Source organism: Spinacia oleracea, chromosome 4, assembly GCF_020520425.1.
Source record: "Spinacia oleracea cultivar Varoflay chromosome 4, BTI_SOV_V1, whole genome shotgun sequence".
In the NCBI taxonomy this organism is placed as follows: Eukaryota; Viridiplantae; Streptophyta; class Magnoliopsida; order Caryophyllales; family Amaranthaceae; genus Spinacia; species Spinacia oleracea.
The window spans coordinates 80,500,118-80,572,206 of NC_079490.1; the positions used below are offsets into that span (position 1 = coordinate 80,500,118).

At 37.9% G+C, this 72,089-nt stretch overlaps 2 protein-coding genes across 4 annotated transcripts; both read right to left on the reverse strand.

Moving 5' to 3' along the window:
* Window positions 1–24,913: 24,913 nt before the first annotated feature.
* Window positions 24,914–26,081, reverse strand: LOC110798381 (uncharacterized). The gene has a single exon (XM_022003559.2). The coding sequence runs from the start codon at window positions 26,046–26,048 to the stop codon at window positions 25,167–25,169; it is 882 nt and encodes a 293-aa protein (XP_021859251.1). The 5' UTR covers window positions 26,049–26,081; the 3' UTR covers window positions 24,914–25,166.
* Window positions 26,082–26,236: 155 nt separating this feature from the next.
* LOC110798378 (probable aspartyl aminopeptidase) lies at window positions 26,237–49,778 on the reverse strand. Of its 3 annotated transcripts, XR_002536060.2 has the most exons (11): window positions 49,545–49,777; window positions 49,365–49,452; window positions 40,987–41,122; window positions 32,333–32,605; window positions 31,723–31,870; window positions 30,793–31,032; window positions 29,238–29,370; window positions 28,564–28,745; window positions 27,667–27,779; window positions 27,001–27,185; window positions 26,237–26,454 (listed from the first exon to the last, which is right to left on the reverse strand). XR_002536060.2 is itself a non-coding variant. In XM_056827078.1 (10 exons), the coding sequence occupies exons 1-10, from the start codon at window positions 49,719–49,721 to the stop codon at window positions 26,421–26,423; spliced, it is 1,524 nt and encodes a 507-aa protein (XP_056683056.1). In that variant the 5' UTR covers window positions 49,722–49,778; the 3' UTR covers window positions 26,237–26,420. The 3 variants fall into 3 exon arrangements, 2 of the variants coding, with proteins under 2 accessions (XP_056683056.1, XP_021859250.1); XM_056827078.1 differs by lacking the exon at window positions 27,001–27,185 and having other exon boundaries at window positions 49,545–49,778; XM_022003558.2 differs by lacking the exon at window positions 26,237–26,454 and having other exon boundaries at window positions 26,899–27,185.
* Window positions 49,779–72,089: the final 22,311 nt, after the last annotated feature.

Below are 72,089 nucleotides of genomic sequence, written 5' to 3' on the forward strand. Positions count from 1 at the left end.
AAGCTAAAGAAGTCAATCTACGGATTGAAGCAGGCATCCAGGAGCTGGAATATACGTTTTGATGAAGCAGTCAGTGACTTTGGTTTCATCAAGAACGCAGACGAATCTTGTGTATACAAGAAGGTCAGTGGGAGCAAAATTGCTTTCCTAGTATTATATGTCGACGACATATTACTTATCGGAAATGACATTCCTATGTTGAACTCTGTCAAGATTTGGCTTGGGAAATGTTTTTCGATGAAGGATCTAGGAGAAGCACAGTACATATTGGGCATCAAGATTTACAGAGATAGATCTAAAAGGATGATTGGACTTAGTCAAAGCACTTATATCAATAAGGTGCTTGATAGGTTTAAGATGGCGGACTCCAAACGAGGCTACCTACCCATGTCTCATGGAATTACTCTAAGCAAGACTCAGTGCCCAAAAACACTTGATGAGCGTAGACGAATGAATGGGATTCCATATGCATCATTGATTGGTTCAATAATGTATGCTATGATATGTACACGCCCGGATGTTGCGTATGCACTCAGTGCTACGAGCAGATACCAGTCAGACCCAGGAGAGGCGCATTGGACTGCTGCCAAGAACATTCTGAAGTACCTGAAAAGGCACAAAGATGACTTCCTGGTCTATGGTGGAGATGATGAATTAATTGTTAAAGGCTATACGGACGCAAGTTTCCAAACCGACAAAGATGATTTCAGATCACAGTCTGGGTTTGTCTTCTGCCTCAACGGAGGAGCAGTAAGCTGGAAAAGTGCTAAGCAAAGCACCATTGCGGATTCTACAACTGAAGCGGAGTACATTGCTGCACATGAAGCAGCAAAAGAAGCTATATGGCTAAGGAAGTTCATAGGTGAACTTGGTGTAGTCCCCTCCATTAAAGGACCAATAGCCCTGTATTGTGACAATAACGGAGCTCTTGCACAGGCAAAGGAGCCTAGACACCACCAGAGAGTCAAGCATGTACTTCGTAGATTTCACCTTTTACGAGAATTCGTTGAAAGAAAAGAAGTCGAGATAAGCAAAATTGGTACTGATGACAACATATCAGATCCATTAACTAAACCTCTGCCGCAGGCGAAGCACAACTCGCACACTGCAGCTATGGGAATCAAGCATATTGGAGAATGGCTTTGATGTCTCTGTTTAATGTTTTAAAGTTTTAGAGTTTAAATCTTTGTAAAACATTATTGGTTAATCATTCACAATAAATGAAAAGAATTCATTTTTCCATTTAATTTGTGGTTTATTAAATGATGAGTCCCTTCAATTTGACGATATATTCAAGATAGACTGTCAGGACCAGTCCTGTGACTAAGAAATGTCTATCAAGTGAACTTGAATGTCAAAGGTTGAAAATGGTCCCTAGTCGGAGTTTTCTATAAAATTGGACGCATAGAAAACGTTAGACGATTAGAATGCAACTTGACTAGTAGTTCTGTTTCTTGAACTATGTGGACATAGCAATGTCATAATCATTTGCATAGATACTTACTTTGGGAAGACTAGTATCGGACAAGACCTATGAAACTTTACTGTAAGAGATGAGAATCTGTCATAAGTAAATTTCATTAAAATTATTAGGCACTAAATCCTCAATACCTGAGTGATTTGAGATTACTTGTTTGAGAACTGGTTGCTTTGACGTTGACCAACCGTCGCACCGTAAAAGGAGGCTATAAAGGCAACGCTCAGGTAATCACCTATCAAACGAAGTCTAATCTCAAGATCGCAAGATTGGGATTGTCCTCCCATAAATCGGGATGAGATGCTTAAAAGTTGTACAAGGCCACTCGGAGAGCTAGAAACTGTGAAATGCATGGCCGTGCTCGGATGAATCATAGGCTATGATTATCTGTTTATTTGATCAGTTGAACTCTGAAACCGAGAAAAACCTCTGGACATAATAAGGATGACAACTCTTACCTTATGTTCAAGAGCAAGCATCGAGCGACAAAGGAATTAGGAAATGCACACTTGTCCCTAAGGACAAGTGGGAGACTGAAGGAAATAATGCCCTTGGTCCAAGTATGCATTCTATGTTGAGTCTAATAAATGCGGTTCAGTATTAATTAACAAGTTAATAATTCAGTGAGATCAAGTGAGCTGAATGCCTAGCTAGAGGCCGCTTCAGTTCAAGTGGAATTAATGATATTAATCCACAGCTTACTCTTGACTGAACCCGTAGGGTCACACAAATAGTACGTAAACGGATCAAGTATTTGATGGCATTAAATACTCCATCTATGGATATTCGGAATCGACGGATCTTGGTTTCAGTGGGAGCTGAGATCGTCACAGGCAAGAAATGAATACTCCGGAAACGATGATATTGCCGGAAACGGAAATATGGATCGTATCGGAAATATAAATATTATCCAAGTCGTAGATGTTGCCGGAAACGGAAACATGGTACGTATCGGAAAATATTATCGGAAATGGAAATATTGCCGGAATCGGAAATATTGCCGGAAACGGAAATATTGTCAGAATCGGAAATATTATCGGAATCGGAAAATAATTCCGGAAACGGAAATATTAAATATTTGTTCGAAACGGAAATTAATTCCGGAATCGGAAATATTAAATGTTGTTCGTATCGGAAATGAATTCCGGAATCGGGAATTTAATCGGAAGCGTATCGTACGAATTAGCATCGGACGAGGCCCGCTAGACGAAGGCCCAGCACGAAGCCAGGCCATCGCCCAGCGAGCCGCACGCAACGCACGCCTCGACCAGGCCCAGCGCAAGGCCAGGCCCAGCCAAGGGCGCGCGCGCGCACGCAGCACCGCACATGGGCTGTGCGCTTGTCGTGGGCCGCAAGGCCTGCGCGGGTGCACGGCTTGTGCGATGCGTATGCCGGAAATCATAATTCTATTGGGATTCGTGCGAAGATTAAAATCCTAATCTTATTAGAATTGCTTTGCTATTTAGAGTCCTAATAAAGTTCTAATTAACAAATCCACATCCTAGTAGGATTACAATTCCTTTTCCATACCTCTATAAATAAGGGCCTAGAGGTCATTATTTATACATAAGTTTTCAAGTATTCAAAACTAGGATTTTTAAGCAGAAAAATCAGCCATAACTCTTGCCCATTTTAGCCGAAAATAATAGTACCTTAAGGGAGATTCTAGTTGGTCAATCTTAAGGCGGATCCGGACGTGCTGTGGACTATCTACGGAGGGACGACACTTGGAGTCCTAAAAGACTTGTTCTTGTTCGGTTCGGGCGCAGCTAGGGAAGGCACGCAACAAAGAGTATGCATCTAAATTATGCTATATGATTATGTGTAAATAATATGTATTCCTGGCTTAATGGTTGTTTCCGCATGATTTATGAATTGTCATATGTATCATAACCTAACATTATCCTCCTTTTATGAGAAAGCAAAAGGCACAAGAATTCATAAACCTTAGTATGGGAAGTATGACCATTGCCGATTACTATAGCAAATTTATAGCACTGTCGAGGTTTGCACCTGAGGTTGTAGCCATAGAGGAGCTAAAGGCTCAGAGGTTTGAGCAAGGTTTGACTGATGAGATCCAATTAGGATTAGGTGGGGAAACCTTTACATCTTTGGATATTGTGTATGGGAAATCTGCTCATATTTATGGTTTGCAGTCTAGAAGGGAAAAGAAAAATATTGTTGTTGGGAAAAAAATGAAAAAAAAGTTTAATGTTGGGGAAAACCAAGGAAATTTTAAGAGGAATATGAATGAGAATAGGAATGGAAACTTTCAAGGAAGGAACAAACAGGGGCACAACAATAGGAACCAATCTGAGAGAGTGTATCACTGTAAGATGTTTACTAAGCAGAAAAAGGAACAAATTGGTAATAGGAGTGGTAACCAGGTGAAGTAGGGATTTAATCAGTCAGGAAATTAAGGTTCGAAGCTTGTAGGGGCGCAGAACAACTAAGAGAATATCCATAAGTCTGCTAATGAGAATAAAAACCAGAATAAGGCTCCGGGCAAGCTGTTCGTGATGAGTTAAAATGAAACTGAACATTCTGCAGACGTAGTTCATGGTACTTCCTCTATTAACCCTGTACTAGTCAAAACGTTGTTTGATTCAAGGGAAAATCATTCTTTTGTTTCGTCATCTGTTGTTAAGAGTCTGAATGTAGTAGATTTTAAGGTGATTGACTTGCCTGTTAGTATAACTACTGGTGTAACCATAAGGTGTACCAAGTTGTTCAAGAACTTGTCTCTGAAGATAAAAGATTGCGTTTTTCCTTCTGATTTGATAGAATTTAGTTTGGGGACCTAGATGTAAGTCTAGGATGGATTGGCTAAGTTTGTATAAGGCTAAGGTAGACTGTGAAATTCAAAAAGTTTAAGGAACCCTATTGGAAGGTTGACCTGATATAGATGTTTTGAGAATCCCAAGAACCTTTAGTGATTTATGTAATGCAAGTGAGGAAATTGATGAATAGGGAGTGCGAACTATTTCTATGTAGTGTGTTAGAGGCGAGTAAAAAAAAAATTGGAGTAAAAATCGAGGATGTCCATTGTGATTGGATTCATTGATGTGTCTATGAGTGGAATTGCGAGTATGTCACCTTCTAGAGCCCTTGAGTTCATGATAGAGTTAAATCCCAGAACGACACCTATATCCAAGGCACCTTATAGCATGGCACCTCCTGAAATGAGCGAATTAAGACACAGTTGCAAGAGTTGTTTCGTTAAGGGGTATATTAGGCCTAGTGCATCACCGTGGGGAGCTCCTGTGTTGTTTGTTAAGGAGAAAGATAAGAGTATGGAATTATGCATCGATTATAGGGAACTAAAAGAACAAGTATCCTTTGCCTAAGATAGATGACATATTGGACCAATTAAATTGGGCGAGTGTGTTCTCGAAGACTGATTTGTGTTTGAAGTACCACCAATTGAGAATAGCTGATAAGGGCCTAAGACCTCATTAGGACTCGTTATTGTCATTATGGGTTTAGAATAATGTCTTTTGGGTTAACCAATGCACCTGCCATAATTATGGATTTGATGAATAAGATTTTCCATGAATTCCGAATTAAGTTCGTTATTATGTTATTGATGATATCTAGATTTATTCAAGGAATGGGAAAGAGCATGACAAACACTTGAGGATTATTTTGGAGACGCTTAAAAAGAATCTAGTTTTATTAGATGAAGTATACAAATCTTGAAGTCATGTGTGTATAAGTGACACCGACGGAAAAGTGAAGGATAAATTGATTGAAAACTACGTTACGTAAAGGAATAAATCTAAGAGAAGATTCGAGTGGTCCAGGATCGTTAGAAATCATTTGTTGTCTTGAAAAGATGGGAGGAATTATATGAATTGGTGAAAGAGCTAAGAGTTAAGCCCAAAAGTTATGCATCCACGAAAGGCGTGATGAGGTTCGGTAAAAAAAGAAACGTTGAGCATAAGGAGTCTCTGTAGATCCTGCTAAGATTCAAGCTCTGAGTGAGTGGCCTACTCCAAAGAACGTGTCTGATATCTGAAGTTTCCTAGGCCTATTTCACTATTATAGAAGGTTTGCGAAAGACTTTTCGAAGATAGTAAGACCAATGACAAATCTGATGAAAAAGGAATCAAAATTTGAGTGAAGGGAGAAATGTGTGGAAGCTTTCCAGATTGTAAAAGAGCGTTTGACCTCCGCACCTGTTGTCGCGTCAGTTGAAACCTTATGAAACCAATTTCCCTACCCATGACCTAGAGCTAGTTGTAATTGTGATTCGCTTTGAAGATTTGGAGACATTACCTTTATGGGGCAACAAATAAGATCCTTACCGACCATAAAAGTCTGAAATTTTAGCAAAAAGGTCCAGTGAATCTTAGGGACGACATCGAAAATGAGTATTGCTTTCCAACCTACAGCCGATAGACAGACTAAGATTACTAACGGAATATATGTTGAGAGCCTGTGTTATTGACTTTAGGGGTAGTTGGGAAGACCACCTAGATGTGATTAAATTTTTCGTGCATCAATAGTTACCATGGGAGCATTACGATGTCACATGTTGAGGCATTGTGTGGAAAAAGTGTAGAAGTCCATTTGCGAAAATGATTTGAGTGAAAATATAGTATTGGGAGGCATAATTCGTTGAAGGAAATATATCCAAAGTTATTCCCTGAGATGAGTCACGAGGGCGTAACTCGTTTTCTTTAAGAGGGGTAGAATGCGATAGAAATTCGCGCTTTTTACCTATTTTTAAGGAAATTTTATGCATTTTATGCTCATTTTTAGCAACTTATACATGTTGGTGCAAAGTAAATAGATTCTCCGCATAAGAAAAAGGTGTTCATGAGTAACACAAGCAACTTTAAGTTGGCAAAAGAGTGCACATGAGTGGCACAAGTACTTCTCTGGTAAGAATAAGTTGAAACTTTTGAAAAATGTGCGCATTGTCGTGTCAAGTTTCGGGACGAAACTTCTTTTAAGAGGGGTAGATTGTAATCCCCCGCAAATTTATAAATTTTATTAATATATTTTAACGTATAGTTATTTATATTTTAAATAGAATTTACGAATTTTAGAAATATATATATATATATATATATATATATTTATTTAACGTAATTTATTTTATACATTCTAAATATTTTAACGATTTATGCAATCAAAAATGATTTTAGAATTTTATGTTGAAAAGAATTTAAATTGCGAAAATATGTTTGAATTTGGAAAACAATCCTAATCGGTTTTTGATTCAAACATTAAAGCTCAATCCTAATCCTAGCCCAACTTGGTAAAGCCCAAAGTAAATAAGCCCATGATTTTCCTACTCTTTTCAACATTCACGTAAAAACAACAAAAAACTCCCAAACCCTCCTTATTTCTCCTCCTTCCTCTTTCACGTGTTCTTCTTCTTCTCCTTCTTTTTCTTCCTTCCCTCGCAAGTCAGTGCAACCACCACCACGATGACCATCGGACGACCACCGGAAACCCTCGTCGTCGTTGCTCTCGCCTCCGGCCGACACATATCCTCCTCCTCTGGTTATTTCTTTATTTTCTCCCCTTCCTTGCTTCCTGCGTAACCCAGCGCAATTCAGCACCACCCATCGCGGCCCTGTACCATCGCTGCCACCAGTCGTCGCCGCCGACCAGATCTCCCTTGCCGCCGCGCCGCTGCACCACCTCCGGCCAGCTTTTCCTACCTTTCCCTTTGATTATTTCTTAAACCCTAAGTTATTTAAATGTTTTAATTAAGTTTATTAATTTGAATTTATGTTTCTTGTATTACATTATTAATCTTTATAGTTAAATTATAATTTTCAGATTTGGTGTTGATGTTATAAATGAATTATTTTCAGTTTTGGTTGATTAATATATAAGTTAGGGTTTTAATTAGTTTAGTGAAAATTCATGTTTATTGAATGTAAATTATAAGTTATTATGATTAAATTATATTTTCAGATTATACATTATGTTTAAATAATAAATTTAATATTCAGATTATGTAATTGCATTGAAATAATGATTTTTAATTATTAAAGCATGAATTTTAAGGTTTTAATAGTTTTGAAATCATGGTAGGATGATGATAAGTTATTAAAGTTATTGTTTTTATGATTTTAAACATGTTAATTACGTTTTGGAGTAGTTTAAATTAGTTTATGTTGCTGGAAATTGCAAAGGACATGTTATATTGGAGTTTGTGATAAATTGTGTTAGTGAAGAATCATTTATGATAGGTAGTCAATTAGTTAAGTTTGGATATTGGGGAATGTTCTAAGTATGTTAGGATGTTTTTAGAGTACGTTAGCGTTGCTGTAAATTATTAGGAATTGATTTGGGTACGTTTCTTGATTTTTTTTAGGCGGAGATTTCTCTATAGGCGACTTTTAAATTGTTAAAGTGGTCTCGCAGTTTGTTTACACAAGGTACGTACATACCTGTGTGCATGGAATGTGTGTTATTTGTTGAATCCATGTTGAAATTTGTTGATGGACTTGGTTATGTTGGAATTACATGTTTAATATTGTTGGATGGACGTGTTGAACATATATATATTCCGTTAAGAGAATTATAACATGTTAGCAGATGATTGATGCGAGCATGTTGGTTGGGAACATTAGATTATTATATATATTGATTCAAATCGATTGTTCATTGTTCCCTTTTAGCTTTTCACTACTTTATAAGGGCCGAGGACCTTGTTTAGTAAGTTGAAACCTTATACCCATATAGAGGGGTTGATCAATATTAAAGGAAAGGTTGGATTAATTGGAATAAGTCTTGATTGACATCTCTGTGATTACTCACTTAATTCCAAGATAAAAACAGTGGAGAATAATTGTTGATTGCATGATTTATGTGATTGTTGAGCTTTAACAGAGTTTAATATGTAAATCATGTAAAGTGAAACTGAGTAGCAATAGCTTTAGACTGTGCACGTCTAAAGTGACGGACAATCAGGAGTTGGGGTCATGGGTCGCCTATGGCTTTCTCTGGGCCGGATTGATCACCGGTTCTATTTTATTCAAAAGTCCCTCGATATTGCAGGTCATTGGGGTTTACGGAGTCGCGCCCGTACCTCGTCTTCCTTAGTGAAGAAGTTTCTAGTAGACAACTTAGTCCATTGACTATTTCAATTAAAATAATGTTAATGATACAAAGGTCTAGTTCAGTCAAATATAGTCTTCAAGTCAATATGTTTGGGTCATCCTTGCTTATGTTTTATTAGTATCATGTTAGGATTGTTCGTTTAATAGAATCATGTTAAGATTATTATTGATTTAGTATGTAGTACTCAGCTTTGCTGATTACCTGCTTTTGCTTGTGCATGTTGATCATGGCTATGCCTTATTGATCCTGTGATGACCCATTCTTTGGCGAGCAGTCTCTAGGAATCCATAAGCATTGTCCATTGCAGGTTTGAAGATGATGCATCACTGGGGTTCGGGATCTAGAGAGATTTGTGTAGTCGTTATTTTATTTCATTTGAATTTGGTTTTGTTGAACTTGTTTTAATGGACTTGAATTTGATTTGAACTAATTATGTCGACTTCGGTTTGTTGGTTTTGGGTAGTTGACTTATTTAAATTATTAAAGTTATTTATTATGTTTTCCGCTGCAAAATTCTGAATAAGCCGAAAGGTTTTCACACGGGCGATAATACCTTGATAATTCCCTATAGTTATATTTATAAAAAGGGTTGTTTTAGAAAAAGGAGAATTGTCGGGGTGTTACATCTAAGGTCTTTAGAAGAGCCAGTGGGAGTAGTTCCTCAAAACGTTGTTGCCCCTCGTAAGTCAAGTAGAACTATATTTCAACCGGACAGATGGACAGGCGTCCTCTTGACTGAAAACTTAGACGTTCTCATATTGGATAGTGATGAACCTATGACTTACAAGCAAGCTATGACGAGCCCAAGCTCCACTAAATGGTTAGAGGCTATGAAATCTGAAATAGACTCCATGTCTGAAAATCAAGTCTGGGATTTGGTTGATTTGCCGGATGGGTTAACACCTATCGGATGCAAATGGGTCTTCAAATTAAAGAATGACAAAGATGGAATTGTATACATATACAAGGCTAGATTGGTAGCAAAAGGTTACAGGCAAGTTCACGGCGTTTACTACGATGAAACCTTTTCTCCAATCGCGATGCTTAAGTCTATTCGGATAATCTTTGCGATTGCCGCTTTTCATGACTATGAAATATGGCAAATGGATGTCAAAACTGCCTTGTTAAATGGTGTTCTTGAAGAGACTGTGTTTATGACGCAGCCGGAGGGTTTTGTCGATCAAAAGAACCAAGGAAAGGTATGCAAGCTTAAGAAGTCCATCTACGGACTAAAGCAGGCATCAAGGAGTTGGAATAAACGATTTGATGAAGCAGTCAATAAGTTTGGCTTCATCAAGAATCAGGACGAATCTTGTGTATACAAGAAGGTCAGTGGGAGTAAAATTGCATTCCTAGTCTTGTATGTTGATGACATACTGATTATTGGAAACGACATTCCTATGTTGGAGTCTGTAAAGACTTGGCTTGGAAAGTGTTTCTCAATGAAGGACTTAGGAGAGGCACAGTACATATTGGGCATCAAGATCTATAGGAATAGATCTAAGAGGATGATTGGACTAAGTCAGAGCACTTACATTGACAAAGTGCTAGCTAGGTTCAATATGATGGAAGCCAAGAGAGGCCATCTACCCATGTCACATGGCACATATCTAAGCAAGAATCAGTGTCCAAGAACATCTTATGAGCGTAGAAAGATGAGTGGAATTCCATACGCTTCGGCTATTGGATCCATCATGTATGCTATGATTTGTACAAGGCCAGATGTTTCGTTTGCACTTAGTGCAACGAGCAGGTACCAGTTAGAACCAGATGAGGCACATTGGACTGCTGCCAAGAATATCCTAAAGTACCTGAAAAGGACCAGGGATCAGTTTCTGGTTTATGGTGGTACAGGTGAGTTGATTGTTAAGGGCTATACGGACGCAAGCTTTCAAACCGACAGAGATGATTTCAGATCACAATCTGGGTTTGTGTTCTGCCTCAACGGCGGAGCAGTAAGCTGGAAAAGTGCTAAGCAAAGCACTATTGCGGATTCTACAACTGAAGCTGAGTACATTGCTGCCTCAGAAGCAGCAAAGGAAGCTGTTTGGATTCAGAAGTTCATCGGAGAACTTGGGGTTGTCCCCTCCATTAAAGGACCAGTGGCTTTGTATTGCGACAATAGCGGAGCCATTGCCCAGGCAAAGGAGCCTAGGAGCCACCAGAAGTCCAAGCACGTACTTCGGCGATTTCATATACTTCGAGAGATCGTTGAAAGAAAAGAAATGGAGATTTGCAAGGTTGGAACTGACGACAACGTCGCGGATCCATTGACTAAACCGTTGCCACAAGTGAAACACAACGCACATGTAGCAACCATGGGAATCAAGCATGTTGGAGATTGGCTTTGATTTTCTAAGTATTGTTTTAGAACATCTGTTAGATCTATGTTTAAAACAATTGGTTTAACCATTTCATATTTATGAAATTTATTATTTCATATTCATTTGATTTTGGTTTAGTATTAAATGATAAGTCCATGTGATTCAAATCATTGAAATGGGATGTTAAGATGGATTCTTCGACAAAGAAACACCCATAAGTGAACTTGAATATTGAAGTCACAAAGGATCCCTAATCCAGGTCATTGAAAGGTGGACGACCAATGACTAATGAAGATTAGATTGCAAGTAGATTTTTTAGTTCTGTTTCTTGAACTAGAGTGACTGGATGTCAGAATCTTTTGCATAGATACTTATTGGATCTTGTATCGGATTGACCATGAGAACACTTTAAGAGATTAAAGTCATGTCATAGGTAGTTCTCATTAATGGTGATTAGAAACCGTTTCTAAGAACATGAGCGATTATGTCTGCTCGTTTGAGAATTAGTTCGCTCTGATGCTAGCTAAACGTCGCACCGTAAAAGGAGGCTATAAAAGCAGTTATTGGGCGTACTATGAATCAAAGTGAGTGTTCATAGATTGCAAGAATGGATTGTCCTCCTATCTTTGATAGGATATGGTGTTGTTGTGTAACAAGGCCTCTCGGAGATTTAGATACTGTAAAATGCATGGCCGTGCTCAGAATGGTTAAGGCTTAACCTTCTGTAAAAGTTTAACAGTTGAGCTCTGTAATCCAAGAAACACTTCTGGACCTAATAAAGATCTTACCTTATGTTCAGTAAGTAACAATAAGTGACAAAGGAATGTGAATGCACACTTGTCTGAATGACAAGTGGGAGACCGAAGGAAATATGTCCTTCACCCAAGGTGCATTAAGTCTAATACCAAGGTTCAGATTAATTGCGAACAATTAATTCAGTGAGATCAAGTGATCGGAACAGCTAGCTGGAGCAATGCTTCCGATCAGTGAGTTCTAATGAATATTAAGCTCGCAGCTTACTCTTGCCTGAACTTACAAGGTCACACCAATGGCGCGTAACAGATCACCGGATTAAATGAATCGGAAATTCATTTAATAGCTTTTCGGGAATTAGTTTTGGAAAACGTATTATACGATACGACCTTGCATCGGAATCGTATATCGTATCGCGAATATTCTTAAGCTAGGCGAAACGAATAAATCGTATCGTACGACGGTGATTCGTCGTATACAAAACGATAAATAATATCCGGAACGATATTAAGTCGCGAATACAAAGAGCAGCCCATGAGCCGAATGCACGAGGCACTCAAGGCCCATGGGTGCTCGGCACGCAAGCAATGCAAGCACAGCAGCGCTGGCCCATGGCCGAGCAGATGCGTGTGCGCGCGGGGGCCAAGGCAACAACACAGCAGCAGCAGTGCGTGGCCCACGACCCAGCTGGCTGCGTGCTCGTGTGTGTGTGTCGCATGGGCTTGCTGCCCGGTGAAAGCCTTGTTGGCTTGGCCGGTTAGTAAGGTTATTCTAATAACCTACTAACCCAAGTTTTCCTAACACAATTCACTCATACTCAAACCCTAGAGACTTAGAGAACCCTAATTCTCTCTGTGCCTCCAAAGTGAGTTCTTCCCAAAAGCAAACACTCTTGATCGATTGTCTAAGCTACGATTATCATGACGGATCTGATCGTGTCGGTGAACCAAGTAGAGGAACGACAAGTGGAGTTCTAAGTTCGTGTTCGTTGATAGATTACTGAGGAAAACACGCTTCAAACGTAAGTATGCTTAATCTGTGCTTTATACATGCTTCCTGGCTTTGGGGATTGTTTCAGCACATGTTATTATGTTTAACTGTATTCCCCTACAAGTATCTATGCAAATGATTGCGACATTGTCATGTCCACATAGTTCAAGAAACAGAACTACTAGTCATCTTGCATTCTAGTCGTCTAGCGTTTTCTATGCGTCCATCTTTATAGAAAACTCCGACCAGGGACCATTTTCAACTTTTTACATTCAAGTTCACTTGATAGACATTTCTTAGTCACAGGACTGGCCCTGACAGTCTATCTTGAATATATCGTTAAATTTGAAAGGACTCATCATTTAATACTAAACTAAGATTAAATGGAATATTAAAATACATTTCATATATGATAAATGTCAACCCCAATGTTTTACAACCATGGGCCTCAAACCCATCTTTAAAACAGTTCATGGAATTCAAAGCTATGCTTGATTTCCAGTGCTACAATGTGAGTGTTGCTTCTCACTTGTTGCATAGGTTTAGTTATCATGCTTTTCCAATCTTAATATCCTTTTCATCGAATGTTCTTCGAGATAGATGATAAGATCTTTTGAGTATGTTTATTTTTTTATCTGGTCTTTCTTGCTACAATAGTGGTTCTACGCATTTTGCAATGAAGAACCATTAAGCCAGCAGACATGTGATCCACCCAAGTTTAAGAAGAACTCTTTAACGTAAACAACCCTGTTTTATTGCTTCTTAGGCAATAAGTACTTTTACTTCAACTGTATAGGTTGCTAGTGATGCTTTGTTTGGATTTACTTATCCAAGCAGTTCACAGATATATGGAAGGCTTTCCATCTGTATCTCAGAACATAGAAATTAATGTTTAATTTCCCACGCAACAACTCATGGTCTTCAATCCATGTTGCCATTTCAAAACACAATGCTCTATAGCTTGTCCTTTCCAATGGTTAACTCCAAAGGAATCTTGGTTGATCCTTTGCTAGTGTTTATGCGTGTAGCATCAATTTTTAGCATATCCTTATTTCCTTGAATCAAGAACTATTCCTATTTGCCTTTTCAAGTACCATAGGATTTTCTTGATCTCAATCTAGTTGATCTTTACTTAGACCAATAGAGATTGGTATATGTTCGTCATGCCTAAAGCCATACGATACGTTTTTGGCGATCCTCATATTATATCATACATGATAAATTCTTTTGCAGAATAATTCCCAATTGAATTCTATTCATGTAACTTTAGCTCATCTAGTTTCAGTAGATACTAAATCCAGCTGAATTCTTTGACATATAATATAGGTTAAGAACCTCATTTAGACTCTTTGATGTTTAACTTAGTAAATGCTTATACATAGTTCAAACATCTATTACTTAGATTTATTCATATGGGTCGAATATCTCCAATGGAGTCTTTCGTGTTTGATTTAGTAAATGCCATTACTTAATCGAAAACAATATTATAAGATCTTTGTAAAAATTAGATCATAATACCTAGTATGTACTAAGTTTCGCCTTGGTCCATCATTGATGAATAATTTCAAATCTAAGTCATTAGCATTTGAATGTTATTTCACAATAGAGAGATATGCGTGTGATACACATAGGACCAATTATGTTTTACGTACTCCCACTAAACTTCTTATATATCTATAAGAATCATGTACATTTTATGAAACTAAAATACTTATTAGCTTCACTAAAATACATTTCCAATTCTCAATTGCTTGCTTAAATCTGTACTTAGATTTCATAAGCTAGCTTTCCTTTTCAAGTATTATTTGGATCCACAAATCCTATGACATGCCATGTACATAGTTTCTTCCAACATTTGATTGAGGAAGATGCTTTGTCATTCAATTTCCATATGTACCAATATGCAATTATTGCTTGATTTATAGACTTTAGAATTACGATTTTGCATGAGGCTTCAACACAATCCACGCCGTGAATTTTCTTGTAACCTTTAGCAACCAATCTAGCTTTGTGTGTGAAGATACAATTTCATGTTTGATGGTTTTTATCCTTAAAACAAACTTGCAACCAATAGGTGTGAAACTATTCTTGTAAATAAACAAAATGTCAATTTTGTCATAAAAACATTGATTATGTTTTATGGCCTTTAACCATCTAAAACATTTGAGTCTATATATGGCCTCTAACCATTTTAGGGAATCTAGGTTTCGTCATGGCTTTCTTACAAGTCACAAACTCATTAATCTACATGATAATAGTTTGACTACAAGTTGTAGGTTTCTTCGCTATCTAATAGAAGAATCGCATAGTTTTAGTGACCTGAACTCTATGTTTCTTCACTATCTAATAGAAGAATCTCATAGTTTCAGTGACTTTGAACTCTATGCCTACTTGGGTATAGAATATTAAACAGTAGAATATCAATAGACACTTGCATGAAAGTCCTTTGAATATTATGTTCTCCTTGAAGCACTTGTAAAGTCTTCTAAGAGACGTCTATTCTTTAAAGCCACTTCTAAAGTCCTTAAAGAATAAGCATTCGGATTTTCTGAGGAGCTTCTAAAAGCCTTCGGAATGTCCGTTTATGTTTGTTATTCGCCTCGAAGACTTTCGAGGTCTATTTTCTCCCACTTGTCATTTTGGAAACAAATCTCCAAAAGGACATTATTTCGAGCAAACAAACATTATGTTCTCAAAATTTCGTGGTAGAAACAATACCCTTGTGTCTCATTTGAATAAATCACAATGAAACATATATCTACACTTAGGCCTTAGTTTGTTGAATAACAAACACTAAGCTCCCACTGAGTTTAGCAACTCTTTAGATATATATATATAATTGAAAAGATATTCTGAAATTACTTTTCAATAGCTTTGACGAATTTGGTTTAGTTTGGTGGTAGTTGAGCATTTTGTTTTAGAAATTATAGGAAAAGTCTTTATGATTCATCATTGATCGAATCAAGTACTAATTGACTTCGATCATTCCAACGTAGATATGTCATATCTTATGGAGCTAGATCGTGAAATTACAACACACAATCATTGATGATCATTTTTGGTCTTAAAGTAATCATCGTCATGATCTAACCTAGATCTTTATGATTTCTTGCCAAGTGGATTTTATACTTCTGAATCTTTGAACTAGCCAAACATATTCAAACTTATATCACATTGAGTAAATAAATCCATATGCACTCAAAACCATGTGAAATAATAAAGTCATAAAATCTTTCTTTGGCTTTGAACTCTATTGTCTAGGGGTTCTAACAATAGTTCATATCTTTTGTTACTTTCAACAAGTAAGACTAACTTGTCTTGAATGATCTAGAAATCAATCAACTTTCAAAAGTCCATAAAAATAGAGCTTTAGAACGTTAACTTGTTGATATGGTCTAAGCAACGGTGCCAACGATTATTGGAACTCAAATCAAGGGATTGATTTGAACCTAGTAAAGTTCTTCTTGTTAAAGATTTGTTTGTTTTAATCAAGCATATTGACTCAACCCGTAAACGACCATTTCATTCAAATAAACAAACAAACATTGTTTTTGTTTTTCTTGAATGTGAGTCTTTCTGTGTTTGAAAACAGAAATTTAGGTATGCTGATTATGGAACAAAATAGCCATTAAGTTCCAGCCTTTGAAAGGACTTAAAACAAACTAGATGACCCTAAAACTAATGTAGCAATGCCATGCTTCATTTCCCACTTGTAGGCCATTAGTGTAGCCTAGCTTCCATTGTTTGAGTTATTACCGAAGTAAGAACCTCAAGCGGTATATGATACCAAGGAAGTTTGATTGCTAGGTCACTATTCTTTAAACATAAACTTAAAGGTAGAAACGGAATTGTAGTCTTAAGAATTGAATTCTTTAGTGTTGAATTTTATGTATTTGTTAGACATGTCCAATGTCACTTCAACAAGGTTCTTTACCATTTTAATTACGTTGAATATTCTGTTTCAACTAGATAATCTTACCAGAAGCTTCTAAAGTTCTCTAAGTATCGATCTATTCAAATGTCTAGGGACTAGACTCATTTGAGAATTAAATGGACAAAGATGTTAAGTTGTTAACCATTGGTAAAGTTGAGCGTTTAAACTCAATGCTTTATGATCTCAAAACTACATTGTATTTTGAATTCACAAGCACCAATCGGTTTGCCATTCGACTTTGATACTCGAAAAAACCATAAAAGTCGTTAAAAGAAACGTACATTATAAATTGCTCATTTTCTCTCATTTCTGTGAATCGTTCTTGGATTCACTATCAATCGAGGAAATTTACTGTTACCTTTCTAAAAGGATTTACTGCAGTGCAAGATATTTAATTATAAACAATAATTAAAACATACATTGAAGCATGCAAAGTCTAAACATTTATCATGAGTAATAACTTGAAAATTAAAGCAATCATGCAATTTAAACAAGTCATTGGCATTTTATTCGAATTTATTGTTCCGGCATGTGTGAATAAAATGAATCCAAGATCCTTAAATCATTGAAGAATTAAGCACATTATGTATTTAGACTCAATTCTAAAATATTTTAGGTAAGCAAATCCTTTGCTAATAGTCTAGAAACTACTCTTGGTTGATAGGTACGTCTAAGGACTTATTAGGTAAACCTATCTCATTTGCCACGACATAAAAGGACTCCTTACTTATATCGTTGAGTTTCACCAAAACTAACATGTACTCACAATTATTTGTGTACCTTACCCCTTTAGGATCAATAAGTAACACCTCGATTAGGCGGAAAACTATTACTAAGATTGATGTAAAGGTTATCCAAGTAAGTGTTATTTTGGCATGGCACCTTTTAACTCAATTTTTAAAGTTTGGAACTTAAGGCTCTTACTATGTTGGTTAGATTTTAAGTGAACTAAAATCCTTAATCATGCAACATAATCAAGCCATAATCTCATGCATAATTAAGACATATTTAAAGCAATAAATAACTTAAAGCATGCATAAGATATAATTGTGATCTAGTATGGCCCGACTTCATCTTGAAGCTTCAACTTCAAACTCCGTCTTGAAAATGGATTGGAAACTCCGTCTTGAATTTCACCATGGGAGGCGTCATTCTCTTCAAATAGGATAAGCTATAATTTAAACTAATTACAACTATTTGATGGTACGCAGACCATATTTAAATTAAAACTTTGGTGCATTAGACCAATTTTACATTCAAATTAATGGTATGCAGACCATATTTTCTATCCTATTTGGGCCATACTAGTCACTTACCATAACCCGCAAAACAGTACATTTACAATATACCATTCACCCATTCATTTATCAATGAATGGCCTACATAGCTGGTTAGTAGAACATATTATGCATCACATAAATATTTGCAGCAATTAATCAAGGCTTCCAATAATCTACCAATTATTCAATCCTTATTAATTCTAATCAAGTTGTTTTAACCTTAAAGGAATGTAGACCTAATCAAGAGTTTATGACTAAAAAGCTCCCACTTAAACCAATAAATTTACATGCTTTACTAATTTTAAACTTAAATTGTATTTCCTAGTCTAACCGGAAACATACAAATTTAATTAAAATTTAAAGCTCATATAAATTATTATTTGAATCCTTTAATTTATTTTCAGTTTTTTAAATTAATTAATTTAAATTTAATCAAGGTTTTAATTTTATTAAAGTAATTAGTATAAATAAAATTTATAATAATTAGATTATTCAAAATTAAATTCCGAGAAAAAAATTAAATTACGAATTTTAAAATTAATTAAAATCGTTTTCCGACTGAAAATTTAAAATTAAATTCAAAGCGCATCAATCGGATCAAGACGAGGCCATGGGCTTGCGCCCATGCCCCGTCGAGTTCACAAGGCAGCAGCGCCCCTCGACTGATCTCATAGCAAGGCACGAGTAGCAGCCAAGCCTAGACGCAACAAGCCGAGCCACGCCTAGGCGCAGCAGCAGCTCGCTCGCTGTGGCGCAGCAGCTCTCGCTGGGCGAGGCAGCGCTCGTTGTGGCGCAGCATCCCTCGCTGCCCACGCGCGCCTGCCTGCTCGCTTGTGCCTTGCCTCATCTCCCCATCCGCCCATGCTCGCAGCACACACGCCTAGAAGACCCACTGCCTTGCGCGCATGCCATGCTTGTTTGCTCGCTGCATTCGTACTGCATGGGCGACGAGCTCCCTTGCTCGTCGTCGCATGCCCGCACTATACAACACCCCTTAAGGGTAACACGTAGCGTCCATTGCTTTGTGCGTGCAATATTCATGAGCGGATTATATAAAAATCAAAACTTTTTAATTTAAATTTATAGACAAATTAATAAAACATATTAATTTCATAAATTTAGGGCGAAAAATCGAAAATTTATTATTCAAAATAATTTCCGATTATCATGGATTCAAATCATCGAAAACTTTTATGGTGGTTTTTAATCATGGATACCTAATTAAATTGTCAATTAATTTTGAAAAACAAATCAAATTCTAAATTATTCGAATTTCTACAAATTAATTACAATTACAAATTAGGTTGTATAATTAACAAGCTTAGGCATTTAAATTTGTTAAACATATACAGTAGGTCAATAAAAAAAATTCAAGATTTACAAACAAGAATTGCAAATATTTAATTTAACATCTTAAAAATCACAAATTTTGCGTTCGAAAAACTAAAACCTCCGAAAAGTCATAGTTAGGCTTCGAATTTGGGAATTCTGGGTTCGGCATCAAATCTTTGATTTTAGTCAAAATTTTAAAACGTTGTTTACATGCGAAATTCACTATAAAATTATACGATTCCGACCATTATTGACTAAACTGCCGAAAATTCTGCGAACATATAATTAAATAATCGCACGAATTTGCAATTAATTACAAAAAATCGAAAATTTCGAAATTAATCACCCCTTTTAATTCATTGCAAATTTATAAAATTTAACCATGTTAACTAATTATTATGGAATTAATTAGAGGCTCTGATACCACTGTTAGGTTATGATACATATAATTGAATATAAATCATGCGGAAAAATCATAAAGCCAGGAATCCAAATTAATTGCCACATAAAAATTAGGATAATTTAGGATACATACACTTTGTAGCGTGCCCTCCCTAGTTGCGCCCGAACCGAACAAGAACAAGTCTAGGACTCCAAATGTCGTCCCTCCGTAGATAGTCCACAGCACGTTCGGAACCGCCTAAGATTTAATTAACTAGAATTGCACCTAAGGTATTATGAATATATTCGAATATTTTTAAGCAAACATTAGTCTTAGTTTTAATCCTTAAAACTAGGTGAATAATTGAAATTATGTGTTTTTAAATTTGTGAATGCCATCACATATTTATAGGGTAGGAATAATGGAATTAGAAGTCTACTAGGTTTCAAGTATTCTAAATCTATTAGAATTAGAGTTTACTTAAAACTAGTAACCTTAGGAAATTAATCTTTTAATCTAATTCTAATTGCTTAAGGATTCGATGCATGCACAAACTTCAACACACACACGAGCACGTCCCACATGAATGCAGGCCATGCCAGCGCGCGGAGAAGCCCGCAGCAGGCTCGCAGCCCACACGCTGCTTCGCAGCCCGCGTTGCTCGCAGCCATGGGCGCGCTGGGCCTGGCCTTGCGTTGGGCCTTGCGTGCCTTTGGCTTGCTGTGTTGCTCATGCCTTGCGCACTGGGCTTGCTAGCCGTGGGCCTGGCTTCATGTTGGGCCTTCGTCTAGCAAGCTCGTCCGATGCTTATTTCGTACGACGCGTATCCGAATAATTTTCCGATTCCGGAATTTATTTCCGATTAGAACCATATTTACTATTTTCGATTACGGAATTAATTTCCGTTTCGAACAAATATTTAATATTTCCGATTCCGGAATTATTTTCCGATTCCGATAATATTTCCGATTCAGACAATATTTCCGTTTCCGGCAATATTTCCGATTCCGGCAATATTTCCATTTTCGATAATATTTTCTGATACGTACCATGTTTCCATTTCCGGCAACATCTACGACTTGGATAATATTTATATTTCTGATACAATCCATATTTCCGTTTCCGGCAATATCATCGTTTCCGGAGTATTCATAATTTGCCTTTTGACGACTTCAGCTCCCACTGGAACCGAGATCCGTCGATTTCGAATATCCATAAATTGAGTATTTAATTCCTTTAAATACTTGATCCGTTCACGTACTATTTGTGTGACCCTACGGGTTCAGTCAAGAGTAAGCTGTGGATTAATATTATTAATTCCACTTGAACTGAAGCGGCCTCTAGCTAGGCATACAGTTCACTTGATCTCATTGAATTATTAACTTGTATAATTAATACTGAACGCATTTATTAGACTTATCATTGAATGCATACTTGGACCAAGGGCATTATTTCCTTCATTAGGGTGCCATGATTTTCAATTATATAAACTTTATCTTAGTTTATTAAAACTCCCTATAACTTATTTTGTTTATAAAATGTACTTTGTTAACTCTTATCTAAACTTATCAAAACTTAACAATAATTATTATTTCTAAAATAAGTTAAAATAAGTTGAACGTAATATGACCTTAGAGAAACACAAGGGAACTTTCTAATTCTTATAAGAACTTATCAACCCATAATTAATATTATTATCTCTAAAGTAAGTTAAAATTAGGTGAATAAAATATGGTCTCGGAGAAAAGGAGGGTTGTGTTGAAATGCAATAAAATCTAATTATATCTATATTTTGCATAGTACAATAACATAAAATTAAAATCTCATTGTAGACACCTAAATAGTGACTTATTTGCTCCCCAAAAGTGTCATATGACCGGACGTAATCAAGGTAGTTTATTTGGTCCGAACTTAATCATGTGGGTCCTCACTGACAAAAAGGACAAAAATGTCATTTCACATCTTCATTAATCATCAAACGATTTTCATAAGCAATTTTCAAAATATTTTGAGTTCGGTCTGTACCTAAATCCCTAAACACAATGCACTAATAACCCCGGATTGAACCCAATTAATCTGTCGTTATTAATATTCTACAAATCTTCAAATTATTTTCAAAATAATTTCATCGGGCTGCGCTAGCTTCTGGCAGGCCATGCTTACTTCTACCGCACTGCAGTGGACTGAGCGATCTACGCTGGCTTTGGGCGGCTGGTTCATTTTAACCCCAATTTATTCTATTGTTTTTCCTATAAATACATTAGAAATACATTTCATTTCTCACTTACTTTTCCCATTCAAACTTGACAGAAAGCTTTCATTCTCTCTCATTATTAACTTCTTATTATATGCTAAAATTTTCATTAATCATATCCTCAATCGTTCATCAAATTTAATCACAATTCGCCCCTTACATGATTGTGCCCTATTGAAAGGTCGTAAATCCCAAAAACCCAAACAACCTCAGTAAAATTATGAGGGCTCTATCAAATAAATCATTATTATTATCATTTCGTACATTAATTCATATAATGCTTAAAATCATTGAATGTTTGTGTTAACGTGTAGGTACAAATTCATTTATTTAAACATTACTAACATGATTTTTTGTAAGTTTTAATGCATGAATTCGTGTGTTCATATTTATTTATTAACTGTAACTAGTTTTGGGGCCCGTTCGACGAACGGGCTGGTTATATGTTGGTCGGGTAATGGAATTTAGAAGTTATGTTGTTTTTAAGTAAGTGTTAGAAGGTGTTTAAACCAAATGAAAATAATTAAAATTTTAACATATGAAGTCTTGTCTTTTTAATCATTACATTTTTATGCTTATGTTCATCTTCCCTTAAAAAATAGATCCACTTTAAATCACTTATTACCACCAATAACATATCATTTGTACAAAGACCAAACAAATTTGCAACTGTTACAGTTTACGACTATACTCATGTTATCCAATTAAGGAAAATACTTAACAAAGTCTAACTATTGAACTATACTGACAAAACTTTTCTTATAGGAGAACTAAAACTAATTGTAAGTTCCCCTAACAACAAAAATATACATATAAACCCCACCTAAAAGTCTCAAAATGTCGATGACGATTTACCCACCTTTAATCATTTGCATGGAAACCATACATTATAAGATCATCCTTCTCTGCAAAATGAATTGCAACAAATTAAGCAAGAAAAATAAACAAAACATACTTCCAATGTGTTTAAGAAAAATCAAGAACAACGTGCTTAGAGAGAGATAGGGGGAGGGGGGGAGGTTGTATTACAGCTTGAATTGCATGCATGAAAATAAACAATAGAAATGTTGAATTAAAGCACCCCATAATCTCCTACCTTTTCAAAACGGATCAGTCAAAAAGTTTATTAGTTACAGGGAAGGGGAGAATATTTGGGGATTGAATTAAATTGACATTGAAAATAATTAAGCTTGGAGAGTTAATGGGAAGGTGAAGAATGGGGAAGATGAAGTAGGGGACGGTAGTTTAGGCATAATCAAGTTGAGTATCGATCCTAATTTTTGGTAATCCCTCCGTCCTGTTTTTGTAGTCCTGATTCTATTTTAAGCGTCCCAAAGTTATAATCATGTTTCTATTTCTGGCCATTAAGTTTTCCACTTTCTCATGTACTATATTAATTAAAAATGCACTGAAAACCCAACACAACTTCTCCATGTACTATATTCCTTTATCCATGTATTATATTTCACTTTCTCATACAAATCAATTATCAATGTACTATTTTCTAACTTTCCGTGTACTATATTACACTTTTCTTAAAACCCGTGTTTTTAGTCAAATAATATTATAAATATGGGATGGATGCAGTATAATTCTAGTAAATTAAAGAGATGGAGATTAGTAGTATACTACGTAATAACTAATGACAATAAAGTAGGAAAATAAAAGACCATTACTTTTTTATAACAAAAAGTAAATAGAAAGATTAATAAGATTGAGACACGTGTCATCAAACTAATATTGCTTATGTGTCATTGAAATGGTGATGGTTATGCTTTTTAAATACTAGGTATTGATTAACTTATTGTATTTTGTACGTTTTAATTAGCATAGAAATTGTGCTTCTAATAGTATATTTAATTGTAATTTAATTACGTAAATAACATTTTGATCACGAAAATGTCTTTGCGGGGCAAATGTTCATACAAGTATCCAGCGCATCCCGCTAGCTCTGGTGGGCTGCGCTGGATTCATGCGCACTGCGCCAGGTACTGTAGCTGAGTCGTTGGCTCCTGGCGCGATGGTTGGAAGCAGGTGGCCTTCGCTTGTACCGTGGATGAATGTTATGCTTCTATACAATTAACGCTAACCTTTTTGTTTAAACTTTTTGCAAGTACAATTAGTTAGTTAGTTACGTGTTCTATATGATTAATCATACCATTAATAATTTTTATTTCGACTAGAGTTTGTTTTGCAGGGAGCAATAATTAAGAGCGAGTGTTGCTCGCAGGATCGTGTTGTGTGCGCCTGAACTGGGGCACTATGCATGATCCAACTGGGCCATCTGGATCCTGGAGGGGCACGTTGGGATCCAACGATGTGCACTGGCGCAACCACTTCAGACTTGGCGTGAACACTTTGCTTCGTTGCTCTTGCACGCGGCTTAATTCATGTTAATATTCGACTTCAATTCATTTATTTACGTATATATATTCTTGTATTAATTAATGTTTTAACTTTCATTTAATTTTGTAGGTTAAGGTAGTAAATTATGCACGATTTTATAATTAATATAAAATTTGCAAATAAATATGCAAATCGTGTATATATTTGATGATTCATCTTTTAGTTATTGTAAATAATATACCTTTATTAATTCATTTAAACTTATCGTATTATCATGTTGTAACATCCTTCATTTGCATTCATCACCTTATTTATGCTAATAAAGACTTGGTAAATGCAATCACAATTAATAAGATAAGCTTTTAATTTGGTTATAGGTTATTATTATAATTCTAAATTAAATGATCACCATTAATTAGTTTTACATGTTATATAAACCAAACTAGTTCTTTAATATTACAACTTTAATTAATGTTTGTAGACTTTGTTGTTGCATTACCTATTTATTATACGAGTCGGAGTAGACACAGAAAGTGGGCCTGTTGATACAATATCGATCCTTAACCTTGTCCCCGTATCCATCTTTGGTTCATGATCATTTTAGAGTCAAGTTTTCTTAAAATTTGATATGATCTTTCATATGGATAAGTTTCTAAAATATTTGTCCCTTGATGCCCCCTTTCGAATTCCATATAAAGGTTTATCAATCTTTCATAAAGATTAACTGGTGACTTTCTACTTTCACCCATTCGCAACAACTCAAACCCTAAATTCTCTTATTCAATATGTCTTTCAAAAGGCGTCCTACGAGGATAAGGATTCGTGGGATAGGGATATGAAAATGAACCCCTACACTCATAGTATTTGATAAAAATCCAATTAGATTTACAAAATATTGTTTACCTCCATTTTCTAAATGTTGGCAAATGATTAACAACTTGATCACAGAAAATGAGGAAAAACATATGCTAAAATATGAGGGAGGAGTGATTAGTGAAGAAGAAATGATCACTTCCAAGAATATAAACGAGTAGAAAGAGTTTTGGTTGGTGTTGATCTCTTCCTCCATGCAAATATATCTGTAACCAAAGGAATTACAGGCTTCATCTTTTTCTTCAGCTTCTTTCTGTCTCCAAAATAGCAATCATAGTCACTAATGTTCAATATTTGAGCTAATGTTGGTGAGTCTACATTTTTCACCATCACTTCAAATTTTCTTCCTTCTTCATCTCTCGTTCCCGTGTCTTGATTTCCTTCCTCAACCGATGCTGCAGAACTGGCTGTAGCTTTTCCTGCTTCAGCAGCCTCAGGTTTGGATATCTTAGACATGTTCTTGTGGAACTCTGCATTCAAGGAAGCTACGGCGACCTCAGTCTCGGATTCTCTCTCCTTGAGCAACTTCACTTCCATCTTTGTTTCTTGCAACTCACTTTCTAGTCTCTTTAATATCATCAACATCATCACTAAATCATTCCCATGTACTATTTTACCATGCTTGGTGTTTTTCGGGTTTTCAGGACTTGGTATTGGTTCAATTTCTTTGCTAGAAGTGCTAGGAAAACTTGAAGAAGAATCATTTTTGGAAATTTCAGGACTTGGTGTAGGTTCATACACAGGTGAGTCTACAACTTGTTTGGAACTAATGCTCGGAGGTATACAAGGACTTTGTGTAAACTCGTATGAATCCGGCGTCCCAATTTCAATAGCAATACCAAGAGGGTTTTCTGAGTTTGGTGTAAACTCAGATGAAGATGATAGTTTAACCTTACCAAAGGCAGAAGGAGACTGAACTCGTTTCCCAAAAATGGCAACCGCCTCTTTGACCGAGTGAAAAGGCCGAGAGGCATCAACAGTGGAGTTGCTATCTGCATCTGAAGATGGAGTCTCCATCGCGGAGACTTAGAATATTTGATGGTTGAGCTTCCACACACACATGGGTCTCTCTTAAAAAGACAAAAGGAGAGTTTGTTTTAAGGTTAAGACTTGTCAGATGTTTGGTGCAAGAAAGAAGACTGACCTTTCACCTGCTTTGGTAGATTGCATTTGGCAGTGAGATCATAAATAAATGCTAGTAATAATTAAGACAATGATGTAACACTTTCACAATTATATAAAACTTGTTTTTACCGCAATATCCACAACAAAAATAATCCTCGTTTCTTACTTTCCTCCACCAAAAAAATAAGATGGAGGAATGTCAAAGCAACATAAACTTGACGTGAAATTTATGAGTTATATTATCATTCAACAAACAATGACTGCTTAGCTTCCAACTCCAATGCTGCCATTTCCCTGCCTGCAATTAAGCAAAAGCTTTTTAAGGGTATGCTAAACTTACTACTCCATCCGTTCCTAAATAAGTGTCACTTTTCCATTTTTGGCGTTCCCTAGTAAGTGTAACTTTTCTATTTTTGGACATACACTTTTCCCACTTTTTCATACACTTTTCCCACTTTTTCTTGCACATTCTACACTTTTCTCACTTTTCAATCCCCACATCCATTTTATTTGTACTTTACCAATAAACGATTATCTACTTTTTCCTTTCCAAAAAAAAAACATTCTCAATCATTACCTCTTACACACTTCTCATTTTTAATAATTACCGCACCACTCTCCATAGGTGACACTTATTTAGGAACGGAGGGAGTACATCTTAACCCCCTCCTATGGGTGACTTTCAAACTTGAATATAATTAATAAGGCAACTGACAGGTAGCAGCATATTTGACTCCACAAGTCTCCAATTCTCCATGCATTAAGTCAACTCATTCATTTGAATTTTGGAAATTGTTTTTCAAAGACAACAATAAATGAGAAATCTAGTAAGATGGTGTAGAACCTGAAAGAATGAAATCTTGACTGCTTCCCTACACGTTAGTCAAGGGTTGAAGCTCAAATCAAGTCATACAGATGACATACTAATCAACAGATAATTTTTTGTCAACGCTGGAAAATGTTTCGTAAAATGCTTTGAAATGCTTGTACGCAATGTCTACATCTTCCTTTCCACATATCTCCCTCACACTACATACAAACGAATAAGTATTTGGGGTCAGTATCATATTCACAAATCACAGGTTCTAGCACTAAACATGTTCGACTAAACATAATATCATATAATAACATCTATCTCTTTAAGTATATTAATATATTACTACACCTAGGAAACTTTATGCTTTCATGAGAGAAACGACCTTTGTTTTCTGCATCAGAAGTCAGAGATCCACTTCACCTAGACTAGTACAATTACTTTTCCTGAAATATTTTTCAGCTACTCTACTACTGTTAGCCAGCAGCACACCAAGTTTTAACATCCTGATGGACTGTTAGCAAAAATGTATTTGTCGAATGATTTCCTATTTCTTCATGTGTAAGCTTTCCTCTAAGAGAGTCCAGGTGAAACTAGCCAAAACCATCTAGATTAGTCAATGTTATATCCCATCCCTTCAATGTAAACGCAATATCAGCCCTCTTGCCATAAAAGCAGAATGGAAAGTTCCGATACCTGTGCATGGAAAGTTGAGGAATGCCACAGTCAACAGTTCGGATCCCAACACCAGCAGCAAGTATGGGCCCAATAGTGGATCCACACCCCATGTCATTTCTCACCACAAATTCCTAAAATCAAGATAATTAGATCACGTCATTATTAAGGCAGGAAGAAGTCTTGTAAAACAAAATCCAAATAACTGCCTGTTTTCCGTAAGATAATTAGATCACGTCATTATTAAGGCATGTTCTGTACCGAAAATGGTGCCATGTTAAATCAAATTAACAGAAGGCTGCCACCAATTCTCTTCATTTGTCGCCTAGAAAAGATAGTATTGTCTTTATATGTCAATTCATTTGCTGAGTTTACGCAGTGTTGTATGCAATTAGAAAAAATAATATATGGGCAAGACAGCAAGGTTAATCAGTTTGGGGCCTTTGGGCTATTGTCCCATTGATAGTCTCAAAGATTAGAAACTTTGTAACAAGAACAAGGGTAAATTTCTTATCAGTCAGTTAACATATTATTTCTCCAAACAAGTTATGCCCTACTTGCTGCAGAAGTGTGAGGAAACATTCTGAACTTCTGATGTCTAGAATAGGTTAAAGCCTTTTTCTTTGGGTGATTGTCGGATGCTCAAATAGATGATTTCAGCAGCAGTTCGTTGCAAGTATTATAACATCCAATACTTAGACCTGCTGAAGTGAAAGGTTTTTAACCACGGTGCCCCGCAATGGTAACGGCGTCCGTAAGAAAATAAGATTGGCAGCAGACTAATGAGTTAGGAATAGTAAGGTTTTCCCACTATTAATAGATACTCAGAGAAAACATGGTAACCAATCACCCATAAGAACAAAAACAAGTCAATAGATGCTCGAAATAGAGGTTGAACATTTTAAAAAATAAAGGTACCTGAGTTGGTAGGTTGTGAGTTTTTGCAACTTCTTTGAAAAGAAAAGCAGTTACTCCACTAGTAGCATAGCGCTGATTTGCATTATGTTTTATAACAAGCCCCTTTTGCATTTGTGGCCGATGGTTTTCTTCATGTTTGTCCACAAAATTTGGGTGAACACCATGAGCCATATCAGCTGAGACTATTATACATGGTTCCAACATAAATTAGATGTTATGCTCAGAATAATATACCTTAAGTTACTAAGTTGCAAATGAATTTACAAATAATCTTATTTCTTTTGATTAGAAATGAAAAGGAATACAGAAGATAAAAGCAACCCTGCTTTCAGCTATAGTAGCATCAAATAATTCAAAGACTCCTTGCCTAAACTAGCAGAGTAGCAGGAAGGTAGTTCAAATAAAGGAAAATCATCAGCAGAATCATGGAGAGTAGGAAGTCTAGGGTCAAGAATCCTAGATATTAACTTAGAGTCTTTATTAGACCTCAAGTCTAGCATCAAATAATATGACACTTTGAAAGGATTAAAATTTCATTTGGAACAAAAATCCACAAAACTTTATAAATTGGTCAAGTGTGACACTTGTACGCACACCCATGGGTCGTGGCAGACACTTCTAGTCTAGTTCGTGTAAAATTGCATCCAAGTATTTAAGATTATTAACAGACAAACCTAAAAACGATTGCCGAATTGCTCTTTCTACAGCCCCTTCACCAACTTTTTCACGAGCCAAGCAGCTAACTACGCGTCTCATAGCTTGAAACATTGTTGGTGCACCAGCACCCTGAATTGAATCAGAACCTACCTGCAATACAAATTATTACCAAAAATGTTTATAAATACATGACTAGAAATCAGAAATGATCAGGAAAAGTTACAAAGAGAGATGCCTCCTCAAGTTTCCAGAGAATAGAAAGAAAATTAATCAAATGCACATAGTAAAAGGCATAAAATGTCAGTGCATTTTATGGCAAAGTACCAGTTTTACAAAAATAAGAAAATAGCAAATGCCAATAAATAGACTTTTTAAAACATCATTCTCAATATCGACAGGCCTATGAGATTGAGAGTGACCGCATACTCCCGCTGATGTGGATTTGAATAGCTATGGTCAAGATTCAAAGTCAACATCATGGTTCAGGTTTAAAGATAGTACGACGGAAAAAAAATCGTTGGCGTACAAGGAGTCTATCAGGCTTATTCCTATTCCTATTAGGATATGTCATATCTTTTAATGCTTTAGTAGAAGTCCTACACGGTTTGGCTAGTCCCTTAAGGATTGGAGTTTACGTGTAGAAAAAAAGATACTCCCTCCGTTCCTAAATACGTGTCCAGTTCCCATTTATGGTGTCCCCTTTTATTTGTCCACTTTCCGTTTTTGGACATACACCTTTCCCACTTTTCTATACACTTTTCCCACTTTTCCATACACTTTTCCCACTTTTCTATACATCATTATTACATTTTCTTACACATTCTACACTTTTCCCACTTTTCAATCACCACCTCCACTTTTATTTATACTTTATCAATAAACAATTATCTACTTTTTCCTTTCCCAAAAAAAACATTCCTAATCATTACCTCTTACACACCATTCAATTTTATTAATTACCGTGTACATGTCCAAAGTGGACACGTATTTAGGAACGGAGGGAGTAGTATTTTATTTTATTAGGATTCCTAGTATAATTAGGTGTTTGTGTTCTACGTAATTTAAAATTCTTATATTGCCTATATAAAGGGCCTTAGGTTGTTATTTTATTTAGACATTGTGATTGAGATCAATAGAGTTTTGAGTTTTGTGATAAAACTTATGAGAGTAGATGAGATGCTTATTCGCCCATAGTAGTGTTTCTAGTTTGGTTTATTATTTGGTCGATCAAATCGTTTAGTTTAGGTCTATTCGACTCTAAATTAACACCCAGGTTTTGTGAAGTCCGTTAGACCGAGCAAAATCATATCACCAGCATTAAACAGAATACGTGTGCAAAAGAAATTATGCCACAAATATTTTTCAGCAACATAACCGATGATAAAATAAATTATAGAAGAGGAGTAATTATCTTTTACGCACCGATGCTTAACAATAAGTATGTCCCCTAACCTCTGTCTTTTGGAGAACCCTCACGCGAGACTATATTAGTGCCATTAGTGGTAAGTAGGACATTGTCCCCTTTCAACAACAAGAAAAAAAATTGAACAATGCCAGACAAGAAAATCATACCTCTTCATTATCAAATAAAGCAATCATCCGTATAGCATCTTCACTGGATAAATCTCCGGGAGATGAACAAGAATCAAGAAGAGCTCTTAGTGCGCAAAAACTAGAGGCGAGATTGTCTAATCTCCCAGAAAATATAAACTCATTGTTCATGCCCCCCAGACAACTAGGTTGAGTATCACAAACATTAAGCTCGAGAGTCACTATGTCAGCAATAGCACAATCCAGCTCTTCTGAAAGAACCTGCAAAATAATATTTAAGAAAAATTGCAATAGAAACAGGGAGTGGAAATGTGTCCAATACATATCTAAATGGGCAGTGATGCACGTGCAAGTTGCTCAAACTTGGGTGTTGGGCACGGATCAATTATCGTGAGAATAGGACAGCAGTATTATCAAAAGTTTGGGAGTTAGGTAAGGTTTGCTTTCATATAATTTGATGTGACCAAGAGTCCAAGTATCAAAGTCTCCCAGCAAATCCAGGGGTTTAGAGGTTGTTTTTTGATATGGGATGAAACACCCAGATACCATGAATCCATAGCATAAAGAAGTAATCTTTTCTTGGAGAATTAGAAAATGATTAAACAAAACTAACATTAGCTATTTCTTTACGTGTCTAGTCTCAGCCTCACAACAATTTCTTACATACAGTAGTATAAAAAAGATACTGTGCAATCTGAATGATTAAACTGTTTAAGCTATACAAGATATATGCTAGTTGCTTTTGGAGATATCCAATAAAATTAAAGGGACCTCTGAAAACAGTTGTCCGCAATGATATCGGCTTGCTATTTTTATCGAAATAACTTAACAACCTTATCTGTGTAAAAGGGACATGCTTATGGCAGCATATAAATAGGGCCCTATTCGAGACACCCTTAAATACATGGTAATGTCCACAACAATAATGCAAGTGCTCAAATCAGTAATTACCTCCAGAAGCTGTGGATGATGCCAAGCCTTAGAAGATCTTGTAGCACCCTTTTCTTTGGATTCTGTAAGCTCTTCTTCACATCTTGTTGACAGCAATGGAACAAGGTGTGTTTCTAGATTAGGTTTAAAACCATCCTGGTTCACTGTTCTAGTAAATAAAAGAGGGCAGAAACAAAAACGATATATTATGGATCAGTCAGCGAACTCTTCCCCATAAAGATAAGTGCAATGCCAAAGGGGAGAGGCAGAAATAAAGCTAGTTGCCATATTTGGTAAATATTAATTCAGATGGTATACTAACAGTACTATTCACATAACCGTAAAATTTCAGACGACCATATGACCTCGAGATTTTATGTTTAACAATGTAAGAAATTTTCATTAATTATGTGATTTTCTACCTTTAGTAGATGGGTAATAACCTCAAAGTAGACCTCATTCGCACCAAAAAAGAAACCCTTAATGTAGATATCCACCCAGTAGCTATATGTTTTCTTTCTTTTTCTCCTTTTTCGGTAATTAGCTAATAGCAATTTCCAAGGAAAAAAAATAAGCAATGAGACATAAAATATAGGGGACATGAGTAAACTTTGACAGAGTTGCAACATACCGGTCGAGATGGATGGCTAGTGTAGGTATTCGCAAAAGTGGTCTTTTTATTTTCACAAGTCTCTGAATGAAGGAACCATCATCAGTCCTCAGTATAACTCTTCCAGCTACACTTAAGTCTCTGTCAAACCAAGTGTGCCACAAACCACCACCATAGGTCTGCACATTCAGCATTAGATATCCAGGTTTCGATGATGCTGATATTGGTTTTAGTTTTAGACATGGACTGTCAGTGTGGGCTGCAATGACGTGAAACCCATTGCCAGTACTATACCTGCAAAACAAATAATAGGTTTTAGTTCACAATTTGCTTAGCATCTGTTTTGTCTTCATGTACCATTAAGCACAGTGCGAGGATACTGCAAAGGTTGTTTGTTGCCATTCACGCACACACTAGTTGATGTGGTAGTATAGACAACCAAATAACTGAGCAGAACTAGAGAAAAACAATAGATACTCAGCAAAAGTTAAAGTTAAACCTGTCATACCACTCATATGTTTCAAGAGTCGAGTGATGAACATTTTTGCTACCCACATTTACCGTTTAATCTAGCCTTCTGTTTCAAGAGCTAAATCCTCTAAAGTGACAGATATCTAGAAAAAACTTCAGAATGACAGAGCATTATACAAATGCCATATGGTGTGCTTGTCAAAGAGCACGTATTTAACCTGCCATATCACTCATATGATTCAAGAGCATTGTTTAACCACAAATGTTTAGTCAAGAAATTTGTTCAAGAGCTAATTCTAGTAAGGTTGCTGAGAATACTGACATATAAAAAAAATTCTGAATGACAAGCATTCAAGCAATATACATCGTATTATTGTTAATGAGGACAGTTATATCTGCATATATTTAGGCACTTGGAAAACGGTACAAAAGATGCAATGGTATTAGACCATTTTTATTGTCAATGAGGGTAGATATGTAATAAATGTAAGGGCTCCACTTACCAAATAAGGAAATGTGGAAACTAAACTATGACAAAACATGATGAATTTTTGGCAACTAATTTGGGACGGGGAAGGAAAATTGTTCCATTGTTACACATAACTTTATGGTTTTGGCATAATACGTTCTAAAGGACAACAAATTAAGTTTAATATCCAAAGATTATTTATAAGTAAAGCACTAATAAACTTGTAAAACCTCTCCGTAATAGGTGAATAGTTAACTGGGAGTCTGGTAGTCTTTTCAACTTGAAGCAACCATAAATATGACCCTACGCTAGAGTAAAACAGCAGAAAACTATGGAGCTTGTAGAAAGTAGAGCAGGTATTCACAGGGTACCAAACAGAAGGTTATTACCTTGAAAGTTTTCTTTTCTTATGGCAATTAAATTTTTTTCATTGGCAATAGGGATCCACCGAGAACAAGATTAGGCAGATAACTGAAAACGAAAATCTCAGCCATTCATGCACGTAATGTGACGACTAACATATCATCCAATTCAATTAATGACCACCAAAAAAAGCCACGAACTAAATGTCTAATAACCCACAGTCCCACTGATCCTAGATCATGGTTGTATATAGTTATCACACAAGGATTTATAAATGTCGACATTAAATGTACCCAATTTTCTAAGTGTTCCCCTTTTCTATAAATGTACCCCTTTATCAAAAATTTAATTGAAGCCTGGACAACACTGTGAAGCAGACAAAATAAGAACCATCAATCATTACATTGAAAGGCCGACATCTTCAGTTTACAGTTTACAGTATAGGAAGTGTTTTCACAGGATCTATACTTATATAATTCCTCTGTTCCAATATTATTGCACCATTTAGGTTTTGCACAAGAAATTAGGTAGTAGGTAAAAGGAAAAGAGATCTTATATAATTCCTCCGTTCCAATATTATTGCACCATGTAGGTTTTGCACAAGAAATTAGGTAGTAGGTAAAAGGAAAAGAGAGAAACACAAAAACACAAACTTGCCCATGTAATTGCAAGCATTAAATAAATCAACAAGTGTTAAGATGTATATTGGGTATTTGTAGTGTGAAAGCAACTATGTTAATTCCTGAATTGGAAATGGTGCAATCTTTGTGAAACTTTCTTAAAACGTAAATGGTGCAATAATATTGGAATGGAGGAAGTACAATATACGTACAACTAGGATTTTGAACTATAAAAGTGTCAGACTTGTAGAAAGTTACCAACATGGATATGGAAAGGTATTTTTTGTTTCTTTTATTACTTTTCAAGGATCATATCCAAGAATCACCAACATACGAGGTTTTTTGTACCTATACGCAATTCTCTAACTATCCCAGAATTATGGGAATGCAATCTAGTACTATTAAGAATGTGGAAACCGAAAAGAAAAATCTTGAAACAATACACCTTGAAGAAGTTCCACTTTTACAAAATAGCTATGTAAAGAGATTCACAAAGTTTAACCTTTTATTGTAACAAAGTAACCCAACGAAGCATATGAGTGATAAGGAATACCCCCATAAACCACATTCCCCATGTGACATCTATAGCGTACCCACATTTGCAACCTGACTGTGCTACAAATTATGCAACCATACTTGTAACACTCCCTCTACTCAGCTACCTGGACACAGCAAGAACACACACACAAAGTCACAGAAATGGCAAGAAATAGAGAATGTATTTCTAGAGAAGGGGGAAAACTCTTGTATTATTTAATAAGAAGTTTCCAGTGAGAATTCGAGAGCTCACTTCTCTCCCAAAAAGCAGTGAGTGCTCAATACACAAATGTCATACCCTATTCCCAATATTCCCTTCCCTTTCATACACAGATCCCTAGAAGGATACCCTGTGCTAATTTGTCTTCTTGCGCCTGCTATATGTGAGGATGCCACTTGGTCCCATCTCACCGTTGGTTCCTGCTGCTGCGGATGCTGCCTCATTGGTGGCTGTTGGGCTGTGACTGAGTGATGGGCACTAATTCCATCTCTGGGGTGATTTGTGCAGGTATAGCTGTGGCAATGGTAGCCTCTCCAACGGCTCTCTTAGGCTGTGAGACATGGAAGACAGGATGGATTCTGCAATTCTCCGGCAACTGCAGTTTATAGGCGACACTCTCCCCACCTTCTGTATGACACTAAAAGGGCCACAAAATCGAGCTGAGAGCTTCTCAGAGGGTCTTTGAGCTAATGATTTCTGGCGATAAGGTTGCAGCTTGAGATAAACCAAGTCCCCTACCTCAAAGGACTCCTCTCTCCTTTTGCGATCTGCATTCATCTTCATCCTCTGTTGGGCCTTAATCAGATTCATTTGCAACTCAGCAATCACCAAATCCCTTTCTTGCAACACCTCTTCCAGACTGTCAAACAACAGGCGTCTGCCCCTTCCCCACCTTGAGTAGTTGTGGTGGATCCCTTCCATACACCACCTTAAAGGGAGACATCTTAGTTGAGGTGCGTATAGAAGTGTTATACGGGAATTCAGCCCAAAATAACCACCAAGTCCATGACTTTGGTTGACTTCCCAGAAAAACCTCAAATAGGTTTCCAGACACTTATTTACTACCTCACTTTTGGCTGTTTGTTTGAGGGTGGTATGTCGTGCTTCTTTTGAGTTCCGTTCCTTGCACCCTAAACAACTCCTTCCAGAAAGTACTCATGAATATCCGATCCCTGTCAGACACAATCGTTGCCAGGAACCCATGGAGGCGAACAACCTCCTTCACAGAGATTTCAGCCACCTTTTGTAGAGATGGTCAACCCCATATTGTACTGAATTTATCCCCTTAGACAAGGGAAGACCCTCCACACAAAAAATCGAGATATCTTCCCAAATGCGCGCGGGTATTGGCAATGGCTGTAGAAGCCCACCCAAAGTTTGATGTGAATGTTGGTACTGTTGGCATATTATCACATTGCTTCACATACGCTGCCACATCTCTCCTCATTCCATACCAATACCATTCCTTGGCCATCCTCAAATTTTTTTTTTTCTTCCCCCTTATGACCTCCCACAGGTGAGTGACGGTATTCCCGTAGTAACGTTGGAATTAGCATGGATTCTCTCGGTATGACCAGCCTCCTTTTACAAGTGACTCTGTCCTATATCATTTCAAATGCAGTGGCGCCATTTCCCGCCATTAGCTCATCTCTGATCTTGGCCAAAACCGCATCAGCCTCTATTTCCTTGTTCAAATTCTCCCAATCCACCACCCGCGAGCTGATCATAGCCCCCAAGTCGACCTCACCACACGTCTTTCTGGACAAGGCGCCCGCAACCCCGTTGGAAGTTCCCAGTAAGCTGATCATAGCCCCCAAGTCGACCTCACCACACGCCTTTCTGGACAAGGCGCCCGCGACCCCGTTGGAAGTTCTCGGTGTGTATTGCACCTCGAAATCAAACCCCATCAATTTGCTCACCCATTTCTGATAATCGGATGCAATCTCAGTTTGTTGTGTAATGTGTCGTAGGCTTTCCTGGTCCAAGCGAACTATGAAATGCCTCCCCATCAAATAGTGTTTCCGTTTGAGTATCGTAAGGCAAACTGCCAAGAGCTTTTTCTCATAAAACGACTTGCTTTGTGCTCGTTGCCCCAACAACCGGTTGTAATAACCCACGGGTCGACCCTCTTGCATCAATACCTCCCCAAACCATACCCAGAATCATCAGTTTTAAGAACAAATACCTTGTTGAAGTTAGGCGTCACTAGTACTGGAGTTGCTGCCATGGTTTGTTTCAAAGTGGTGAAGGCTTCACTCGCCTTTCCTGACCATCCGAAGTTATCTTTTTTCAATTGCTCCGTCAAGGGTTATGCAATTTGAGAATACCTTGCCACAAACTTTCGGTAATAATCGGTAAGCCCTAGAAATCCACGAAGCTCTCTAAAGCTCTTAGGTGTCTCCCACTCCATGATTGCCCGGACCATATCCATGTCCATTGGCACCCCTTCACTGGATATCACATGCCCTAAATAGGACACCTCCCTCTTGCCCAATTCACACCTCTTGCGATTAACATAGAACCGTTGTGCGGCCAAAACTTCAAGCACTAGTCTCATATGTCCCTTGTATTCCTGTACTAAAGTATTGTAAATGAGTATATCGTCGAAGAATACCAACACAAACTTGCGTAAGAAGGGTCTGAAAATGTCGTTCACCAAAGACTGAAAGGTGTCAGGGGCGTTTATTAACCCGAAGGGCATCACGAGAAAATCGTAATGTCCTAAATGTTGTTTTGTGGAAATCCTTTGGATTCACTAAAATCTGGTGGTAACCCTATTTCAAATCGAGTTTGGAAAAAATTACTGACCTAGATAATTCATCTAAGTATCGGATACTTATCAGGTATTGTTTCTTGTTCAAAGCCCGGTAGTCCACACAAAACCGCCACGATCCATTTTTCTTCTTCACTAACAGTACCGGACTTGAAAATTGGTTCATTGACGGCCAACTAACTCCAACTTGTAGCATCTCCTATATGAGCCTCTCAATCTCGTTTTTACGGAAATATGGGTATCGGTAGGACCGAATTCGCACTAGGTCGCTCCCCTCTTTGAGTATTATGGCTTGCTCATGACCCCGAGAGGGAGGCATGCCAGTTGGCTTATCGAACACCGTCGTGTACTATTCCAGTAGCCCTTGGAGGAACCCGACTTCGTCTTGGTTATTCGGGGAGGCCGTGCCCTAATCTGCTTCTAACCGATTACATTCCACAATCATCCCAGTAAGGTTTTAACCATGGCTTTAAGAGAGATACAGGTTCGGGCAAGTGTCGCATCCCCCTTGATTACACACGGGTTGCCACCCCACTGCGTTTTCCAATAGGCGGCCACCGCTTCCATCTTTTCCAACCACTGCACCCCTAATATTATGTCTGAACCACCCAATTTCAACGGTAATTTTTTTTCGCATACCTCAATACTCCTCTCCAAGCACGCGGTCACCGCCGGACACTCGGCGGAGCCATGGACAGCCTCGTTGTTGCCCAAGGCCACGCCAAAATTTTCTGTCCCCACCACCGTGATTCCTAACCTTTCCACCACGTCTAACGATATGAAGCTGTGAGTTGCCCCTAGATCTACCATCACTGTCACACTTCTTCCTAAAATTTGCCTACACAGCCTCATCGTTTTCGGGTGAGTGAGCCCCACGACTGAGTTTTAGGAGACTTCTAGCCTTGACATAGCGTCGTCGTCGTCCTCTTTTTCTGTCTCGTCGTCACCCATCATCTCTCCGCCGTCCTCACCCTCCATCTACAACACACTTAACTCCTTTCCCTTACACACGTGATTTGCTTCCCATTTTTCGTCACACCGGAAACACAACCCTTTGGCTCGTTTTTCTTAAAGTTCACTCTCCGTCAACCTTCTTACTTTATATTTGAAAGAGTTGTTGTCTGGTGAAGCAACCGACGTTTGTGTTGATCCCACTCAAGAGTAGGTGGGTTTACTTTGATGTTGGGCTGGCCCACTTGCAGATGCGGTTGTATTTGGGCCGTTTTTGGTCGGCCCAAACCGGTTACTCCATAGTGTTGATCCACTCTTCTTTTCAACCCGATCTTAATCCTCGGCCCGAATTGCCAGATCCATGGCTTTCTTCAAGTTATACGGTTCAAGCACTTGAATCTCCTTCCTTATATCATCCTTTAACCCATTTAGGAAATGACCCATGAACACAGTGTCAGGTATAACGGAGCTGCTCTCTCAATAAAGCGATGGGTAATCTTCCACCGTGGATGTCTGAGTTGTTGCAAGCAGCTGTCCGTGGAGGGTTCCCAACTTCGACGACCGGAACTCCTTCAATATCCTGTCCTTAAGTCCCACCACCCTTCAATGGGTCGCCGGCGATTCTCCAACTGAAAGAAGCGGAGGGCGTCTCCCTCCATCAGCACCACAACCGAGTCCATCTGCTCATCGGCGTTGAACTTATAGAAGTTGAAATACCGTTCTGCTCTTAATATCCAACCGTGAAGTCGCTTCCTTCGAACACCGGCATATCCAGCCTGCGAAAACGCCGGTTTCTTCCCAGGAAGTTTTCTCCACCCTCGGACCCACTGCCTTCTCCTTCGAATTCTTCCTCCTCTGTCCGCCTCCTCTACGACGGTGGTTATGACCACTACCAGTACCTCCACCTTCGTTCACCATGGTCCTTACAAAGAGTGTTACAAGGTGGTCATGCTTCTCTCACAACTTTAGAAATGATGCCTTCTAACGTTGTTTCAAAACGGTCCACCCTTGTCTCCAGCTCCATAGTCCTCTCTTCCTCCACCGTCTCAAGGTTGCGCGACTGTGACCTACTTCCCATCAAGGACCGAGCTGCTCTGATACCAGATGTAACACTCCCTCTACTCAACTACTTGCACAGCAAGAACAGACACAAACTCACAGAAATGGCAAGAAACGGAGAATGTATTTCTAAAGAAAACGGAAAACTCTTGTATTATTTAATAAGAAGTTTACGGTGAGAATTTGAGAGCTCACTTCTCTCCCAAAAAGCAGTGACTGCTCAATACACAAATGTCATACCCTATGTTACTTTGACACGTCTATTTTGAGCCCATACCCGTATCGACCCGACCGGATACCGATCCGGGTATGGAATCCGTACCGGATCTGTGTCTGGTTTGTCAGACACGGCGGGGTAGGAAGAAGGGAGAGGCAATCAAAGATTTGTCAACCCTAGATCTGTTCATTGGAAATGGAACTCACCTAATTTCTGATTAAACCATGGGGCTTTTTGCTAAGCATGTATATCCGAACTCAAATAGATGTTTCTTTCCGGTGGTCATCACACCGATGAATCTCCGGCGACGGTGAGAGGTGGTGAAGAGTTCATGTGTTGCTCCTTTTTTTTTTCTTCCAATAAGGGGGTGGGAACCGGGAACTCGGGAAAGGGATGTTAGGGGTTAGAATTCTTTAAAAAAAATGTGTCTGTAGAAAGTTGAATCCCACGTGACTTACAGCTGTCTTCTTTTTCCTTCTGATAAAAACTACAGCTGTATTTCACTGTTTCTACTTCCTTTTTTATTCTGATTTAACTTTTAAGTCTGACTTTTCCAATGCAATTTTTTTTTAAACTTCCTTTTAAAAGAACTTCACTTTTCTTTTCTTTTTTCTCTTATAGTAATTATTATTTTTTTATTTTTATTTTTTCGTATCCCCGTACCCGTGTCTAAAATTAAGACAGGGTCCCCGTGTCTTGAAATTCTCGCTTTGCGGGGCCCGACACTCGGATCCGTACCCGTGTTCGACACCCGTACCCGAGTCCGAGTAACATAGGTCATACCCTATTCCCAATACTCCCTTCCCTTTTATACACAAATCTCTAGAAAGATAGCTTGTGCTAATATGTCTTCTTGCGCCTGCTACATGTGAGGATGCCACGTGGTCCCATCTGACCGTTGGTTCATGTTAATGCATCATTGGTTGTTGCCTCATTGGTGGTTGTTGGTTGGTTATGACTGAGTGATGGGCTTGTTACAATACTCAACAAGTCCGATACGTGTACAACAAGGTATTAAAGAGGGATTGTAGGAGTATCATCAATACAAAAAGCGAAGAGAAAGTGCAAACTACAAAGTAAGAGAGCAAGCTACTATCAATCAAAGTAGTAAAAACTGCCATAAATTACCCTATATTTTTTAATCTCAAAACAACTATAAGGTAAAATACTACGGAGCATATGAAAAAATGCACTTCAACAAACTTATATCTTACTTCTCACCAACGGAAAAAGCAACCAAAGAAGACATATTTCTTGTGAAAAAGTATCGACCACCTGGCTTGAGTTCCCATTCTTCATTCTCATTCAGCAGGTGGAAGCCAGCAGCAAGCAGTTGCCTTTTCGCTTCAGCTGCAACAAGTTAAATGTTACTGTAGCAAGAACGAACAGACTTAAAAATTCTACTTCTCGGAATAAAAATATTAATAAAAAAAGGCCTTCATAAGAGCTAAATAGCAGGTGAGCTAAATAGCAGGTAAGTAAATAGAGGCTTAAAGTAAACATCAGGGAGTATATGGTTACTAACTTAAAGAAGTTGAAGATCTACACCAGGAGTCCTGAAACTGTAAAAAGGCTAAGAAGCTAAGACTCTAGGAGTATTATGAATTATATATTAAGGATAAGTTTTATTATTTTACAAGGTAAATAGGAAAGAGAGCTTGTGAATTTTAATGACTAATTATAATGTGTAAAGAACTGATAAGTTTGAGCACAAGAATAATGGCAGAAATATCTTTAATTTGCTTGGTAGATGAAGAACACCAAACTGAGATACAAAAGTAGTGACTTGAGGCCACCAATCTCTAGGTTTAGTGACTTGAGGTCACCACTCTCCAAAGCGTAAGCTTTACCAAATTCTCAATATACCTTCTAAACCTAGTGTTCCCTTATTTATAGTCTCTCTACTCTAACCACCTAATTTGTCTTCTAGCATTATTTCTGCTTGCACTACCCATTATAACCTTTACTATTAGTTCATTACAATACCGACCCCCTAAACTTCCACCTTGTCCTCAAGGTGGATAGAAGTTTGCATTGACTTCTCGGCACTTGCAACAATGATCCATGTCCACCTTGCAGCCCAACCTGAGAATAAGTTGCTGAAAGAATTGACACTTCCCATTGGTTAGAGTTGATTCATACTCGAGGTGCTTAATCATAGAATGCAGTTGTAGGTTGTCCTCCTTCAAATTTTGTTGCCGGTGGTGTTGTAGTACTTGATTGGTAATTGTGAGCATAAAGGCCATTACCTTGGATATGGAATTGAAATTCAGTAACTGGTCATCAGATAGTATGGAATTTTGGTTACAATGGGTGGTGTGATTGAGATGGTAAGTGTGCGGGTCGGAGGGAATGGTGTTTGCATTTGGGTTGTACCAATAAGAGTTGGAAAAGTAACTTGGGTTGGGTCGTGTAGTTATGGGTGGAATTGGTGTGGTTGTTATTTGATATGGAAATGGGTAGCTCATAAACCCAAACAACCCAGACAACCCAGTTGTAAGCTTGTCCTCATTAAAAGTAAATTTGGGCTCAAAATAGGCAGGCCCATTTGCTTGAACTTCTTTAGCTCTATCAGCTGCACATGGCCTAAGAACTTTAAATGCAATTGTACTGCCATCTATTAGGTCTTTGACCATACTACCCTTACTAGCATCTTCCATAGTTTGCTTCTTCTTCAAACCAACGACAACTTCAACTATGCTTCTCACATACACCTCCTCTTCTGGGTTCTTCTGGAAGGCTGCTTTAACACTACATCCTCTACCACCAGTCATACTGCCGGCAACACCAGCACCGAGGCAGCCACCCATGGAGTAACCCGGGCCCCCGCCAGAACCACTAGCTCTCGAACCACCCTTTACGAATCTGCCTCCCTCCTTCTCCAGGCCACCGCAAGTGGTGGTTCCACCACCCAAATTACACTTTCCGTTAACGAAACCAGGACCACCACGTTCAAATACTTCTACAGGTTGTCTACCTAACAAAACACCAACATCACCACTCACTCTACCTTGTCTAGCAAGGCCTATCCGCTTCCTCCTGCACCACCTCTTTCGAAAACACCTCCCCCATGGTTATTTCCAGCGAGGTTTTTACAACCACCATTGTGCCCTCTTATGTAACCTCTCGCAGGACCACCACCTACTTCGCCAGCGAGACCACCTCGTTCTCCACTGCTAAAACCTCCAGAAAAATCACCATGTCTTCCCCCCACCCTTGGCGAAGGAGATTCGTTCCGGCCCCCATCATCCTTGAGACCTATACCGACAAGGTAACCTGACCCTTGCTGGACCCAACCGCAAAAAAAAGATCAGCACCACATGGGCCACCATATGCAGCCCCTTTTCCAGATCCTCCTCCACTTAGTGCCACCGCACTTTCACTGGTAATGTAAATTGGATATTCTCCAGATCCACTTTTCTGTAGATCAGCATTTTCCACCACCTTTGCTTCGACCATCTCTCTGCCACACCTGCTTCTTTCTCTTCCTCTTTGAGTATCTCTTCTCTAATTTCAGTAATCTTCTCCCCGATTTCCTTCAATTCTTGCCGAAACGAAGAGAAAATTCGAGAAAGACCTTCCATAATGTTTTTTATAAAATCTTCTTTATAAAATCTTCCTTGCATTGTTGGAATATTTCATCCCATTCTTCCCGGACTTTCTGATCAGATATGTTGAACTCCATTTTTTTTTTTTTTTTTTCAAACTCAAAAAAACAATCAGATTAATAATCCCCCCAGATCTATACCGCTCTGATACCAAGTGTAAAGAACTAATAAGTTTGAGCACAAGAATAATGGCAGAAATATCTTTAATTTGCTTGGTAGATGAAGAACACCAAACTGAGATACAAAAGTAGTGACTTGAGGCCACCAATCTCTAGGTTTAGTGACTTGAGGTCACCACTCTCCAAAGCGTAAGCTTTACCAAATTCTCAATATACCTTCTAAACCTAGTGTTCCCTTATTTATAGTCTCTCTACTCTAACCACCTAATTTGTCTTCTAGCATTATTTCTACTTGCACTACCCATTATAACCTTTACTATTAGTTCATTACATAATGAATGTATTAAGGATTACTCTTTTTTCCATAATGAAAGAACAATCTCAAACAATGGGTAAACACTTCATGCCTCCAGGCCTCTACTATAATAAGATTCGGCATTAGATGCATCCATTCTTACCCCAAGATAGAAAATCGTTTTTAGTTTAAAAGGTACCTAAAGACCAAGAACTTCATGACAAACAAGCAGTGTCATTTAAATGAGTGGATTGATGGATTGATTTAGTCCGGGTGTAAGACACTTGGGCTTTGGGCATGTAAATCATAAACGTTGTCTAAAAGGCAATCCAATCCAAAATTTTGAGTAACCTTGTTCCATCCGATCCGAATAATTGCACGTTAGTCTAAATCAGTAAATCCAGTCCAATTTGATCCACCTATTATTTTATTTTCTGTTTGGACACAATTAGACCTGATCAGCATGAGCCCGGTCCGCCGGCCCGGCCAGACGGGGTCCGAAATTTGGCGGGTTTGGGCAAATTTTTTAGGCCCAATTTTCGAGCCCGGCCCGAAAATTTAAAAATTTTGACGGGTTTGGGAAATGTAAAAACTACATTTTTAGTTATAATAAATTTGGCCCGGCACGGAAATGGCCCGAAAGCCCTATGTTTTAGGCAGTGTTTAAAAAAGCATGCTTAAAGCGCGCTTAAGCCCTGAAGCTCGAAGCTCTAGGGCAAAGCGCTGAATTATGTTTGAGCGAAGCTCTTGTGATTAAGCGCGCTTAAGCGCATGAAGCCCGCGAATCGCAAAAAGCGCTTTTTGGCGCTTCATTGAATTTCTTTTATTTTTTTATTACTTTACGTTGAAAGCTTTTTTTATACTTCGTATGTTATTGTGTTTTGGACCACTCCTATTAATCCTAACAATAGAAAGTAGACCAAGAGTCCAAAAGAAAAGGAAAAAGAAGAAAAGAAGAAGACAACAATCACAGCAGCCCACCCTAGCTTCTGGATAAACACTATGTTATATGCTTTATTTTTGTTAAAACAAAGAATAATATATATATTTGGAAGCAAATCTGATGTTTATATATTTTTGTGGTTATTTTAGTAAGATATACTTCCTCCATTCATAAATACTCGCAACGTTTGTCACTTTCACGCATGCCAATACACAATTTAGATAGTCAATATCTTAAATTCTTTCCCAGAAAAAATTATAAAAAGTTGATATTTTGAAAATACGTAGTCAGACAAATCTAACAAGATCCCACATGACTATGTTTTATTTGACATATAAATCACCAACAATAGCCAAAGTAGAATATGTGAATAGTGTAAAAATATCAAACGTTGCGAGTATTTATGAAAAGAGGAAGTATATGCATAATAGTAAAAAACCTTTAATTCTTAAAAAGTGTGGTTCACTTCGATGAAGTGCACGCCTTGCGCTTGCGCTTTGCCCTTAAGCTCTAGGACTCATATCGCTTTAGTGCGCTTTGCGCTTTTTTATACACTTGTTTTAGGCCCGAAATAGCGGGTTTGGGCATGAAAAAATTGGCCCGGATTTTGGCCCGGCCCAGCCGCCATGCGGGCTGATTTTTTAAGCTCCGACCCGGCCCGCCTTTTGATCAGGTCTAAACACAATTAAACAAATTTCTGCAATATTAATCTACATAAAATACTTCCTCCGATTTTTAATACTCGCAACGTTTGTGATTTCTACACTATTCACAATTTATACTTTGATCATTGTTGGTGATTTATACGTAAGATTAAATATAGTCATGTGGGATCCTTAGTTTTAAAAAGCGCGCTAAAAGCGTGGGGCGACTGGGGGCGCAGCTGGAATCGCACCGCGAAGGAAAAGCGTAGCGAGGTACAGGAAGCGCGCGCTTTGTGCGCTTTTTGTGGAAGCGCGCTTCTAAAGAAGCGTGCGCTTCTTGTGTTCTGGGCGCAGAAGAAGAAAACCACCTGTTTTGAAATAAATAAATTACCACGTGAGTATCACGTGACTTATTATTACTGGGTTTTGCAACTGGGTTTAGGAGAGAGAAAACCCTACCTTCGATTTTGGGGATTTTGGGGAGAAACCCTAGCTGTCCAGCCACCTTTGCTGGTGGATTTATCCAGCCATCAAGCCACCTTCCTCGCCGGAAATTTCCGAATTTCCAGGTACGAATAACTGCTCTTTCGATTTCTCTTTTCTTTTTCCCTCTTTTCCCATTTTTCATTCTTCTTCTCTATCTTCTTTTTCGATTCTTCACATTCTCTGATCTTCTCTATTTTTTTTCCCGATTTTTCTCATATCTGATCTTCCTCTTCTTCACTCTGTTTTTTCGCCTCTCCAGACTCCACTTCCAGATTCGTTTATTTATTTTATTTTTTGGGGCTATGCGTTTAAGTACTGTTTTAGTTTAAGATAAGCTTTATTCTGTTTGAGACCTTCAGGAGTTTACGTTTAAGGGATTGTGAGTTTCTGGCTTTTTTTATTTATCTTTTTTTATTCAATTTTTTTTTTAATTCTGCCTTTTTAGGATAAGTTTTATTACGTGAGTTTCTAGGACTGTGATTTCTTGACATTTAGTTTTTTATTTAGTTTTTTTATTCAATATTTTAAATTGTACTGTATTTTTTAGGATAAGTTTTATTCTGCTTTGTTGACATTTAGTTTTTTTTTCCAGTCTTTTACTCTCTTTTTTAATTCTGTTTGTTTATTTTTATTTTTTTAATTCTGTTTTTTTAATTCTTTTTTAATTTTATTTTTTACACTTTTTTCCTGTCTTTCTACTTATTTGTTTTATGCTGGTTGTGATTTTTGTTAGCCCGTGACTTACTCTAAGTCTTTGGTTAGTACTTTACCCTCTTGGAGGTATTCCGGTTTGGTGTCTAGTAATGAATTATGCTTCCCTTTGTTAATTTATGCATTTATAATATAAGTAGCATGTTGTTTTAAGTACAAAATATGTTCTAGAAATGATTTTATAGGTTTTAGCACTTAGGGTGCGCTTCGCCTACGAGAAGCGTGCGCTTTCGCTTTGCGCTTTGCGCTTAAGCCCCAGGGCCCTTGTGCGCTTCGCGCTTTTTAAAACTAAGGTGGGATCTTGTTAGATTCGTCTCAATGTGTATTTTCAAAATATTAACTTTTTATAATTTTTTCTTAAAGAGGATTAAAGATATTAATGATTAAAGTTGAGCATTAACATGCGTGAAAATGACAAACGTTGCGAGTAAAAATAAACGGAGGAAGTATATATTTACTTTTTCAATGTCCTTGCATAAGAAGTAATAAAAAATACATAATATCATAAATGAGATGACTTTCTCGAAAACAACTAGGAATGCAAATACTCCCTTCGTTCTAAATAAGTGAAACACTGCCTTAAATTGTCGTTCCTAAATAGGTGTAACACTTCTACTTTTAGCAACTTCCTCCGATATTTTATTCTTTCTCTCTTCTTCCACTTACCTCATTTCTTATTCTTTTATTACTTCTCTCTCCTCCCACTTACACCACGCAAGATTTATGTGAGGCCGTACATCACACACTTATAAGAGGAAGGCCAAGGGCAATTCAGGAAATTAACAGTTCGTTATGTTGTTAGAAAATGAATGGAATAGGCTACTCTTATATTGCGTAATTTTAGGAAAGCTTTTTACGTGCAATAGAATAAAAGGCACCTTGAGTAGTTGGGTGGAAGTGGAAGGGGTTGTGAAATTTGTTAAGAGTAAACTTGGGAGAGAATTCACCTCTCGGATTTGAGGAGCATTGTAATTAGTTTAATTACTCAGTTGAGCTAATACAATTCAACAAGTCGCTTATTTCTTTTGCTTTCTTATTTTTCTGCAAATCTTAAAAATACAAAAACATGAACACTATAATTAAATACTGATATTTTGGGTTGATTCCTAGCAATTTGGTATCAGAGTGAAATGATCGTGGTGAATCAAACGCAGGGATTAGATGCCATGGAGTCGGAGATGGCAGGAATTAACGAACGACTTGAAGCAATCCACCACACCAATGCACGTAGTAGGTGGCGAAGAAACACGGTGATGAGGTGACTATGTTATCCACCTAGTTGGAAGGTAGAATTGACCGTAGCCGGGAGAATCACGAGGCGACAATGGTGATACTGAGAAAAGAACATAGCAAGTTTCAATTGAAGATGCTAACCACCATTTCGCAACTTTAGGCAGCGCAAAACACTCCTTTTGAAAATCCGGAAACCAGCATGAATCCAGGAGGAAAGGTAGAGTTGGATTTAATTTGCAAAATGATGATGTTAATAATAGATCAATTGGTAGTGCGAGTAATGGTGGGCTGGAAATGCGGGTCAAGGAGAAGGTGGAAATGGAGATCCCGTGGGTTTTTGTGGGTAACTGGTTCGAACTATTCAAATAACAACTCCGGGTGGTATAAGGAGCGGGATCTTCCAACTTTTGATGGGTCAAACCCAATGGGTGGATCCTTCGAGCACAACGTTATTTTCGTTTTCACAAACTAAGTGAAGAAGACAACTTGGAGGCGGCGGTGGTGGTGCTTGAAGGTGACGAGTTGTCGTGGTTGCAATATGAAGATGATCTTTTATGAGGAGTTGAAGGTGATGTTATGAGGAGTTGAAGCTCCTCTGGTACTCTACATGAGGAATGAATTGGAAAACCGATAGGTGGATAGGGTACGGTGTTGGTGTATACTGTATAGGCGTCGGTTTATTGAGTTGCCAGCACAATTAAAGGTGGTTCCTGAGGAGGTTTCAATGGGTCAGTACATGAATGGTTGAAATTGGGATCTAATTTTTCAAACAGGAGGTGGTAATTATCAACCCAACTGCAAACCAAACACTTGTAGCCAAAACACTTATCCCACTTACAGCTCTAACCAAGTTAACTCAACACCTAACCAAAATCAACACACTAATCGACCTTTTGGAGAGATAAGGAGATTCAGTGATAGAGCATGCAGAGCAAAAAAAGAGAAGGGGCTTTGTTTTAGATGTGATGAAAAGTGGACAATTGGGCATAAATGTAAGAATAGAGAGTTGAGTGTGTTAACTTCAAGGAAGAAGATGAGGAAGAGGAGCTTAGGGACACCACACAACCAAATTTCTTTGATTTCAGTGTGTTAATTTCTTTGATTTTGCTTAGGAAGGTACTGATCCAGTGATACCATATAGGTATCCACAAAGCCAGAAAGATGAGATTGAGAATTTGGTGCATGAAATGTTGAAAACCGAAATAATTAGTTTGTAGCTCAACTAGTTGATAAATCAAAAGAAGAACCACTCTCTTGGGACGATCCCGAAGCTTACCAGTTAACCCTATAACCAATATAGTGTGTTAGTCAGGTGTTCTACAAATTTAGTTTGATGAAGTGGCGTTCGTTCAACGACGACGAAAAACACTTATCAATAACCAATGCTAGCAAATAGAAGTCCAGTTTCAAAGGCATGGTTTACAACCATAATCCTCATGTTTCCATAAGAAAAAACATATTTTGAAAACAAGCTAAAACATTTCAATATTTACAGGAGAAATTAAGCGGAAAAAAATATGGCAAATGTCGAAAATTATATCCTTGATACATACCAGTAGCATGAAATTGGGTCCAAGATTCATTGAGATAATTCAGCAAATCCCCAACAATGGACCCAACTGATTCGTTGTGGAAAGAATTCTACAAGTTAATTGAAGTAATTAATAAACTGATTAAACTATAATTGTATAAAATGAGATAAATAATTTGAGGAGAAAATTTAAGAAAAAAACCTGATGAATTTGATCGACATTGGAAGAGAAACAACGAAATGGCGAGACGCTTTGAGAAGGGGTAGATAAATAGAGATTGGGGAGTTTGAATTTGATGCGAGAAGAGTGAAAGTAAGATTTGAGGAGTTTAGGGTGTGGTTGTAGTTGAAGGAGTGGAAGTCTTGCAAAGGTCGCCATTTTTTTTTTGTCTACAAGTTTTAGAGGATTATCATCCCTTAGGCCGTGTTCGGCATTATTTCCGGTTTTTAGTTTTCCGTTTTTAAAAATTACAACTTTTTACTGAATTTTACAAAACTGACGGTAATTGAAACATAATCTACCCTAATATATTAGGAGGCGTTCATAAGAAAATCAATTCCACTTGTATGGATCCGGTCCACCATAAGATTACCATGGACCAGGTTAATTAGGTAATTTTAACAGTGAGTAATTATGGAAACTGTAGGTTCTGTAAAGTAACTATATCTCCAGAATAATAACTATGAACATAATAATGATAAGAATAACTATTCTATCCAAAGAGTAACTATATCATATAGAAAAGTAATTTTAACTGTAAAACAATTACTACTATATATTCATTCTTGCAGACAAAAAGAGTAAATTATAGAAACTATAGGTTCTGTAAAGTAACTATATTTTCAGAATAGTAACTATGAAATAAATAATAATAATAATAATAATAATAATAATAATAATAATAATAATAATAATAATAATAATAATAATATAGTAATTTCGATGAGAACAATTATTCTATCCAAAGATTAACTATATTATATAGAAAAATAACTTTAGCTGTAAAACAATTACTATATTATAAAAATAAACAATATGATATAGATGGTTTAGAGGTCATATAGTAATTTTTTCTATTATATATCACATAATTACTGAAATATAAAAGAGTAACTATATCAAAAGTAACAGTAATTATAACTCTTGAACAATAATAAAGAAAACATTAACTACTTGGTTAGTTGTTTTAGCTACGACATTCTAATCCTTTGCATCTATTAAATAAACCATGTTAAACTCAAATGTTTTTTGAACTAAAAAATACTAATCGACACGTCCACGTGGACCACGTCTCTTTTTTCCACCAACACATCATGTGCTTCCTCTACCACGTTCTTGGTTTCCATTGTTGTCAGGGTTTTCTTCTTCTCCTCCTGCTTTTGTTTTCCTTGCAGAATTTATTCTTTGCACGATTTCAATTTTGAGTGCATCATCTTTGTATTTCTGAATCAATAATGTTTAAACTAAGTTAATAATTTAACATTTAAATATGAAAAAATAACATAATAACTATGTAAAACGTGTAGTTTCTATTATGCATCATATAGTAACTCTTACAATTAACGATTGTAAAATACTTGCAGAATTGCATATATAGTTATTGTTATTGTTATAGTCATATAGTTACTGTCAAAATAATATAGTCACTTTTATTAATAATAACATGGAGTACAAAGAAAGATCATTAAAAGAACATAATGATAAGATAATAACTATTAAAAATATATAGTTATTATTATACATGATATAGTAACTCTTAATATTAATGATAGTCATATACGAGCAAGGTTGTAGATATAGTTATTGTTATGATCATATAGTTGTTGTGATCATAACATAGTAACTCTTATTACTAATAACATAGAAGACAACAAAGAACATAAAAAGAACATTATAATATACACAAAAAACTATACCAAACATATAGTTACTATAATACAAGATATAATACCTATAAATATTATTGATGGTCATTTAGTCACAGAGTTGCAGACATAGTTGATGTGATAATAATATAGTAACTCTATCCATAATACAGTAACTATATCATTAAAAATATAGAATAACATAAAAACATGCACATAACATAATAAACTAACATAGTACTTATTTCAAAAATATAGTAACTATATAAAACGTACAATAACTATTAAAGAAAATAAACATATGGTAACAAGTCATGATAAAATAAACATAATATCTATTTCAAACATATAGTAACTATATAAATAATATAGTAACTATATAAATAATATAGTAACTATTGAAGAAAATAAACATATGGTAACAAATCATGATAAAATAAACATAGTACCTATTTCAAACATATAGTAACTAATATAGTAACTATTGTACACATATAGTAACCATTATAATCACACAACAACTAGCTTAACATATAGTGACTATTATTATAATATAGTAACTATTGTACAAATATAGTAACCATTATAATCATATAGTCACTATCTAAGAAGCAGACAAAAATACACTCGAAATAACATAGTACATAATGTAATCGTATAGTAACTATTATTTATCAAAAAGTCACTATAAACTGTTCTTAACATAGTAACTATCTTAAACACATAATTATTGTTTTAAATTTATGATAACTTTCTAAAAAATATAGTAACTATTTTAAACACATAGTTACTATTTTAAAGTTATAGTAAATTTTTAAAAAATATAGTTACTCTAAAAACTACTACTAACATAAACACAACGAATATTCCAATGACTATTAAAAACATTATTTCGCAACATAAATTAAGGGTAACTATATCATTTTATATACTAACTATATGAAACACTAACCCTAATTTCACCCAAACAACAAACACTATTTCTACCTCTTGTGCTTTGCTGCATCAATTCTTAAAGTTCACAGCCTTTGTCTCTTTTTTCTAAATTTAAGGCATTATTTCTTCTTATACAAATGATATTGTAAAGTATTTTTGGAGATTCGTCACTAGATAGTGCAACTTTAGGACCTGGAATAACATGTGATTGATACTTCGTATTCTTTTCTTATACAAATATCAAATATATAGTAACTATATAAACCATATAGTAACTATTATTAAAATATAGTAACTATTGAACACATATAGTAACCATTATAATCATATAGTAACTATCTAAGAATCGGACAAATACATACTCTAAATAACATAGTACATAATGTAATCGTATAGTAACTATTATTTATCAAAAAGTCACTATAAACTGTTCATAACATAATAACTATCTTAAACACATAGTTACTGTTTTAAACTTATAATAACTTTCTAAAAAATATAGTGACTATTTTAAACATATAGTTACTGTTTTAAAGTTATAATAACTTTTTTAAAAAATATAGTTACTCTGAAAACTACTACTAACATAAACAAAACGAACATTCTAGTGACTATTAAAAACACTATTTCGCAACATAAATTAAAGGTGACTATATCATTTATATACTAACTATGTGAAACACTAACCCTAATTTCAACAAAACAACAAACATTTCGAATCACTCAACAAAATAATAACTATTGTAGACATATAATAACTGTTGTGCGCATATAGTAACCATTAAAATAATATAGTAACTATTGTACACATATAGTAACCATTAAAATTACATAGTACCTCTTTAAACCATATAGTTACTGTATTACTCATATAATTACTATTTAAAATCGTGAAGCCACTGATCGAATTCGCGAAGTGAAAACGATACTTCGGTAAAACACAAACATTAATTTCTTCAAAACAACAAATATTTTCAATTTTAAGTAAAAATAGACTTAAAATTCTATAAAAAACAACAAACCGAGATGTGATCTCTAAAAATTCTTGCGAAGATTTGTAGGCGAGCGCAAATTCTTCGATTCGATTTCGGCAACGACGAACCTCCTTCTTGATCTACTACTTCCTCCAATTTTTCCTCATCTAATAGATCCAATCATAAGAACTATAAGATAATTACGAAGAAAATCGAACAAAACCTAGAAATTCGGGCTAAATTTTGAAAAGCATAGAGAGAAAATGAAGAGAGAGAAAATGAAGAGAGAGAAAATGAAAGAGAATGAACAGATTGTAGATCTGAAATTTTGAAAAATAAAAAAGTTTAAAATGTATATAAAGTGGGCTAGACACAAATCGCATTAAAACTCTTCAAAACACATAGTTACTCTTTAAAACACATAGTTACTGTAATACGCATATAGTTACTATTTAAAATTACAAAATAACTGTCACGTGACAGTTACATAGGTTACCCATACAAATTACTCCGTTGCCCTGGTCCACGCTAAGTTAGCATGGACCAGGTTTATATTAGTGTAAATATAAGAAAATATATGTGTCACATATACGCAAGATCGAATACTAGATCTCTTTGTTAAAAGCTAAACTTTCTACCATTTTAAATTTTTCATCAACTACAAATTATGTTATTGTAGACACCTAATTTGTGTCTCCCTAATGGGATGATGACGATACTATTATCATTGCTAGGTGGTTGGTGCAACTCCGTGCGGAAGTCCCAATTGCTAAAATGTATTCCAAAATCCAAAGTCCAATCCCCGATCCCGTTCTCATCACGGAACTCGGTATAAAATTCAATTTTCAAAAATCAATTTCAAAATCCAAACACAATCTCACCCAATGGACCTATCCATTGGTTTACAAGGCCTTTCCAGTCAAAATGACACTAAGCAATCCAAATTCGGGCACCGACCCACAAAACCGAGCATGCAGGGCCCCGTCCCGTAAAACCGAGTTCAAACACAAAATCTGAGATTCAAAAACGACTTGTTTTTAGACCCAAATCAAGCCTTAACTTCCAAACAAACACTACGTGCCAAATTCGTACAAATAGTGCGAAGGTACAACAATACAAAACAAGCCAAGGACGGTGTCATCGTCCTTGTTTTGGCGGATTCTGGGCCGCGTCACTGGCGCTAGGCGTTGGGCCTGCGCCAGGCGCAGCTGGCTTTTGGATTTTAGCCGCTTAATCTCCTATAAAAACCCTCATTTCCTAAGCATTTGGGGAGGTAGATTCTTAATAAAACGTCGTAATCCAAAATTCTGCTCTCAAAATCAAATACAAAATTCAAGTTCTAATCTACAATTTCCATTTCAATCTCCAAACACTTAAGCAATTGGGAGCACTAATCGGAAAACCAACCTAACCCTAACTAGGTAATTCCGAATCCCTAATACAAATTACCATGATTTAATCAAAGTTTCCACCTTTCTAATTTCAAGTTTACTAATCCTATGTTCTTGTGTTGATTTATACGCACTTGAACTAGGATATGTCAAAAATGAGTAATCTTTGAGGGGATTTCGTACTTGAATCCCCCCTCAAATGACCATCCAAACTCCTTCTACAAATTTCAAGCTTCAATCTTTATGCTTTGTTTTCAAAAAAGATGATTAGTAAGTTGAAGCTTTCACTCTTGAAAGTATTACTTACAACAATCATCTTCAAATCTTCAAAAACCCCAACTTTATACAAGTTTAAGGATGTTTGGAAAAGTGCAAACCCATTTCCAAACTAGAACACATGGATATTCATCTCTTATGTTCAAATACAAGTCCCATTTTCAAGATTCTATGATGTTTAAGGTTGTTTGTAATCACTCCTTAAACTAGAATCAATTTCAAGTAATGGAGCATATTAAAGGTGAGGCCTTTTTCACATTAAAAGGTCTAATATTTAAGAATCAAGTCTCCTAATTTCAATATTCAAGTTCAATATTCAAGTTCTATATTCAAGTTCAATATTCAAGTTCTATATTCAAGTTCTATTTCAATAATCATAATCGAGGATGCTTTATGATGAGAAACTCATCTAAAGTGGAGATTTTTAGAGAATTGAATCCGTGTCGGGCACACTTATTATTAAGTAGTTGTTTGGCGTTCGGATCTCAAGTACAATAATACAATTTCAATATCGCATTTCAATATCGCACTTTCAATACCGCAATTTCAATATCGCATTTCAATAACGCACTTTCAATATCGCACATTTACTTTTGCAATTTCAATTCCGCACTCTTTACTCACCTTTTTTCAAGGTGATGTGGTTTTGTACGCAGTTCAATAATTCATTTATTTCTTGTGATGATGCTTTACATATTTATTGCTTTCATCACCTCACATGCTAAATTCAACAACATACAAAAGGTTACATCACGCTTAACAAAGATAATTCTTGGACAAACCAGCCTTAGATTCCTTTAATTAACTTTAAAGAAAAGTGACCACATACAAGTAGCAATTTCTATGTTCTAAAATGCATGCTCAAACCCACTTAGTGTCATGATTAGGATTATTCGAAAATGATCCTTGTCTTGTACTCGAATATACTTGCAAAAGTTCGCAAAATAAGCATCTCGTTCCCTTGCCCGAATCTCACCAATTCGGTTACTAAGATTCAATGCCTTATCCACACAAGAGTCAACTTTGGTCCTTCCAAACCGGACCCTTAAATATTGTTTGGTGGCGACTCCTTCGAAATTCAAAATCTACAAAACCCGTAGGGGAAAGAAAATCCAACAAATACGGGAAAAATAAACCCCCTACAATCTGGCGACTCCACTGGGGAGTTCTAAATTTCAATTCGATTATGCAAGCAGTCCATGAGCAACCTGCCACTACCACGCTCAAGTTCTGGATGCCAGCTGTAGGGCTGGGCACAGGCCCTGCGCCAGGCGCTGCTGCCTGCATTCAGCATAGTGGCTTCCAGTGGTTGGCTGCCCATTCTTCCCAAGTTTTCGAGTGGGAGTTCAGTTTAGATTTTGAATTTCGAAGAACGCTCCCAAACCTCGAGAACGAATGCCTAAAAAGGGCTTTCCAAGTACAATATTCGAGTACAATTTTCAATTTCTAAGCATGAAATGCATATTTTCGAAAACCATATTTGTGCAAAACGAATTTCTACCTTTCCCAACATGAAATGTGCTCTACATTCGGGTTAGCCCCGGGGGCAACGAAATGGTGATTCTCCATACGGTTCCTGACCAAAGTTTATGACCATTTCCGCGCCTACCAAACTTGACATTTGCTTGACATTCCTGATGTCAAGTATGGAGGTCATCCGCCAACAAACACCTCCCCCTTGAGGAGGTGAAACAGTTGCTTCCAGATCCGCCTCTTAGTCAAGCACCCTTTCGACACCCAAAGTCGACCACTTGCATCATACAAAACTTAGACCGACCTTAGGTTGAGAACTTTGCATGTCGCATTCATATTCATGCTAGTGTGACAACGTGCTATTTGTGCATTATGTGGGCGTCTTTGCACGCGTGAATGGCTAACCTCAAGTTCTAGCTTTGCCAAAACCATTACCCTCCAACTAGGAAACCTAACCCTAGGAGCATCATTCAAACCTCATGCATCTAAAATCGCCGATTTAGGGTCTTTTAGGAGTGCCACTCCATTTGATTCAAAACCCCTAAACACGCCTCACGCACAAATGTCAAATTCAAATCCAACGGCGTCATAATGCCGGATTTTCAAGTCCAATTTACAAATTCTAAATTCAAATTCCAATCCAACGGCGTCATAATGCCGGATTTTCAAGTCCATTTTCCAAATTATAAATTCAAATTCCAATCCAACGGCGTCATAATGCCGGATTTTCAAGTTCAATTTCCAAATTCTAAATTCAAATTCCATTCAAACGACGTCATAATGCCGGATTTTCAAGTCCAATTTCCAAATTCTAAATTCAAATTCCAATCCAATGGCGTCATAATGCCGGATATTCAAGTCCAATTTCCAAATACTAAATTCAAATTCAAATCCAACGGCTTCATAATGCCGGATTTTCAAGTCCAATTTCCAAATTCTAAATTCAAACCCAATCCAACGGCGTCATAATGTCGGATTTTCAATACAAACTTTCAAATACAAGTCCTATGTTCAAAACCTCAAGTTCAAATTTCCAAATCCATGATGGCGTAATGCCGGATTTTCAATTCAAGCTTTCAAGTCCAAGTCTTATGATCAAAACCTCAAGTTCAAATTTCCAAATCCAACGATGTAATGCCGGATTTTCAATTAAAGCTTTTAAAATCCAAGTCCTATGATCAAAACCTCAAGTCCAAATTTCAAATCCATGATGGCGTAATGCCGGTTTTTCAATTCAAACTTCAAGTCATATGTCCAAAACCTCAAGTTCAAATTCTCAAGCCCATGGCAGCGTAATGCCGGATTCTCAATTCAATCTTTCAAATCTCAAAATTCTACGTTCCAAACCTCAAATTTCCAAGCCTGTGGCGGTCTAATGCCGGGTTTTCAAGTTCCAAAAATTCCAACACCTTCAAAATTCCAAATTCAAAGCCTCATCTTCTATACAAAACTCCTCTTTTCAAATTCTAAGTTCAAACTCCAAATCAAACTCAAGTTTCAAATTCGCTTTCAAAAGATTTGTGTCTATCCTTGCTCCCAAATACAAAATTCAAAAATATTTCTCATGGGTTGAAAAAGCCCTAGAAATAATACAACATCCAATGGGTTAAAAATCCCTATAAATAATACAACATCCAATGGGTTGAAAATCCCTATAAATAATACAAAATCCAACGGGTTGAAAATCCCTAAAAATAATACAAATTCGATCTCCCAAAACATTTCCAATGGGTTGAAAATCCCTAGAAATAATACAAAATCCAATGGGTTGAAATCCCCCTAAAATACTTCCAGATTCCATTACGGGTTGAAACTCCCTTGAAATAATACAAGATCCAACTTCATTCCCCATGGGTTGAAATCCCTTTGAAATAGCCCAAATTCCAACGGGTCGAAATTCCCCTCAAATATTCCAAATTCGACATCGGGTTGAAATTCCCCTAAAATATTCCAAATTTGATCTTGGGTTGAAATTCCCCTAAAATATTCAAAATTCAATTTTGGGTTGAAATTCCTTTGAAATAGTTCCAACGGGTTGCAAATCCCGGAACGAGTGTGCAAAATCCAATGGGTCAAAATTCTCTTTCGATATTCCAAGTTCTAATGCTAGGCTGCAAATCCCTAGAAATAGCACAAGGAGGAAGCCTCCACAAAAGAATGAAGCTCCTTTCAAAAATATTTTCAACGGGTTGTAAGTCCCGATACAAGTACAAATTCTTATACAAATCCTAATAGGTTTAAGTCCCTCTGAAATATTTCAAATGGGTCGCAAACCCCAAATACAAGTACAAAATCCAAAATCCCGAATCTTCGGAATGGCACTTAGAGTCAAGTCTAGGTCTCATTCATTGTATGCATATCATACCATGTGTCGGGAAGTCCAAGTTCTAAAGTCATGTCATGTGTTCTAACTAGGAGTCAAAGGATCTCGTGGGTTCGCCGAAGAGGAGAAAGGTTGAAAAGAGCTCCGTCAGCCCTAGCCTCCCTTATAGCCGGCATCGAACATGCAGCAAGTTCGTCTTCCTCAAATCAAACTTCAAACTCCTTTCCGCAATCAGTTCAAGATCCAATGGCAGCAGTTGACCAAATCACCCAGCTCATGGCCGCCGTAGCCAATCTTAACACCAACCTGGAGAGCGTTAGCAGCCTCCTGGTTGCAATAGAGCAAGTTGCACCCCCTACCGATCTTACTTAGAAGATCGAAAGTATGGTAAACAAGGTGACCAACAGGGAAAACTATTTTGACACTTCAATGGAGGATGGTCTCAAGGGGAAGGCTAATTTGCTGGACAAATTTTCTGCCAATGATATTCCAAAATTCAATTCAACAGACAATCCTAAGTACCATATCAAAAATTTCAGATCCACCATGGAAATCAAAGGAGTCGATCATGACCTATACCCTGTGGTATTCCCTATGTCATTGGAACCAGTCTGTTAGAAATGGTACTACTCCCTCAAGGACCATCAAACTAGCACTTGGGACGAGGTAGCTCAACCGTTCATGGAACAATACCAACCCAACATACAACTTCAAACCACTCTTCGAGAATTGGATGTTCTCAAACAAGGGCCCCAAGAAGGTTTCACCAACTACCTCAACCGATGGAGGGAAATGGCATCTCATATGGTTACTCGACCCTCCTAGAAAGAACTGGTCAAGATTTTCATCGTTGGGCTCCTACCAAAATACAACACTCACATGAAGTATATATTCAGGTCTAGAGAAGTTCAAGAGAACATATGATATCAGGGTTGACATAGAAGATGACCTCATGAAAGCACCCATGGCACCAATCCCACAAGATGATAAGTGGAAGGGCAAGAAGGCCGAAGCAACACACAAGGTCCATGAGGTCAACACTTTAGAAGCTCCTCAAGGTCCAAAATCAAGCAACTTCAAGAACAATGCTAATCAACGTAATTTCCAGACCAGGCCTCAAAGGGTCTTCACCAACCTTGGGATGTCCTATATCGACGCCTTTGACCGATTGGTCGAGAGGCAAGTTATCACTCGAATTGGTCCAACTGAGGATCCCCCAACTGACAAAAGGCCCAAAAGCTAGGACCCCAAGGCTCATTGCAAATTCCACCAGGGGAACGGGCACAAAATTGAAAACTACTTTAAACTCAAACACCTAATCCAAAACATGGTGGACAACAAAACCCTGGCCTTACCCCTGGGAGCCAAGCTATCGCCCTCAGTGCAAGCCATCTTTCAAGATAATGGGGATGTGGAAAATGACTTTAATTCCGTGTAACTTGATTCATACAATGTGCAAGCCAAGCTTCGAGCTGATAATTCCAAGCTTCTACCATCTCATTCCATAAACTCAAGACTGGATGATCCTCGAGCCTAGGGTAACCACCGACATCTAAGAAAATATCTACCCCCTAGCAACCCTCAAAACTTTGGGCTTCACTGAGTACGACCTGATGTTGACTACAGAACGGGCCATCAAATTCCGTGGCATCACATACAAGATCTTGGGGGTCCTTAATTTGATCTTCTCTTTCGAAACTTACTACAACAATGCGGAGTTCCTAGTCATTGATTATAATACCTCGTATGTTTCTGTATTTATAAATATATTTTATTATATTTATAAAGTATTTTGTTATATTTAAAAAGTACTTTTATGAATTTAATTCCATTTAATGAGAATTAAATGCATGTTATTTTTAATTAATTTAATTATTAATTAATTACGAAAACCGTATTTTTATTAAATAGATTCAACGAATTTATTTAATCGGGATTTGTTGGGTCGTATTTTGAAAACGAATTTTATTTCATTAAAGCCCAGTTAAATTTCCATGATCAAACCCAACAAAGCTTGCAAGGATTGATTTTAATTGAGCCCGGAAGGAAGCCCAACTCAAACTACCAAAATCTAGCCCATGTGGGAGAGAAAAACTATAAATACACCCCCTCATTAAACCCTCACAAAATTTTCAGCAATCTCTCTCTCTCTCTCTCTCTCTCTCTTCTCTCTCTCTCCTTGCGGCACACATGACACCCCTTGTCCGTCCCCTTTCTTGCAGCCCAAGGCACGAGCGTTTTCTCGAGTGCCCTTGCCTCGCCTCGCAGCCCCGCAGTGCCCGCCCTTCATGCTGCTGCTGCTGACGCCTTGCGCACCCATCACTCGCGTGCTCCCTCTCTCGCCCTGCACTCGCGTGCCCTTGCTCCCTCTCGCGCAACACTTCGCGTGCCCTCGCCCAGCCTCGTCGCTGCCTCGCGCCCACGCTGTGCGCGCTGCTTGTGTGCGCTGCCCGCTTGAGGTACGTGTGTGTTGTTGTTGTTGTTGTTGTTGCTCGACGCCCCACACACACAACACATCAATTGTTGTGTGTGTGTGTGTTGTTGATTGGTGATAATCAATTGTATACTTTTAAACTTTAATTTCAGTTTTTAAATTGTTTTAATTATTATGAGTATTATTATTGTTTGGATTATTTAAATTGTTGGGAACGGTTATGAACACCGTGTTTTCATGTTTTCGTATTTGAGTTGATGGGATTTATTTTGATGATTGAAATTATTATTTTCAGATTTAATGAATTTAATAAAGTGTCAATTTTTAAGGTCAAAACATGGTTTTTATGATGACCTATTATTAGGGTTTTAATTCTAATCGATTAGGCGATTGATTCACATAATTTAATGACAATTTAAATTATGAGAATCAACTTAAATTTTCAGATTGTTTTTAAGTTTTAAAAAGTTGGTTTTTAATGGTTTTAAAGCTAAAAAGTCAATGTTTTTATGCTAGGACTTGAGTTAACTATTTGAGACTATTAATTTAATGAATAACGGTTAATTTCTAATTAAACTAAGGGTTTAGTTTCTTAAATAGTTGCTGGAAATTTAGTAAACATGATTAATAATTAAGTTTCTCCTTTGTGTTTATAGGAGTTGATTTCTAGTGAGTCGTGATTCGCACAATGGCCCCCGTACTTAGGTATTCCAGGTACGTACAAGACTAGGGTGACCACCCATCACTTGAGGACTTTGTGAAGTGTATTGAATGTGAATCATGTGAACTTATGTGTTGGAAATTCATGTTTGATGATTGGGAATGAATATGTTATTATGGATTCATGTTTGATATTGAGAACGAACATGTTATTATTATTATGGAATCAAGTTTGATGTGTGAACAAGCATGTGATTATTATTATTGAATCTATGTGAACGAGCATGTTATGAATTGAATTATGCTTTATAGATTCTGTTGAACTATCATGTTGTGGACTTTTATAATCGTTGAATTATGTCAAGCATGTTGTTCAAGTTGGTTTGCATGTATGAGTATTGCGCATGCAAGTTATTATGGTTATGCTATAGTACGGGATGTCTAGCATACGGAGTGCATTGTTTATTCTACCGCAGGTGTAGAATATGTTTAGAGAGTCTATGTGAATTGAACTAAGGACAATTCGTGCTAAGGGCACACCCCGCTTGTTAATGGGCAATGTCGGGTTATCTCAAACAGTGTTTTTGAGAAGGAACAATGGGAGTAATTTCACTTGAGTCCTATGTTTGATCACAAGTCCTAAAGGATAAAAAATGAAGTGTCATCGTTGAGTTGTTTAATTTCTTAATCGCTTGCATGTTATGTCTTGTGTAGAGTCTTGAGTCGCCTTGATCATAACATACTAATTAACGTAAAGTGTAACCTGAATGAGCTTCAAAACTCTTGGAACGTATATACCTTGAGTATGAACAATGGGGGGAGTCTGGTCGGAGAACCTGTACTCCTTGGATGATACAAGACGTTGTTTCATCTTTCGTTTTGGCCGTTGTGCATTGGAATTCCGTCGGTATGGTCCGATTGTCGATAGGAGTCCGACTTGTTATTGTTTGGTGTATGGTGGGCTCCCATCACCCCTTTCTTTCCTTTTGAGGATACTTTATTTTTACCCGTTCGAAGGTACTTTCTTATTAAATAGTGAGTCAAGAGTCGTGTCAAGTGTCGAGTCTTGTCTCCATGTTTATTTGTTTATTAAATGGCTTTTGCATGTGGATTATTATTTCGTCGACTGAAGCATGTTAGGATAGAATGTTATTCTAGCTTGTTCGTACTCAGCTTTTGCTGACTTCGTGCTTCATGTCTTCTGGTCATGGCCTTTGCCTTAATGACCCTATGATGATCCATCAATTGCATTTGCGTTGTTGGGGAGTAGAATTGCAATAAAGCAGGTTTGTAGAGATAACTTACGGGAGAAGTTATCATGGGAACTGTGTTGAGAGACTTTTTAACGTTCCGCATTTTATAAACTCTTTTTATTCATGACTATCGCTACTATTATTGCTACTACTTATAGTTAATGGATTTTGAATATTTAATACTTTGGTTTCGGGCCTTGATGGTTCCAGTTTGTTTAAATGACCATTAACTATTTAATATGTTTTGAAAGTTAGTTAATTCCGTTGCGTAATTCTGGTAAATAGCCTTAGCCGTTATCACGGTGGCAGTAATATCTTGGTAATTCATGTGTTTTAAGTCGGAAAATGTTTTATAAAAAGCAAGGAATTATTAGGGTGTTACATTGATATACCAACCGACTACAATCTCATGTTCAGGGAATCTTGGTTCGAGGAGCTGTTAGATGGTCCTGCGTGTCTCACACCCAAAAACTCCAGCTACAAAAGCACTTCTGTCAAACACACACCAGCCCTGCGCCAGGACAAGTACGAGTCTGTTTATGAATACTACTACAGGTGGAGGACCTCTGCCTGTGTGTAGGGGTTTTTTTTCGTACTTTTTCTCTCCCCTACGGAGGGCGGTTTTAGAACCTTTTTATTTTTGGATTTTAAAGGAGTCGCCACCAAACATTTTAAGGGTCCCGGTTGGAAAGACAAAAAAGTGACTCGATTAGGATAAGACATTGAATCTTAGAAACGGATGGGTGAGATCCGGGCAAGCAAACGAGATGCTTATTCCGCGAGCTTTAGAAATAATTCAAATGCGTGGCACAAAACATATTCGAAAATACCCTAGTTTAGACTATGTGGGTTTGAATTTAGAACTTGAACAAATAGAATTTCTACTTTTGTATCGTGACCACTTAGCTTTAAAGTTAATTTAAGGGAACCTAAGATCGGTTTGTCCAAGAAATTATCTTCGTTAAGCGTGGTGTAACTTTGTATTTTGTATTTAGCATGTGAGGTGATGAAAGCAATAAACAAGTAAAGCAACATCACAATAGAAAGTAAGTGCGGAATTAGTAAAATACATCACCACCTAGAAATGGACTAGGTGGGAAACCACATTGCCTAGAAGGACTAGGCAAGTAAAATTGCATAATTGAAAGTGCGGAATTGAAAGGTGCAATATTTAAATGCGGTATTGAAATTGCGGAATCGAAGTGCGTTATTGAAATGCGTTATTGAAATTGCGGAATTGAAGTGCGTAATTGAAATTGCGGAATTGAAATGCAATATTGAAATTGAACTTTAGCACATGAGATCCGAACGCCAAACGACTCCTTAAAAATAAGTGCGTCCGACACGGATTCAAAGCAAACATCTCAACTTTAGGATTATTTGCTCATCCCAAAGTGTCCTAGATTTTGAACGTAGAAATTGAACTTGAAGCATCGAACTTGAAATATAGAACTTGAATATTGAACTTGAAATATAGAACTTGAAATATAGAACTTGAATATTGAACTTGAAATATAGAACTTGAAATATAGAACTTGAATATTGAACTTGAATATTGAACTTAAGAGTTTTGAATCTCAAAGATTGAACCTTTTAATGTTGAAAAGGATTTATCTTTGATATGCTCCTATTTTGAAGTTGTTCTAGTTTAAGGGAGTGATTATGAACAACCTTAAACATCATTGAACTTTGAAACTTGAACTTGAAATTTGAAAAGTGGAGTCTTGAATCTCAAAGATTAGACCTTTAAACATTAGAAAGGCTTCATCTTTGATTACTCCATTTTGAAGATGATTCTAGTTTAAGGAAGTGATTACAAACAACCTTAAACGTTCTTGAATCTTTAAATTTTGTATTTGAATCACACAAAGTGTGGATTTTTGAAAAAGTGTATGATTGTTGTAAGTGACACTTTTAAGAATAAAAGTGCCAATCTTACTAATCATTTTTGAAATAGAAATCATAGAAGCATTGTAGATTAGTTTGGGATTCGGAAATACCTAATTAGGTTTAGGCTAAGATCCCTTTTGGAGCTCCCAATTGCTTTGAACTTTGAAATTGTATGAGATTTTGGAGAGTTTTTGTATTTTGAGTTGAGTGGCAATTTTTGTATTACGACGTTGTATTTTTGATTTGTCCTCCCTAAATGCTCAGAATTAGGGGTTTAAATAGGAAGATTTGTCGCTAAACGCCAGCTGACGCCAGCGCCCAGCGCAGCTGCCTGTGCCCAACACTGCTGACGTGGCGCAGAAGCTGCCAAAACAAGGACGCGGATGCCATCCTTGCTTTTGGCTTATATTGGGTGTACCTTTGTACGATTTGTACGAAGTGGGCACGTAGTGATTTCTTGGGGATTAAGGCTTGGTTTGCGTCTAAAAACAAGCCGTTTCGGGTTTTTGAATTTCGGTTTTAGGGGACGAGGCCCGGCTTGCTCGGTTTTGTGGGTCGGCGCCCGAATTGGGATTGCTTAATGTCATTTCGACTGGAAAAGGCCTTGTAAAACCAATGGAATGGTCCATTTGGTGAGATTGTACTTGGATTTTGAAATTGATATTTGGAAATTGTATTTTGTACCGAGTTCCGGAATGGGAACGATATCGGGTATTGGACTTTGGCTCTTGGATTTTGGAACATGTTCTTAGCAATTGGTACTTCCGCACGGAGTTATCCCAACCACCTAATAAGGATAATAGTATCGTCATCATCCCAAAGGGGAGACACAAATTAGGTGTCTGCAGAAGCCCCCACTTTGACTGAGCGTCCGGTTAGGAAAGCGCAAGTCAAAGTTTTCGACTCGGGACGGAGAATGATCAAGATGTTCTGCAATCAGGATCATTCTTTGTACGCCGGTACCTGCACAAAACAGGCGTTAGGAAAAAGGATAGAGTCTACCTCCGTTCGGTTACAACGACTCTGATTTGTACTTGTACTACACTTCCGCCTTTGGTCTAGGACGGAGCTTGGCATCGAAAATTTCGAATTTCGAATTTTGATTCTTGAACTTTGAATTTTAAATACCCGGAATTGATCCGTTGGGGATATGCTTTACTGGCGAGAAGAGCTTTTTATTGGCTCTTAAAATTTTGAAATTTCGGCCGACTTTCCTGGAGCTTGGGTCCGTTTGGAGTCGAATGCCCGAATTCTTATATTTTTTGGACTTCGTATTCTTGAGATATTCATCTGTTGGTGCTTGGAGATACAGGTATATACCCGCAATTTCGGAGGATAGCATGATTTGATGTTTGATGCCTGGTGCAGAAAACCGTAGCAGCAAAGAACGTGCAATCAGCACGGAGGACCGCGCACTGAAGATTCCGCGTATGAGGAAGATCTGCGCCAGGCGCGGGCCTTGGGGTCAGGCGCGGGGCTGAGCTATTAAAGCTCCCCTCGCCGTGCCATTTTGAAGAATACTCTCTTGCATTCTCTTGCTTTTCTCTCTCAAAGGTCGAATACTCTCCCCTTGATCTTGTTGTTCTTGCCTTGTCCATGTAAGTATTTTATGTTTTGCTTATGAAATAATATATGTAGCTTTGATTTTTTTACCTTGAAATTCTTGTTGGTATGATGTTTGTATGATAGTAGGCTTCTTGAATCTTGTAGAAAATTGTTTGATAGCCACTTGAATTTGAACTGTTGGAACTTGTAGAATTTGAACTTCTTGTAGAATCTTGAACTTTTAAATTGATGGAACTCGTAGAATTTCGAATTTCTTTTTAAACTTTGTACTTGGTATTTATAGATAGTGATCTCACTGGTGACCTTGTTGGGTCTCGTAGGAGAGTAGGCTAGGATTCTCGGGTGTTAACATAGAATTTGAATTCCTGCTTCGGCATGAATAGCCTCGGTGTTGGTGTAGGACTTTTATTCCTGCTTCGGCATGGATAGCCTAGGCGTTTGTGTAGAACTTGTATTCCTGCTTTGACATGGATAGCCTAGGCGTTGGTGTAGAAATTGTATTCCTGCTTCGGCATGGATAGCCTAGGTGTTGGTGTAGAACTTGTATGTTGAAGTAGAGGTCCCTGGCTGGATTTGTACCGCCACATGGGATTTTCTAGAATTTTGAATTTCGTACGGGCTAGTATAAGATAGTCCCCAATCTTGAATGTTGATATTTTGTATTTTTGAATGACTTAGTATGCCTCGTCACACCCGGAGAAATCTTGCCGAGTGATCGGTGGTTCGAGCTGCTATAGAGGATGCTTCAGATGATGAAGCTGCGGTAACAGACGTGCCGGAGCCAGGCATGGTTCCGCGGGGAGCACCCGTCTTTGTTGGTACTAGTTGGAGGCCTTCTGATCTTGTGTTTCGACCAGAGTTTCATTTGTCTCAGCGGCCTCGCGCTGGTTTGGTGAATTTTGTACTGTGCTTTTGTCTTTTGAACTTGTATAGGTTTTTGAACTGATCCGCTCATCCGTAGGCTGATGGAGAGCCGTTGCGTACTTTTTGGTCCTTGGCGGACCTTCACAAAGTTTTTCCGATCGTCCGTGCTGACGCAGAGGCTATGGAGATTTGGTTGCGGACGGGCCTGATTGATTTCTGGCGTGCCTCGGGAGATACTCAAAGGAGGACAGGCGTGAAAGCCCGGCTTCAGGCTCTGTTAGAGCGGTGGTGGGATACCACCAACACTTTCCATATGGCATGGGGGAGATCACTATTACCCCTTTCGAGTTTGCCATGGTCACGGGTCTTCCTTTATCTGAGAGGAACATGACTTTTGATTCTGATCTGAAGTGGCACTCGGGTGATGTCAGGAAGTTGCTTCGCCTTGTTGTTGACTTGGCGGATGATGACACCCACGCTTCCGTGACGGTGATCATGGACGCGATCCGTGATACGGACATATCTGCGGAGCAGAGGGTTCAACTCTTCCTCTTGGTTCTTGTGAGTAGATTGATGGTCCCGAGCAGGAATAGCCGGGTGCATGTGGGCTTCGTGGAAGCTTTGAGGGATCTGAGGGCTGTGTCGAGCCTCAACTGGGTGGTCTGGCATATAGCCACCTTATGTATGAGATGAAGTACGCCTCCCGGACTTCACCGGAGAGCAAGGCGAGCACTGCTGCTTTGTGGAGCGTGCTGGAGGTATTTAAGACTTCTTGTACTTTGTATCTTGTACTTGTATGTTTGTATCTTGAATTTTGACTGATACTTTTTGCTTGTATTTTTTGAAGATTTGGATGTACGAGCATTTCCTGACTTTGGCGCCGGCTCGTACTAGGGATGCGGCTTACCCATATGCTGCCTCTTGGATAGGAGCGGCGCGCAGGAGGATGTCCTTGTCGAGTTCCCGCAGAGCTTTGCGGGTTTTTCCTGTTGAGGAGGTATGCTCTTGTACTGTTCTGCCCTTTTGTATTTGTATTTGTATAGTTGCCTGAGTTGTTTGCTCTGTAGGTGGTTTGGCGTCCCTTTGTCGGTGCGCCGACACCTATTCAGGCCATGCATGCTCATTTCTTGTCTGGGCGGCGGGTCTTGCTCCCGGGGGTGTACCGCCACACGTGGTATTTGGGGGAACGAGTGTCCCTTCAGCATAGTACGAGGGGCAGGCTTGTCCCTAAGGACCCACCGGAGACCATGTTGGCGCAAGATGAAGATGTCGCCCAGCTCTATGTGAATGCTGGGGGCGATGTTGTTTGTCTCCCTTGGGAGAACTTTGTAGATATGAGGGGTCATCATGAGGACCTTTGAAGAGGCTTGCTCCACATGTACGCTTCGTACCGCCGGTGAGCTTTTGAACTTTGTATTCTCGTATTCTTGTACTCTTGTATTCTTGTATTCTTGTATAATTGTATTCTTTGCAGGAGGAGGAGATCGACCCCGAGGATATTCCCTATGCTGACAGGGTTATCCGTTATGAGAACTCGGATGGGGAGCAGGTGGAGGTGACCGTTCCTGTAGCTTCTCCTCCACACCAGAGGTCGTATGATGATGTACCAAAGCATTATGCAACTGTAAGTACTGTTGTATTTTCTTGAAACTGTTTGTAATCTTGTATCTGGAAATTGATTTTGAATTTTGTATGCAGGCGCCTCGGGTGAGAGTGCGTCGTTGGATGCTCATAATTGATTCCTTGAAGAGGCATTGTGCCAAGCTGTCCCAGAAGCTTACTGGTCGGGACAGAGAGGTGCATTCACTGACTGAGAAGTTTGTACTCTTGAAATTTGAATATGGATGACTGATTCTTGAATTTTGTATTTTGTATAGGAGCGCCGTCGAGGTCGCAGAGGTTCTGTTGACATGGAGCCCCAGGCGGAGACTTCAGCAGGGTAGACGGGACCGAGCTTAGGTCTTGGTACTAGTACTCATCAGAGGCATTCTGATGTTGACAGGGGAGGTGTTCCCTTTGTATATACGGACCCTACCAGGCATGCTTTCGGAGGTCAGGGCAGTTCGATGCCTTTTGCGCCACCCCCTGGTCCTTTCTTCGAAAGCTAGCAGCTCTCAGCCTTGGACGGTTGATTCTTGGGCTTACTGATAGGAGATGGAGCGGATGCGACAGGCCCAAACCTTTGGGGCTCAGTGCCAGTTCATGGCGATGTCGCAGCCTTTTTGGTACCCTTCTCCTCAGCAGGAGATCTACCGCTCTCCCGGTACTCTTCGTATTTTGGAGCAGGAGCCTGATACCCCTGGGACAGAGCTAGATCAGGATTTGGAGCGCTTTAGGAGCCGAAACAGGAACAAGGAGCCTGTTGTTAACATTACGGCTGATGATGACTCGGACTGATCCTGAATGGTAGCGAGTTCCAGCTTGCCTCGGTTGGGTTTTTGTATGGATTGCATTTGTATGGATTGTATTTGTATGGATTGGATTTTGTATGATTGGAAATTTGAACTTGGTATGGTTGGAATTTGGATGGTTTTGTACTCGAATTTTGCAAGGTTTAGAATTTTTGAATCTTATATGGCTGAAAATTTGAATTTTGTATGGGTTGTGTGTGCTTTTGAAATTTGTAGCTACATTGAAAACTTGCCCATTTTTCCGGGTGTATATACTCACTATAAGCCCCCACTTTGACTGAGGTTTTTTGGTTAGAAAAAGCGCAAGTCACAGTATATTCAACTTTTGCTTATGCATATGTAGACTCTTGAAAAAAATTTCCCCATTTTTTCGGGTGTATATACCCACTATAAGCCCCCACTTTGACTGAGGTTTTTTGGTTAGAAAAAGCGCAAGTCAAAGTATATTCAACTTTTGCTTATGCAGACTCGACTTAGGACGCCGATCTAGGACTAGAATGCTTGAATTTTGAACAGATTTACTCGAAATCGGCCCGAAATGCTGACTCGGACTGCTTGAAATTGTGCGGCTTGCGGCTTTGGAATCTTGAATAATTGAGGATGCACTTTTTTGTACCAAGCAATAAAGAGTGCGTACTCGGAATAGTAAAGGGGACGGTGGCCTCGTCCTTGCTGCAGACCCCTGCGCCAAGCGCAGGCGCCGGCGCCGGTACCGCGGAGGTTGGTTTTTTTGTATAAATAGGGAGCTTTCCGGATCATATTTTGCATCAATCCTTCCCTGCTTCTTTTTGTAAACTGATTCCGCACAAAGATAGAGAGTAAATGTCCATATATTTTGAAAATGCCTTGAACTCTTGGCTTGGTTCGCTAGGCAAGATGGAGAAAAGGGAGCTTGATGGCATGCATCTTGGGGTGCTCGCCTCCTTCCGGTTTGTAAAGCTTGATGTGCACTTCATTCTTGCTGCTCTGGAGGCTTGGGATCCAAATCATCATGTCTTCCGCTTTGGAAATAATGAGGTATGTCCCCTCCCTGAAGAGTTTAGTGCCATATTAGGGTGGCCAATTATGCTGGAGCCATGCATGCCTAGTGTTGAGGAACACTTTTTCTTGGGCTTTGAAAGATTCTTCGGCTTGAAGCCCCCACTGTTGAGTGCTGTTGTATATGGCCGAGGGGTGGATTTGTCCCTCCTTGATACTTATTTTGCTGGGCTTGATGTCCCCAAGGTTTTCCACTTGAGGGCCTTGAGTTTTTGTATATTTGCTCGCTTCCTCTTTTCGAAGCAGGGGTTTGGCAATGGTGATGCCTCCCTAATAGAGATTGTGGAGCAGTTTGCTAGTTGCCGGGACCCAATGCCACTTGTAATTGGCGAAACATTGATGGGCCTTGATGTGTTGAAGTCCGATATTACTCCAAGTAAGGATCAGGAGCTTTCTTGTATATTGAATTTGTACTTGTATTTTGAATGTTGAATCTTGAATTGATCTTCTTGTATACTCCCCAAGGTCTGGCTTATGGAGAGGCTCATGCTGGTGGCACCACCTGAGAACATGGAAAGCTATAATAGAAAAGGGTTCACTATGCGGCCCATGATGTATGGCCAACTTTCATTGGATGAGTGGCGGTGCGCACTCTCGGGGATTGAATCTTGTATAAGGTGGGTAGTTCCTTGGTGGGGGATTGCTGCTATTAGACATGCCCCAGGTTCTACTGCTTTGAGGGTGCCAAGCCTCACAATGTTGGTCTTCTACTCGCCTGCTCAAGTGATGAGACAGTATGGTTTGAAACAAGAGATCCCGGATTGTGCTAAAGAGAACCCGAGACCTGTTGTGCTGAATGCAGATCGACTTGAAGTTGGGAGGAGGTATTGGGTCGCCAAACCATTCTTGAATATTCAGTTCCCACCTGAGCCAGTTACTCTATCTGCTGGGTATATTGTATGGATTAAAGGCCCAAGCCAGAGGGACATTTCTCTTTCCGGACCGGCTAGAGTCCGAGGTTCTAGGGCTAGACACCCTGCATCAACTGATTATGAGGAAGGTGACGGGAGTGTGGCCCGTCCGGTTCTTGACCGATCTGAGTTCAAAGGAGGTTCGTCATCCTCCCGTCTTGGAAGACTAGCAAGTTCCTTCTCCCGCCGCTTGGGCAAGGGGAAGATTGATGATTGATTGCATGAAGAGCCAGGGGATAGTACTCAAGGTGCCAAGACTCGAGAGCATAGTCGCCCGACCCTAGATCTTTGTAGGCTAATTGTGTTTGAAGTTGTACTGGAAGGAATTGTGTTTTAAGAATGTGTTTGGAAAAATGTGTTTAGAAATTGTGTTTAGGAAGTGTGTTTAGGAAGTGAAAAGGCTTTTGAAATTTGCTTCACTTGATCCCAACCTTGTTCTTGAATCAGCTTTGAAGGCCTTAGAGCCAAATAAAGAGTTATT

Bases quoted from the DNA above. Each gene is read 5' to 3' on its own strand.
- LOC110798381 (XM_022003559.2), bottom strand. From the start codon at position 26,048: ATGGAGACTCCATCTTCAGATGCAGATAGCAACTCCACTGTTGATGCC.
- LOC110798378 (XM_022003558.2), bottom strand. From the start codon at position 49,721: ATGGCGACCTTTGCAAGACTTCCACTCCTTCAACTACAACCACACCCT. The intron at 49,453-49,544 runs GTTTTTTTCTTA...ATTAACTTGTAG, and splicing joins ATGTCGATCAAATTCATCAG to AATTCTTTCCACAACGAATC. The intron at 28,746-29,237 runs GTTTGTCTGTTA...CATGTATAATAG, and splicing joins AATTCGGCAATCGTTTTTAG to TCTCAGCTGATATGGCTCAT.